The sequence below is a fragment of the Oreochromis niloticus genome, unplaced genomic scaffold (genome assembly GCF_001858045.2).
Source record: "Oreochromis niloticus isolate F11D_XX unplaced genomic scaffold, O_niloticus_UMD_NMBU tig00007468_pilon, whole genome shotgun sequence".
In the NCBI taxonomy this organism is placed as follows: domain Eukaryota; kingdom Metazoa; phylum Chordata; class Actinopteri; order Cichliformes; family Cichlidae; genus Oreochromis; species Oreochromis niloticus.
Window position 1 is genome coordinate 38 of NW_020328594.1, and position 71,610 is coordinate 71,647.

Here is a 71,610-nt window from a genome sequence, read left to right on the forward strand (position 1 = left end):
ACTATGCAACTTGGCAGCTGAGGCAGAGGACAGAGGCTGGAAGATCAAGGTGCACCTGGTGGAAGTGGAGTGCAGGGGCTTTGTTGTCAGTACAACAGCAAAACTGCTTAGAGAGACTGGGATCAAAGGACAGGCACAACTGCAGGCTATAAGAGAACTAGCTAACACTGCTCAAGGCTCGCAAAATTTCAAAATCTCTGGTAGCCCTTCGGGCAGGCACTCTTCAGTTTTTGGTAGCCCAAAATAAATTTAAGTAGCCCGAATAAAAAAGAGAGCAATTTTTTAATGTTTTGTTTCCTTTACAATATTATACATTAAAGTATAATATTGTAACGGAAACAAAAATTAATCAGAAATTGTTAAAATACAAATCACAACAACTGTATAAAAATTACAATCATCAACTCAAATACTTGTTTCTAATTGAACAGAAATTTCTATGAACTTGTAAGAACTGTGTAGAACATGAATCAGTCTGTGTCAGATCCTGAATCTGAAATTTCCACTGAAGTCAAGGGTAAGAGGTAAGTGGAACCAAGATCGAGGACATTTGCTTTTTGAAGTTTGCAAAACTGCTAAATTTTGACAATGGTAGTTCACTCTTTGCAACATAGTACGCTTTTGAAAGATTTTTCAGGACTTCTGCTTGTGCTTGGTTTATTTTTAGTATGTTTTTTGCAATTGCTGTTTGTTCTGGGAAAGATATTGCAGACTGGACAATAATGCATTTCTTGCATTTCTCATGGGTTCTGATGGGGTCTTTCTTAAAATTACTGGTCCCAGTTACAAAGGCGCTTGTCGACTCAAATGAAATGAAACTCACGACACACCCGGCAGAACATCATGTTATTTAGCTCGTCATATCCAGCCATAGAAATTCTTTTGTCCATGAAACCAAAAAGCTGGCTTTCTTTTTGCCTCATAGTCTGATTTGTCATAACTTTTCCGTTTTGTGGTAGGTTTTTCATTGGCTGCCCCTTCTTCACCCTGACCTGTCTTATTTGGCTCAGCAGAACTAAAATACTGGCGTAAATCCTGCTGCTTTTACACACGTACTTACATAACAGTCAGTGATTCTCTGCGCAATCAACCTCTCACATGTTTAAGCTTGCTGTGGGAGATTTCACTTGTCACGTTTGAATAGTAAGCTAATGAGTGATAAGATGATGCCAGAGGAATTGGTGCGCAATTAATCGTCACTCACCAATCAGTGCTGCCGCTCTCTACACACCGTTCGCGCGATCGCAAAGTGAAAGTGAAAGCAAAAAACAAGCACAAATTCAAACGCGATTTCAATATGTCACATATTGGCAGTGGCTCATCGATGCCAATGACATAATTACTCAGCTACATTTTCGAAAGAATGCAAAAGCATTGACATATATTTTCCCTTCCTATGATAGCCCGACGGGCAGGGCTGAGATAGATTTTGGTAGCCCGACTGGAAAATCGCTAGCCCTGGGACGTCGGGCTAGCGATTTTGCGAGCCCTGCTGCTGAGAGGACCAGTCACTGGCTGTGGTTTAAAAGGGCTGACATCACTTAGGCAGCTACAGCAGTCAGCTAACCATGAGAGAAAAGAAATATTCTGCTCTTCTCCCCTTTTCTGGGAGGCAGTGGGGAAGTAGAGCGTATAGCCTGATCCAGCGAGGAGGTGTGGGAAGCCAGATCGGGCTCCCCCCTTCTGGCTCTCCTATCTTGTCCCTTTCGTCTTACTTCTCTGTATCACCTTTTCTATCCCTTTAAAGAAGTAGGGCTCCATAAATACTAAAGAGGTAAGCATTATTTCTCAGTTGCAGTGAATAGATAAAAAGAAAATGTAGGAAACTAAACAGAAGAAAGAAGAAGAGAAATAACAATTTAACATAAACCAGTGACTCCAGGGCCTGATCAACCCTGGCAGGGCCTCCTTGATGAGGGTGTCTAATGATAATGGCCGAAACACCTGATGAATCCAAGGTCGACTACTGACGATGTGTCCCAAATCATAAAATGATATCTAGATCAGATCTCTAATCCCTAAACCTAACCAAGGAAGGAAAATGGCAGATTAGCCTGGGTAAAAGACTGAAAGTTGAGGCACACAACGATGTGTGCTGCTTGCAAAGTTTCTGGGCTGCCTTTCCTCATAACAGCCATCCCTCAAGAGTCTCTCCATCTAAAGCAAATGCATTATCAGGGACTGTAACATCTAGTCCTTTTTACTGAATTCTTTTAAATATGAATAATGTCAGAAAACCCACAACAATAACAGCAACCGCAACATAACAAACAACCATCTTAACAGTCGGAGTTACTACGTCTCCAACATCCTGCACTTTTCCAGCTTCACTTTCCACGAGTCGCTGCTGCAACAACTTTTCATCTGTTTCACCTGCAGAGAGAACATCAGCTGTAAACAGTGGTTTAATGTTTACCATCTGAGTTAGCAGCATGCCTTTCCCCCTTCACACTTAACACTGAAAGAATTGAGCAGAAGAAGCTGTGGATAAATTTTAGCTCACTGGCTTTTGTTTGTCTATTTGCCAAGTCACAGATAATCTTCTGTAGAGCAGAGAAATACTAGCAGCAAGCAGTTTTAGATTTTTAGTTTATAATTTCACACTTTTATGTTTTGAGGTTTTTATGACGTGGGAGCTGAGTGTGAGCTCCACAAACTCACCTGTGACTGTGAGGTTGATGAAGTGACTGATCTCAGTGTGAACTCTTTTACTTCTCACAGGCTTCCTCACAGCTACGTGACACTCATACATCCCAGTGTCATTAAACGTGACGTTGTTCAGGATCAGAGAAACGTCTCCATCCTTCATCTCTGGGTCCCTCAGCTTCACTCGGCCATGAAAAGATGGATGTTGGTAGTTTTCATAGAAGCGTTTGTTCCTGTAGAAGTAGACGTAGCCGTCTGTGTTCAGGTCAGCTCTGCTCCACTTCAGCACTGAGATTATTTCATCTGTGGACATCTGACACTGGAGAGTGAGGTCATCTCCGAGCATCGCCTGCAGATTCTGCTGCAGAGCTGAAGGAAAGAAAATAATATTTTTTAAATGTAACTCCTTTTTAAACTTTTAAAACATTTTTAACTGTTAACGGCACTTGATAAGAATTTGTGGCTGAAAAATCAAGACAACAGCAAAGAGCCTTAAACAGCAGTTCCTCTAATGCACACACACACACACACACACACACACACACACACACACACACACACACACGGAGCTATGTGATATAAAGGAAGTCCTAACACTTCAAGCAGAAGTGGTTTGAGGAAGGGACTCGGATGGATGTCACTTTTTGTTTTTTCACTGTTAAAAGTGAGCTGTAGTGGGGGAAAAAAGAAGGTCAAGGTAAAATGCACATTTTACAATGTTAAACACTTTAAACCTCTCAACATCTCCTGGTGTCCATTTCAGATCCCGAGTGACTGCTGCTGTTCTCATCGTGCAGCAATTCAAAGAACACAAAAACCACTTACAGTAGCCAGACTCAGGTGGACTCTGGGACTTTAAAACCCCTCTGCCCCACCCCTGGATCTGACATCAACTGTTACATCATTAACCATGTGCTGTAATGAACATAAACTCTGATTCTCATTCAAAGTCGATGAAAAATGAACAAGAAAGAGACAGAGGAGTTCAACCTGCAAACAAAACAAGGGATTGAACATTTAACCTGTTAAACACATCACACAGAAAAAACACAAAAAAAATTTTAAACTGTCTTTCACTTACCTACAGAGCCAGAAATCATGAACAGGAGGCTTATGAGGGACTCCATCTGTGAGTGGAGGCTGGAAAGTGAAGTGTTTGCAGCCTGACCTGCAGTTAAAATGTTTGAGATGAAAGATGAAGTGAAAGTGTTCTTCACACTTTCACACATGTATACTTTATACATCCCCTGTAGGGAAATTCCTCTCAGCATTTAACCCATTCAGTGAAGCAGTGAGCAGCCACCAAGCCAGCGCCCAGGGAGCAGTGTGTAAGGTACCTTGCTCAGGGGTTCTTCAGGGTAGCTGTTCAGTGGATTCAAACCCCTGGACCTTCTGATCATGGGGCAACCACTTTACCTACTGAGCTATCCCTGCTCAGACATGTTAAGTTCTTCCTTAACTTTGTCAGTATTGGATTAGATCAACAACTGCGGTCTACTTCAGGACAAACTTGGCCTTAACATTCAATGACTCAACAAATACATCAAGTTAGTGTTAACCACTACTGGGTGGGGTCATAAACACGTACACAACAGCTTCAAAGCACACAGGAGGAATACTGCATGATGCCAAAATATTACACAGAGGCTAAATGATCCTCAGGGCTTTGAATTTGATTCAGTTCTTCAACATTTCACTGATGAAACCTTTAGCAGTGTGATGTGGAGCATTAGGAACACAATGGGCATTTAAAGGAAATCCGAGTGCTTCTGAGAAGTGTTACAGAGTTTGTTATGCTTGTTTCAACCAACAGATGGCAACAAAAGTCACAATATGAGAAACATTTAGTGCCAACAAGAATAAAGTAATGAAAATTGTAGTAGTGACTTTTATGATGTTTACAAAATAATGCAGAGTGCAGCACAGAGATTGTGGCTGCGGGAATGACTTTTCTTCTGTTTGATCAGTTTAATCCGTCACATTTTATATAATTTTTTAAATAAAACTGACTGCGATGTATAAAAAAGAGAAATGGTGTAAATAATAGAAGCCAAATACTGTGTCAAGTCTCATTTGCACAACTAGTGCCGCATTTATCATTGTACTTTGAAAAGTTTTACTTTATATGACGTGAAGTGGGAGGCGCTCAAACGGTCGGTTAGGCACACAAGAAAAAAGAAAACCAAACGGCTTGTTTTTATGTGAGAGCGCACAGAGAGAAGCACAAAGTATGCGCAGAAAGTTTTTAACCTCCTCACACCGTCTCTGACTGATTTTTTTGGTTTATGGAGTCATCAAACAAAAAAGAAAATATATATTTAACCGCTCGGGAGTCTGTGCGGAAATTATGGTTTCCTTAACTGTTTATCTGCAGTGAGAGCTTGAAGGTCACGTGGTCCAATTACAAGCACGTTTACAAATCTAATATGAACAAACCTCTTAGTTCAAACTCACCTGCAGACACAGACAGTAAGTCCAGCAGACACGCTCCAGTGTCGCAGCAGCCATTTCCTCCTCATTGTTCTGATGATTCAACTTTTGCTAAATATCCAAGGATGGTGCGATTTTTCCGAGAAGGGAACATCCCTGTTTAATCCTGACGAGGCGATTAAAGTTTTTCAATAAAGCCGGAAGTGTCCAAGCGTGAAAACATGTGCATTTGTTTACATGTGCGCGCTGTGTCTTTTCAAGGAAGAAGAAGAAACTGAGGGTGGGGTCAGGGGCGGTCCTGGCCTGTTTGTTTCACATATGTGTGTGATGAAATTTAGAAAACACATCAGTGCAAATTATAATTATATATCATAATGTCTTCAGTTTGTGTGTTTGCTGTAGGGCTGTCAACGTTAACGCGATTAAAAGTTTTAACACGATCAACCCATGTGGAGCGCATAATGGTCCAACTTTGAACAAAATGCGCAAAATGCGTTGACAGAGAAATTTCAGGGATCTTGAGTCATTCTGCGCGCCAGACAGATTCATTGCATTAAATGTTTTTATCGTGGTGACAGCATTAAGGCTGACAGCCCTAGTTTGTTGGTTTGTTGTTGTTTTTTTCTTTTCTTTTATTGCGAGTTGGTTATTAGATGCTGCTCCAGCCAGCGAGTGAATCCCCCGCCGCCCCGCCCTCTCCAACCTGTGCAGCAAGCAGCAGGCGCGTCTCGCAAATGGAGGGCGCCCTTACTCCCAGCAAATGAGCGATAGAAAACCGATCGGTGCCTATGCCGTCCCCAATATGTGCTGGCATGATGTCGGGGCAGCATGGGTGCGAGCAACTTTTTTTTTTTGTCAATGCCATGATACCGCCCCACCACGATGCCGCCCTGGGCAACCGCCCATGTCGCCCATATCAAAAACCGTTACTGGGTGGGGTCATAAACACATACACAATAACAAAGGGGCTAATAGCAGTATTCATGCTCAGCTTTAAGTGGATCTTCTCTGGCTGTGACCTTGATGTGAGAATGCACAGCATTTCTGTGTCATCTCTTACCCTCCTCCACACTGACACACTGTCTCACATTTTATTGGCTCCAAACTAAGAAGCTAAAAATGTCTGAAAAGAAAAGCTTTGCCCTGAAACTCATCAGTTTACACCAGCAGTGTTAAACATGAGGCCAGAACCAGCCTACCACACGGTCCATTTCAGTCCACTTGAAGTGAGGTAGAGAAAATGAATTATTGTTATCTATAACTTCTATATATAGATGTAAAATACTCCTGTTTATGTATAGAAACTCTACACGGGAAGGTTGTTGTAAATTGTAATGTAGGCATATTCTTAAAACTGCTCTCAATTTTGCTAAATCAGGCTTATTTTAAATCAGTTAATTTATAAAATAAGAAAAAAAGCAGTTGGTTTTTTTTTCTAGAGGGATTTTTTTTTATTGAGATTTGTGGTTTCAGCATTTTCTTAAATATCAGCTATTATTTCAGTGGTCACCTGAAACTAGTCTGTTTCTTAACAGTCCCATATTTTTATTCTTAGACTCCACTAGAGCAACGTTTAGTGATCCATTACACCAGGACATATTAACATCTTATTCTAAACTTTTAGAGAACAGAGCACTGACAATAACAGTTCAGAGTTTCAGGAACAAATGCTTTCCATTCACACTCAGGACTTCGATTATTAAAAGAAGCACGGCTCTGGTGGATAGTATTTAACATCTGTTGAACATCTGTTTAATGCTGGATTGCGCTACTGTGGTTATCCTGGATCAGAAGGAGAGGTTGACATCCAGATATGAAAATTCCAACAGATGCAGTTTATTTTATATTCAGTGTGATGGTACGTGAGGGTTGGATATTGTGTGGTTTCTGCAAACAGGAACAAACTAAATTACAAAATAAATAAGGATCTTCACTGGCTTCAAACACCCACACTACTGTGCTATTTTAAGTTACATCAATGCAATTTAGCTGAACACGAATTCAATAAATATATTCTAAACAATTAATAAATGTGCCACAAGAGGGCACTCAGACACAACAAGTCAACATATCTCTAAGCAGTCGGTCAGCAGTCAAACCTCTATTTAGCCCCCCTAGTGTGCTTGATAATGACTGAGCTAAGCTCCTGTGATTGATTTGAAAGTTTCCCATTTTTCCACTGTGGCTGTAGCTCAGGAGGTAGATCAGGCTAACTACTGGTTCTGGCTCCCCAGTCTGCATGTCAAACATCCTTGATACCAAGATACCAGTTATGTTTAATTTCAGTGTCGCTGAAGCTTCTTTTGTTTGATGGTTGAATATAAACAGTCTGCCTGTTGATGATCTCCTGTGATGAAAGATGTGGTGAAATATCAAAGATGTTTTTTTTTACTGGTTTTACTAATCACAGAACGAAAGATACAAGGTGACAATTTACAGAGTGAAGCAACTGTAACCCGACTTCCTCAGAAAACACTGAATTACATGTGTGTGACGTCACCAAACTTTAGAAACTTTATGCAGATTTCTTAATGACGTTTCTTTTTTATTTTGTTTTCTTGGTTTGTGTAACCATGTCAATGTTTTACTTGCTGACATTTTTGAGAACTACTTCAACAAATTTCCACCATAAATTCTGTCACATTTTCCAAAAAAATAAAAAATTTGACTCTCCAGTCAGAGTTGCTGAGTTCAGGTAAACTGTAGTTATGCCAAATACCTGATTCATTGTTTTAAAGTTTTCTGATCAGTTATTAACCTCTGCATCTCTGTGTCACAGCATGTCTCTCTCCCCTCACCCCCAGCAGGTTGCAGCAGATTAAATCAACAGGAAGAGGTTTTCTTTTTTCTTTTCACTGTTGCCAGGTGCTTGTTCATTGTTTGATTGTTTCTCTGTTATTGTAGCGTCTTTAATTTACAGTATAAAGCACCTTCATACTCCAATAGATGCATCAGAGAGCAAGTGGAGGTTAGTATCTTGCCCAAGGATATTTAGCATGCAGACTAGGGGGAACGAGCCAGGGATCGAACCACCAACCTTCTGAGCTACAGCCACCTCCTGTGTCAAACATGATGCAGTTTCCAGGGCATGTAGACACCAGTGATGTTTCTACATTTAACAGCTGATCCTGGTATCAGCTGTAGGTGACAACAGATAGAGTGATATGACCCTTTGAATATTACCCATAATGCACAACATCAGGGTGCCAATTCTTGTTTCTATAGGGACCGTGTTTATCTCCTTAACAACATAATGTTAGCTGCTGTTAACAGTTTGCCTGTTTCACTTTGCACATGCAAAGACAACATTCAGCTTCATTTACAGCTGTCAGCAACTCTAAAAGATTCTCAAAGGGGTTCAGGTGAAGCACACACAGCAGAGATGTAAATAATTGATGTACATTGAGATGTAACAAGAAATCATCCCGAGGGACTCTTTATTGCATTGTAAAGAAAGTAACATTTCAGGCCATTTCCTCACTCTCATCACTAGGCTTGGCTATGAACTGCTCCTTACTTCTTTTAAATCTCAAAAATGCCATAAACCCAATGACAGTAGTGACGAGAACAATAACAACAACAACAACCTGAACACTCAGAGTTTCTGTTTTTCTATCATACATGTTTCCGTCTGTAGCTCCTTTTTCCTTCAGCTGCTGCTCCGACATGGTTTTATCCATTTCACCTGCAGAGAAAACATCAGCTGTCAGAACAGAAACTGAGACTCCAACACAGCAGGGAACCAACAGGTGAAACTATCAGAAGCAAAAAAGTTGTTCAACATCAGCTTAGGGAAATATTTCCACTACAGTCTACATTTAAAATTACACTTTTTAGGACAGAAAATATATTTTGCAGTTGATCATCCACAGAGTTTGCAGCATGCTATGACTTCACCCATCACATGGTCATCCACCCGATATGTCACAACTTCAGAAAATTATAACTGACCCCCAAAAAATGGGATGTGATGCAGTTTCCAGGGCATGTAGACAAACTCACCTGTGACTGTGAGGTTGATGAAGTGACTGATCTCAGTGTGAGCTCTTTTACTTCTCACAGGCTTCCTCAATGCTATGTGACACTCATACATCCCAGTGTCATTAAACGTGACGTTGTTCAGGATCAGTGAAACGTCTCCATCCTTCATCTCCGGGTCCCTCAGCTTCACTCTTCCATGAAAAGATGGATGTTGGTAGTTTTCATAGGAGCGTTTGTTCCTGTAGAAGTAGACGTAGCCGTCTGTGTTCAGGTCAGGTCTGCTCCACTTCAGCACTGAGATTCTTTCATCTGTGGAAATCTGACACTGGAGAGTGACGTCAGCTCCAAGCTTCGCCTGCACATCCTGCTGCAGAGCTGAAGAAAAGAAAAGAATCAGTAATCGTCAGTTTCTCTCAGCTCTCTGTTATTTTAATTCATGAAGCTGCTGTTAAACATGACCATTGTTTTTTTTTTTTAACACACTGCAGTCAATAAAAAAAACAAACAAACAAAAAAAACACTGAAAAACTTGTTTCCATACATCTCAGATGAGCAAACAGGTTTCCTTTAATACACATACATTTATTTTAAATGTCTAAAAGTGCACAATGAGACATCTTGAAGATGATAGTTGTGTTTTATGTGTTTATGTTATTGTGTTTATTCATTTATATTTAGCACTAATGAAAAACAAAAAAGTAAATTTTCAACCTCTGTGGCAGAAAAAACAATTCAATCCTGAAGCACTACAAAATGCAGTGCCTCTAATGTCCTCTTGAGGCTCTAAAAGTGGCTCTGTTTGCATTAATTATTATCTTAAAATGTCAAAATAAGCATATTTACAGCAAAAACTGTTTGGGTCTTTATACCTAAATTCTCCCTTTCTAACAACTCCATATAGATCTTGGGGAGGCTTAAATTGAGGAAACAGACCTAACAGAGGTGGTTGTACCTGCTAGCTGCCTGCCATCTGTGTTAATCATGATACAATTATCTAAATTTGTTCGGGAGATATCATGTTCACGGTGAGATAAATCCTCTGACCACAGGTTCCAGCTCAGTGTGAGTCTGTAAGATTATCCTTCACCAGCTTTTCCAGTTGGATTTAAAGCACTCCTGAATGATATTAGCCAAGATAATTAAGCAGTGTTATCATTAAAACACTTCCATTCGCTTCCGCTTATCCTTCTTCAGGGTTGCGGGGGGCGCTGGAGCCTATCCCAGCAAGGCGAGAGGCAGGTTAATCCCTGGACAGGTCTCCAGTCTGTTGCAGGGCTAACACACAGACAGAGACAACCATTCGCACTTACATTCACACCTATGGGCAATTTAGAGTTTTCCAGTAACCTAACCCCACTAACTGCATGTCTTTGGACTGTGGGCGGAAGCCGGGGAGAACCCACGCAAACTCCACACAGAAAGACCCCGGCCTGATGGTGGAATTGAACTCAGGACCTTCTTGCTGTGCAGCAACAGTGCTAACCACCAGCAACTTTTCACTGATATTATTTTGTCCTCTGACACCAAGCATGAGCAGCTGTGATCACAAATGTCTTATAAGGCTGTCAGATGGTTTTCACCTGAACACACATCTGTGATGATGTGTTTGATGTCCAGTCGCTGGTCCCTCTTTGCTTTAAACTACCTCCTGCACAAAAGACAGTGATTGATGTCAGACTGATGTTAATGATTTTCATTTCACACATAGTTGCTGATATCCTGAGCTGAACTGACAGCAGCATTAACAGTTTAAACCTTCAAGGAAATGCTTTTTATTCTACTGTGAGATATTTTTCATTTCCAGGTAGTCTCTTAATACTTTTAGACACAGGGATCACATTTTAGACATGAGCACAACTAATAATGGTAATATGATAGTTAAGAAAAACATGTTTTCTTATATTAGAGTAAGATTTTTAATTATTTCCATCACCACAACTGTGAAAATCCCACGCGTTATCATGAATCACTCTCACATCAACTTATCATTGCATAGTAAAATCCCCCACCTATCAATACCAATGGGTATTAGAGTCATAGTACAGATGAGATTTCCTCAGAAACTCTAAAAAACTCCCCATCTTAACGGGCCTGTTTAGCACTTCCTGCTTGAGCTTTCACTTCATTTTGTGATTGAAAAAATCACAGTTATGGTTGAAATACACAGTTTAACATGTTAAACACACTTTAAAGGGCAAACGTCTCATACTTGATACAATCCTCTTGACATCTCGTGGGGCACTACAAGCAACAATAAGCCTGCCTTCATGATGTTGATTTCAGACTCTGACAGGCTGCTACTGAACTCTGTCAGAGTGTTGTGCATGGTGAAAATTTGCAGTAAACACGTGTCAGAAGTGTCAAATGTGATAACAACACATCTTGCCTAAGCATCGGCTCGTGTGAAATGGATACAGACAAATGGGTTATTATAGCTTGCTATGCATTTTTATCAGGGCCGTATCTAGAGGGGGGCATGTACTGCCACTGCTAAACTATTCCTATTTATTGTGGTTTAATGTGTCAAGGTAACCATTCTTTTAACAACACCATTAAATGTATTTTTTACTCGTAAAACTGCTTTCAACATCTCAACTATCTGAACATCTGAGTAAACACTATCCCAGCAGACCTCTGTACCTGTCCAAATAAACTATAATTAAAAGAGTAATATGGGCCACAGCCTCCCTGCAACCCTGGTGAAGATTAGAGGATGGATGGAGTAGAAGTTGTTATAAATCCATTAAAATTTATGTTAACCAGACGCTTGACTTTGTTTAACACTGAAAAAAAAACTCTTTTAAGGAACTTAAAATAATCATGGAAAAGATTTCCACATTAATAAATGCCTTTCTATTGGCATTTTTTGTTGGACTAAAGTAATTTGCATTAAATTAAGTAGGACTCAACAGTAATATATAAGTTGATCCATCATTAATTAATCAAGTTGGATCAACTCAAGTACATTAAAATTGAATAACAGAATTGCATAATGCTAAAAATAAACAATTTAAATACATGGAAATTCTTTGATGATTTTTTATGTTCATTCAAAGAGTTATTTTTTGTGCAGCTTCATTGTTAAAGACTTGAGTGTAATGAACGCATTGCCTTAATCAAGATCAATGAAAAGTGACAGGGAAAATACATTTAGTCATGTTTTGAACAATTTAAGTTCAAGTTTTTGTTTTTCCAAAGAACAAGGAAAAATAAACTTAGTTACTGTCTGTGAAGGTTCTCAGTCATCCAGGTCATCGCAGTCTAAGGAGCTTGGAAAGAAAAGCGTCTGGACTTCTTTGAGTTGCTTGAAGACGTTTCACCTCTCATCCGAGAAGAACTGAAGAATCTTCTCAGATGAGAGGTGAAACGTCTTCAAGCAACTCAAAGAAGTCCAGACGCTTTTCTTTCCAAGCTCCTTAGAAAACTTAGTTACTCTTATTAGATTAGCTTTGAAGTTTGACACGAATTAAAATATAAACATGCTAAGTTTCACTCACCTATAGATGAAACAATTAGAGATAAATACAGGAAGATTATTAAAGAAGTCATCTAAAGTATGATAGGTGGTCTGAGACGGCGGAGCAGCTGCACACTGAGCAGAACAGGAGGAAGACTAAAGCAACTGAAAGCGAAGAAGTCACAGGGTTTCAAAGAAGTTATTCAAAACGACAGAACAATCATACCTCTATTTACATACAAGGCGATAAAATACGCACTTCCTTTCGTTGATGTCTTTAATATAAAATATCACTAATGATGCATTCACAAGAACTCAGGCTGCTTCACAATATTGATTAGCTTGAAACGCAGCTGTTTATCTAGTTCTTAGTAAAGCTTGTTAGCTCAAAACCTTACAAAAACATGTTTTTTTCAAGTCATTTCTTACAACATTTAGTAAAATATTTGTAACTTTTCATATTTAAAACACAATTTTAAATGTTAAAACTAAATGTTAAATATTAAATCTAAATGTTAAATCTAAATATTATATTTGAATCTAAATGTTAAATCTAAATGTTACATGAAACTAAATATTTAGCTAACATGCAAATTTATTGTACGGATCAACGGAAATACCAAAATAAAAGCTTTACGAAAACTTCCAGTGCAAAAGGATGCCGTAGTGGTCAGATTGTGTCAGCTCTCCCCTGATGGCCAACAAAACAGATCTTCCAATGTTTTCAGCTAAATCGCTGGACATGCTCGTAGGCAAGAAGTGAAGCCGCTTATGGTGTTGAGAAGTGACCATCAGGGGATGGATTTAACATTTAGATTCAAATATAATATTTAAATTTATCATTTAACATTTAGATTTACATTTAGATTTAGCTTTGAATTTAATATTTAGATTTAACATTTAAAATTGTGTTTTAAATATGAAAAGTTACAAATATTTTACTGAATGTTGTAAAAAATGACTAACCCCCCCCATGTTTTTGTAAAGTTTTGAGCTAAATGTGGAAAAATGTTGCCGGTAATTTCAGCATGTTTCATTTTACAAACGGCGCCCTATATATTTCAGTCTACTCTGTCCAAATAAAAATGTCAGGACTGCATACAAGTTTGAAATAAGAGTTTTATCAGACCTGCATTGATGGATGAATGTGTTCCCTTCAGCTCGGATACATGCTGCCTCCTGTGGAGCGACAACAACAGGAACAAGATTTCGTGTTTTAAATGCTCTGACAGCAGCAGATGTCACAAAAAGCGAGATGGATAAATGCAGTCTTCAGTGTCATAGCCAAATAGAGCACCTTTCATTCATAATATTGTCAGTCCAAGCCCATTATGTATTATTTATTTTTCCTGGGTTGTGTGAAATCCCAAAAAAGACACAAAAAAAAAAACAAAACCTGGGTGTAGGTCTATTAGTCTATTAGTTTATGTTGTGGGGTTGGGTGTTGATACTGGAATGCAAAATTACTGATGGAAGATGGACAAGAAACGGTCAAAGCCATCAGGTCCTTTGGATAATGGCAGGTATTATGTATCCTGAAACAAGATAACATTCATTAGTAGAGATTGGGAAAATTTCTGTTTACCTTTGGTTATGATAGTAAACAGACACTGATGTAGCTTATTGAACCTTTTGGACTATGTTCAGCATAATATTAATTAGCCATTAATTGGAAGAGGTGTATTGTTGATTTGTCTGCTATTCTTAATGTATGAAGAATTATAATGGCTGTTTGTTATCCATTTGCATACTCTCTCTCTCACTATATAAAATATTTCAGTATGGTTCCTAAAACAGTTTTCACAATAACATATGTTAATGTGCAATCCTTAATAGATATATATATATATATATATATGTATTGTGTGTGTGTGTGTGTGTGTGTGTGTGTGTGTGTGTGTTTTGGGGGCTAGGGGGCGGCAGAGGGAGTGTTCGCCCAGGGCACCAAACAGGCAAGGACCGCCCCTGCCTCTCAGTGTGTTTCAGGCTGTTTGTAGATTCTGTGCTGTAAGGACACAGTTAATAATCAGCCTACTGAACCGTGTCTTACGTTTCTCGCTCCCAGTGTGCGCGCACTTTCAGAGCGCACAGCGTGCTATACTAAACAGCACAAAGGTTTCTCATTAATGCCCAGCACTGCTCTGACATCTCATTTGCACCACTAGTGCAGCATTTTCCTCGTATATTTAAAGGCTTTATTTTGTAGCGCTCTGTCAGCTGTTCTCTGATTCTTTCTCTGAGTGAAGTGGGAGACGCTCAAACGGTCGGTCGTTCAAATAAAACTGACTGCAGTGCATAAAAAGAGAAATGGCGTTAATAAAAAAAAGTCAAAAAATTTGTTAAGTCTCATTTGCACCACTAGCGCACCATTTATCCTTGAATATTTAAAAGCTTTACTTTATATAAAGTGAAGTAGGAGACGCTCCAACGGTCTGTTACACGCAAGATAAAACAGAAAACGGCTTCTTTTTATTTGAGCCCTAACAGCGAGAAGCACAAAGTCTGCACACAAGGTATTAAACCTCCTGACATCGTCTCTGACTGAACTTTGAGGCTTTTGGAGTCAGCAAACAAAAAAAGAAAATATATATTTAACCCGCTCCCGATTACTCCACAGTCTGAGCGGAAATTATGGTTTCCTTAACTGTTTATCTGCAGTGAGAGCTTGAAGGTCACGTGGTCCAATTACAAGCAAGTTTACAAATCTAATAAATATGAACAAACCTTTCATGTCAGTTCAAACTCACCTGCAGACACAGACTATAAGTCCAGCAGAGACGCTCCAATGTCCCAGCAGCCGTTTCCTCCACATTGTTCTGCTGATCCGACTCTTCAGTCCGCTAAATATCCAAAGGATGGTGAGATTTGCCGAGAACAGAACATCCCAGTTTAATCCTGACGAGGAGATTCAAGAAGAGTTTTTAAAACAAGCTGAAAGTGTCCGAGTGTGAAAACGGGTGCGTTTGTTTTCAAGTGCGCGCTCCAGTGTCTTAAAGGAAGAAGAACAAACTGAGGGTGGGGTTATAAACACGTGCGCAATAACAAAGGGGCTAATAACAGGGTTCGTGCTCAGCTTTAAGTGGATCTTCTCTGACAGATTTAAGCAGATTTCTTAATGAGAACTACTTCAACAAATTTCCATCATAAATTCTGTCATATTTTCCAAAAAAAAAAGAAGAAGAAATAATTAGACTCTCCAATCAGGAGTTGCTGAGTTCAGGTAAACTTTAGTTATTCCAAATATCTGATTCATTGTTTGAAAGTTTTCTGATCAGTTATTAACCTCTGCATCTCTGTGTCACAGCATGTCTCTCTACCCTCATCCCCAGCAGGTCACGGCAGATTAAATCAACAGGAAGAGGTTAACTTTCTGCAGAAGGTTTTTTTCTTTTCACTGTTGCCAGGTGTTTGTTCACAGCTTGATTTTTTGTGTTTTCTCTGTTATTGTAGTGTCTTTACCTGACAGTATAAATTACTTTGAAGTGAAACCTTTAGTCAAATGTGATTATATAAATAAAACTGAGTTGAATGTGGACAGAGTGATGTTTCTCCATTTAACAGCTGATCCTGGTTTCAGTTGTTGGTGATAACAGACAGAGTGACACGACCCTTTGAATAATACCCAGAATGCACCACATCAGGATGCCAATTCTTGTTTCTATAGGGACCATGTTTATCTCTTTAAAAACATAACTGTTAGCTACTGTTAACCCGCTATGTCAAAACTGCAGAAAATTTTAATAGAGATTGAAAATGTGACGTCATTCAGGGGTAAAACCGCAAAGGATTCTGGGAACTCGTGGCAAGAGGTACTAGTGCACGCAGGCTTTCAATTGAAATCAGTTACACAGCGATAAAAAGAAACACAAAAATTGGCAAGAAGCTGTTGTATTATTAACTGCAATAGCCGGTCGCATGACAGCCACGGGAAGCCGACGGGTAAAGAGATCGGTTTTTATCGGATTACGTCGTTGAAGAGAAATTGTTCGAGCCATGTTTCCGAAGTAACAAAGCCGACGGATGGCCTGGATTGCAGCCATTCAAAGACCAAATATAACGTCCCAGAACACGCCAGCTCACATGTTAGTCTGCTCCAAGCATTTCCACAAAGGTCAGTGTTTTGTAGTAGTTAATACGTCATTTTTCATAACATAATTGGTGATATAGGTTACAAGCAAGCCGGTTTTTTGTATCACTAATTGCCCAGTACGATTACAGCATAAAATATTATTGTCACTGCTACATTTCTGTAATGCGTACCAGAAATTATTTCCACTACTAATTAATTACCATTGAGCTCAAAGGTTATATTAATAAATGGTTAACAAATGTGTATTTATGAAGACGATTTGTGAGACTGGTAAACTTACCTTTGTTTGTACGATGGTCTTTCGTTCTACACGGTGTATTTCAAGCTCCTGTACCCATCCGTCGGTAAACTGTACCTGGGCTTGTTGCAGTGACCTGAAAACTTCATGAGTGTATGCACTCACTCCAAGAACCGTATAATTATAAATATGAGCGTGGTGAAAGTGGGCAGCACGCTAACGTCTTTTGTCCACTCTGTGTGCTTGTAAGGGTCTGACCCTTTCACTTTTTTCCTCGTATCTTTTCTTTGACTTTTCATCAAGTCTGTCTTTGTACGGACCGGCATTGTTCTCCTTCGTTTTGTACATAACTTTTTTGGGGGGCAAAGAAAAAGCAAGAAGGTATTGGAACCGGAGAATGAACATTTTGCGGTGCTGCAAATGCTTGCGTTTGATGCATTGCTTTGATTGTTTTGCCACGAGTACCCGGCATGCAATGCGCGAAAGTCACGTGGTCTGTCAATCTCTGTGAGGTCAATGAAGTGACTTATCTCAGTGTGAACTCTTTTACTTCTCCCGGAGTTCCTCACTGCTACGTGACGCTTATACATCTCAGCGTCATTAAATACGACATTCTTCAGGATCAGAGAAACGTCTCCATCCTTCATCTCCGGGTCCCTCAGCTTCACTCGGCCATGAAAAGATGGATGTTGGTAGTTTTCATAGGAGCGTTTGTTCCTGTAGAAGTAGACGTAGCCGTCTGTGTTCAGGTCAGGTCTGCTCCACTTCAGCACTGAGATTATTTCATCATTGGTAATCTGACACTGAAGAGGGATGTCCTCTCCAAGCTTCACGTGAACATCCTGCTGAAGTCCTGAAGACAAGAAAAGAATCAGTAATCATCAGTTTAGTTTCAGTCCTCTGGTACTTTAATTCATGAAGCTGCTGTTAAACAGGACCTTTGACATTTAACACAGTCTAGAAAACAAAGTAAACAAACCTTTACATTTACATTTTTAGTGAGAGAAGTTAACCAACTGTTTGTAAAACGCTTGCAGTTCTTCGAACAAGTTTCTGCGAAACAACATGAACAATTACGTAAACTGCACAACTCAGCAGGTTGTGGAACCTTTTTCAGCAATGACTTGAAGTTGCTGTTTTCTGTGAGACTTCATCAGTGTCTCACATCGCTGTGGAGGAATTTTGCCACTCTCTTTTTTACAATGATACTTCAGTTTAAAACGAATTAAAAGTTTAAATTTTCACATTTCTAACAGCTTTATGTGAAAGGGAAATTTGAAAAAAAAAAAAAAGCATTAAATTGGGAACATAGCTAACAGTTATAACAGCTAATTAACAGTTGTCATAAGATAGCCAGGACAGGAAGAGACTTCACCCAGCTACTCAGCAGGCACGCCCAGGTGTCCACCTCCTAAGAGAGAAAGGGGAAAAACCCACAGCCATCCTCTGGTGGAAGGAGTCATACATAAAACAAACACTGACAACATTGGATCATAACAGTTCACATCATGATTCAGATAAACTAGGATTCAAATTTACTGGTTCTTAGTTTTGGTCAGTTCAATAAGCTGAGACAGATTCTCATTTCTACTAAAGGAGTCAGAACATAAAACTGAAAAAGAGTTTGTTTGTTTGTTTATTTAAAAAAGAGATTTAACATGTTTTTGAACCACTATACTTAAACTAATTTAAGGAAAAATCTAAAAATCCAAAAAAGAAGACACAATAGCACAACAAAACAAGTAAAAAGTTAATTTGACTTTTTTTGTATGTGAAAAAAAATATGGGAGAATTTTATTCACAGTTACAGGTTTTTCATATAGGTACTTCCAAGACACAGTATGGTGGAAGCAAAAGGCATTTATTTGCTCACATATCTCAAAGGTCATGACAGTCCCTGGCATGTCGAGCCTTCATACAGCACAAAAAATACTTTCCTGTCTAATGACAAGTGGCAGCCTTAAATACTCTGAGCTGTTAAGGACTAAACCATTATTTTGATGTCAGGTGAGTTTTCCAAATTCTAACCTTCCTCCTACAGTCTACAATACACTATTTTATTAAATAAATATAAACATACATTTTCCCATTTTCAAATAATTAAATATTTATACACTTCACCGTTACACCTTAACAGTCATTATAGAAACACCAAACCCCCAGGCACAAAGATTCTAGATTTTGCACACACAATTTCCTAAGTTTTCCTTAATAGTAGACTTATTTGCTCCCAGTAACAATTCTTTCCTTCTCAAAGACAACCATCACATTTCTTGATGAGGAGCTGCTGTGCAGGACCTGGAACAAAAGGCTACCTGCTAATTAAAATACTCAATAAATATTAAATAAGTAAACCTCTGCGTGCAAATTTTATTCATGTGCAAATCTATGCTAGACATGAAATGCTAAATAAAGTGATAGTTAAAGTGCTTTTAATAAAGTGCAAAGATGCTCCTAAAGTGCTGTACAAGTCATAATACAAATAACACTACTAAAGAAGCTCTCTGCCTTACAGGCAGTCATTCACATTCTATTTTCCGTCTTTTTATTTAAATTTCATTGTGTCTTCATAAAATAACAGGGACTGTTTTGTAAAATAGGACAAATACTGTTAAATTGCAGATTTTGAAGTTTATTTAATAGAACCACATGTCCACACAACATCCTGCACTATTATATACACACTGCAACTCAGGAGGAATGTGTGAAAGACTTCAGGTTTAAAGTGACCACCACAATTCAGGCCCACCATACAACATATGAGCATGATCTGTTCTTGAACAGCAAGAACAGGTGATGATCTATGAGGTGTTACGACCCGGCTCAAAAGCCGCAACATAACTAAGGAGACGAACACAAACAAGGCCACCCTAAGGGGAGTCAGTTAAAAAAAAAAAGAAAAAAAAGGTTTATTACAAACTTTAAACAGAAAACTGACAGCGCTGTGTTCAACATGCCACTGGGCAACCAATTAACTCATTAGGCAAACACAGGTGAGTAAAACAAATGACAACTCTAAACAGGCTAAGCTCAATCATATACCGGGGTAAGCCGCAAAGTTCAAGCTGTACAAGCTCTCCAAAGCCCTGAGTGTAGGATTTCCAGTCTTTCGTAGCGGCAGGTGAGCACGATCAGCCACTGATTGCTTCACGGAGTGCCACAGGATCCCCAGGCAGCCAATCACCTATGTGGGCTGACACAGTGCCATCTGCATGCACAGGGGCTGGCACAAGTCTCCCGCTAGCCAATCATCAGAGAGTCCTGGCATTCTTGGACTTGCTTGAAGGGAAAACTGCGGTCTCACTCTCTCCGAGGCCCAGGGCAGTAACATGAGGTCACTCAGACAGGAAATTCAGATAAAAGGATGGAAGACGGGCCAGTTTTCCTATAAAGCTTAGAGATTATGATACAGTGTGAATAACATATTCCACATTGGAAAAAAGAACAACTCCCCCCCCAAAAAAACAGAACAGACAAGACTCATCATGAAATCGAGAACTGTAACCAATATTTGTTTTCCACATTTCTTTGCAGGGGTCTTGACTGTGTTTTGGCCACATTTACAGTGCAGTAGATAACTAAAGGAAATTGAATGGATACAAAAGCCAAAACGTGTGTGTTTGTTGACATTTCATGAGTTCTTGATGTTTCTTGAGCCATTGAGGGTTTGGTTTTTGGGTTTTTTTTGTTTTTGTTTTTTTGTTTGTTTTAATCCAATTAGCCACTGGACCGTTCCAAGTTGAACACCAGCTCCTGCCTAAGGAATATATGTGCCAGTATTGTTTTGGTGCCTCTAAGCTGCTTTGTTTCAGATTTGTTCATCAGGATGGGGGGTGGAGTTATTCTGTTGCTTCTTACAAATCACAAGTGTAGCCATCACAGCAATAACAGACAGAGCTGTTATCAGTCCAAAATGTTCTCTACTGAGTCCTTCCTCTTTCCCTCCATCCCTTGTGCATCCTTCTGGTAGACCTGCAGATAAAAGTGAGGTATCAGCTGTCAGACAGTGTGATGGTTTATACAAATAAAACCTGATGTTTCCCTCATAGCCTTTGATCACACAATCTACTGACTCACCTGGAGGAACAACACTCAGGTATATGGTGCTGATGGGCTGTACAGCTCTCCTTTTATCGTTTGTTCCTCTCCTGAAGATACGACACTCGTATGTTCCAGTGTCGTTAATCATCACATCCCTCAGAATCAAAGACACGTCTCCATCCTTCATCTGTCTGTCCTGCAGATCCACCCGGTGCTTACAAGATGGATGCTGGTCATCTGGAACAAACAGCTCATCTCTGTACAAAAGGGCATACTCTTACTTCAGGTCAGCTCTGCGAACATTTCTCTGACAAAGTCTCAGTGTGAAGTATGCGGTGCTCAAATGGTATGTTACGGGTGCAGGAAGAGGAAAACAAAACACCCATTTTTTATGTGAGTGGCACGAACAGACGCAGTTTTTAAATCCTCACAGCGACTCTGACTGAGCTTTTATTTTTTATGGAACCAGCAAACAAAAGATGAAACCCACTCCGGAGTGCCTCCACAGTCCGCGTCACACCGTGTGACACTGCTGGACACGCCCACACAGAGCCGAACGCAATGGTGCAGGTTGATCACACATGGATCTCATGAAGGCAATTCTTTTTTACTACAGGAAGTTCCTGTAAATGCCCCACAATAAAAACCTCAGTAAGAAATACAACACAACTGTTTGCTGGAATACTTTTAATTTGTAACAAATGCCAGAAGTGCTACTTTTAGACAAAAGAGGATATAGCTAGTAGCTACTTTCAGCTACTCTATGATCAAGAGAGTTAAAAAGAAAACTAATTACGTTAAGTTAGTCATCAGTCTCACGTTGTGGACTTTTTTCCTTCTTAGCTGCTCTAAATGTTCTCTTGTTATCCAAACTAATCAAAGTACTTTAAATATCAGCACGACAGCTTTAACTTTACAGGGAGTGCAGAATTATTAGGCAAATGAGTATTTTGTCCACATCATCCTCTTCATGCATGTTGTCTTACTCCAAGCTGTATAGGCTCGAAAGCCTACTACCAATTAAGCATATTAGGTGATGTGCATCTCTGTAATGAGAAGGGGTGTGGTCTAATGACATCAACACCCTATATCGGGTGTGCATAATTATTAGGCAACTTCCTTTCCTTTGGCAAAATGGGTCAAAAGAAGGACTTGACAGGCTCAGAAAAGTCAAAAATAGTGAGATATCTTGCAGAGGGATGCAGCAGTCTTAAAATTGCAAAGCTTCTGAAGCGTGATCATCGAACAATCAAGCGTTTCATTCAAAATAGTCAACAGGGTCGCAAGAAGCGTGTGGAAAAACCAAGGTGCAAAATAACTGCCCATGAACTGAGAAAAGTCAAGCGTGCAGCTGCCAAGATGCCACTTGCCACCAGTTTGGCCATATTTCAGAGCTGCAACATCACTGGAGTGCCCAAAAGCACAAGGTGTGCAATACTCAGAGACATGGCCAAGGTAAGAAAGGCTGAAAGACGACCACCACTGAACAAGACACACAAGCTGAAACGTCAAGACTGGGCCAAGAAATATCTCAAGACTGATTTTTCTAAGGTTTTATGGACTGATGAAATGAGAGTGAGTCTTGATGGGCCGGATGGATGGGCCCGTGGCTGGATTGGTAAAGGGCAGAGAGCTCCAGTCCGACTCAGACGCCAGCAAGGTGGAGGTGGAGTACTGGTTTGGGCTGGTATCATCAAAGATGAGCTTGTGGGGCCTTTTCGGGTTGAGGATGGAGTCAAGCTCAACTCCCAGTCCTACTGCCAGTTTCTGGAAGACACCTTCTTCAAGCAGTGGTACAGGAAGAAGTCTGCATCCTTCAAGAAAAACATGATTTTCATGCAGGACAATGCTCCATCACACGCGTCCAAGTACTCCACAGCGTGGCTGGCAAGAAAGGGTATAAAAGAAGAAAAACTAATGACATGGCCTCCTTGTTCACCTGATCTGAACCCCATTGAGAACCTATGGTCCATCATCAAATGTGAGATTTACAAGGAGGGAAAACAGTACACCTCTCTGAACAGTGTCTGGGAGGCTGTGGTTGCTGCTGCACGCAATGTTGATGGTGAACAGATCAAAACACTGACAGAATCCATGGATGGCAAGCTTTTGAGTGTCCTTGCAAAGAAAGGTGGCTATATTGGTCGCTGATTTGTTTTTGTTTTGTTTTTGAATGTCAGAAATGTATATTTGTGAATGTGGAGATGTTATATTGGTTTCACTGATAAAAATAAATAATTGAAATGGGTATATATTTGTTTTTTGTTAAGTTGCCTAATAATTATGCACAGTAATAGTCACCTGCACACACAGATATCCCCCTAAAATAGCTAAAACTAAAAACAAACTAAAAACTACTTCCAAAAACATTCAGCTTTGATATTAATGAGTTTTTTGGGTTCATTGAGAACATGGTTGTTGTTCAATAATAAAATTATTCCTCAAAAATACAACTTGCCTAATAATTCTGCACTCCCTGTAGAATAGACACTAGCAGCGATAGATGCATGACCACAGGAAAATTATAATAATTTATGAAGGAGAAATAACCAGCAAGAATTTGCTGATGCTATCTATCATGCTGACCTTTGTTCCTTTAAAATTCAGATTATAAAAAAATAATTATACTAATTGTGGGGCATCTGACACTCTTTTCAGCTTCTTTGACCCACTGCATTAGCAAAGCATAAAAAACAGAACTAAGTTACAGCACTCAAATTATATATTAAATAACTAGAGATAGCCATATGATCAAAGCAGTGAATATACTTTATTTTTCATAACAAAAAAACAAAAAAAATGTAGATCTCAAGTCTCCCCTATATTGTAATGTAATGCCAACACGTAAAAAGTAAAGGTGCCCTAAAGACTTAGAACACTAGTTGTGCTGTGGAGTAATGTCTTTTAAGTAACCACCAATTATGTGTGTATGTGGCACCCACAAGTGTGTGATGTCATCCACTATTGCTGATCATTTCTGTTTCCATTCTTAACATGGCTAGTACAAAGAAGGGCATAAATATATACTAAAATGTAATAAGAATTGCAGAATTTAAACATCAGTAAAAAACTTTAACACATCTGTCACACTTCAAGAATTTTTGTACATATCACTCATGATAAGCCAGTACTTTTAAAATTAGCATGTAGAAATTGATTTTGTTTTATTTGACTTTTCCATGTTATTCAACCCAGTACATCAGTTTTGCTCTTTGCCCTGATCAACACAAAAATATGCTAAAATACAGAACACTTCTGGTGTTTTGATTTCTTTTTAAAATTCGGAAAATAATTTTCATGATCTGGAATTTTCTTGAAGAGTTCTATGACCTGACTAGTATCTTTGGACTTGTTGTTGAATACATGATAGCGACTGCTGCATAATTGAACAATGTTCTTGAGATGATCACGTTCATTAATAAACTGCTGCACGCTAATTGAATTTTTCAGATCATCTCCATGGGTAAACAAGACAAATGTTTTCTCTCTGATCTTGGAACCAAGCTTGTCCTCCAGGTTTTCCAGTATTCCTGTCTCTTCGTCTGTGAACCGGCTTAACTGTAACACAAGCAACACAATGCCTGCCTCTGACTCACAGTACTTCTTACACTCCTCTATTTGTTCCTCACTGTGTTCTAATTGTTCATGAAAAAAGTCTTGAGTGTCGACCACTCTCAGTGATAGCCCAGATGGCAGTTGTATTAGTTTATTCTGACACTTAGTAGTGACTGGTGTGGAGCTAGCCTCAGATTTAAAATGTTTGGAATGTTTTTTGTTCACAGCAGCCAGGATGGTGTTTGCAGATGCACTCTTTCCAGTCCCAGCTTTTCCCAGCAGAACAATATCAAATACACTGCCAGCTGTTCCACTGGCACGGCAGTCTGCAGAATAAAGTTTAAAAATTGATTAAATACTCAAAGAAATTATTCCAAACAACAACAACAAAAAACGTGTCAAGAACAAAAACACAGAACAGTACAGCGTCGGAAGTGGGTGCAACCAAGAAGTTTCATTAGAATGACACAGAGTAGAGCAGGGTTGTCAAACTCATTTTACATTAAAAACATTTTACTTTGCTCCTAAGTGGGCTGGACCAGTGAAAGTACAAAATGTTACAAATGCATTGCAAAGACTGATGTATAAATTTAAGATATTCTGTTTCTGTTCATTGGCAGAAACTGTTGTTTCATTTTTAATTTTTGTTAACTGACTGTAAAAACACATAAAAACAAACAAAAAAAGAGTAACAGAAAAAGTTGAAAAATTATGCATTCCATCATATTTTCCAAAGTGTGGATTGGAGTCTTTGCTGGGCTGGTTCTGGCCCATGTTTGACACCCCTGGAGTAGAGTAACACACTTGACATTAAGACAGTGTTTCTTACTCAATAATAAACTTTGAAAGAAGTTTACCTGATGGTTCTTTCTGCACTTCACTCTGATTGTATTTATTTTCTGGTTTTAGTTCCTCACCATTCTGTCTTTCATCAGTAGAAGCAAATTGTAAGGTGGAAACACTTGAAGAATCTAAACCTGTGAAAATGCAACATGAATACCCCAATTTATCGACACACATCTCATTATCAATTGTGTTAATTTTAATCAAGTGTTGCCTCTAAAAAGGGCAAACACTTAATTAAAATTATATATCACATGTAGATAAAACTACATACTTACCTGCTTTTGAATGGTTGTATTGAGGATTGCCATCACCACTGCAACAGATTTTGAAAATAGTGTAAATTGTTATTCCTATGGAAAGAAGTGCAGTGTAATTTTGGGATTATATTTATTTAGCCATCCAGGTTTATGACTGAAATCCATCTTTTTGGAAATCTGAACCATTTTACAGATTCATTTTTAAGATCAATTTATTTTTCTTTCAAATTACTCTTTTATGTTGAAATTGTCTTTAATAATGTTCATTAATAAAAGTAAGGACAAACGTCAGTTGAAGTGCTTCAGATTGGTCTGAGGTATGAGGCTAAAGTTATAACAACACAAAAGTGACTCGCTTTTCCTTAATATGATGTTGTTAGTTAAGTCATTTGGGTATTTATAGTGATTTTTCATGAAAAGTTTTCTTTAACCCCAACACGTGGGAAATTTTTGTAGCCCTCTACATTTCACTGCATTCACTCAGTGAGCAATTGGATTCATACCCTGACCTTCCGATCATGGTGGCGACTGCTGTAGGGTACCTACCGAGCTATTCCTGCACCACGACAAACTAATTGTGAAGTGGTAATGCTTAATGGATGTTTAATCAAATAAACTATAAACTATTATGTAGTTATAAAATTTCTACCTTCTTTTCTCCAAAGTTGTCCTTCTTCTCTTCACAGCATCTATAATGTAGTTGTTGTAGTCATACTTAAAACACAGACGCTGCCAATAACACTCTGTGTACATAGCGGCCAGTTTTTCAGTAGCTATTGTCACTGAGATGCAAATCCTGTCTTGTAGATGTCTTAGTGCACGAAAGCTTTCAATGTCTGGTACAGTTAGAGCTAAGTTGTCTGTGATTTTTTCTCCAAAGGTATTTTGAAGTTGTCTGATTTGAGCAACAACTTTTTTCTCCTGGGTGTTCTCTGAATCTACTACCAGTATAAACAGTTTGGGGGGAGGATGTGAAAGTGCCATCAGGTCAATAATCTGCTGCTCTGGGTTCTGACTTCTTTCATTAAAGAAGTCAGGGGCTTTGATGATTTTTAATTGTTTATTTTCTTTCCATTCAAATTCATCTGACAATGAGACAAAAGAATCTTTAGTTTCAAGGATCATGTTTCCAATGATGTTCTTTAACTGAACTCTCTTCCCCAACAGAACGATGGTTGATAGTTCAGGATATGCTGTTGAAACAAACAAACAAGAAACAGAATTCTAGTTCAGTGCACATTCTGGAAACTATGCTTTAGTTTTGTGAATATTTTATATATTTTTTATTAAACAGTTAAACTGTGAAAAGTTTACAGCAATCCTGACTTTTCATTTCTAGGTAGTTTGTTACTAATTCGGCCATTGTACTGTGGTAAGGAAACAGACTTAACCATGCTGTATTGAATTTTATAGTTAGAATAGCTCTCGTAGTAAAAAGAGTCCCTATAAAAAGACAGATGGTAATGAACAGATCCTCCCATTTCTGTATTATTTTTGTTGTGCTTTAATACAGCCTGAGCCTTTTTACCTCTGTTATCAAGCCCAACATTTCTGCATGATTTTGTGTTTCGTTTCCCCTATGTCTAATTTTCATATATAATTTGTTTTAAATATATAAAGTATATCTGTGTGATTATATGAATAGCCTTATCATTTTTCCAGTTAACAGGTGTTTGATAAACGTTCACTAATCTTTGGTGCTATTATTTAACTGCTGTGGTTGATTTTCTTTGTCTTGGGACTGCAAGTGTCCAGAGTCAGGAGAGACTAAAAAACCCACCACTGCAAGGCAAGAGGTGAGGCGACAGAGGCTTTCAACAACTGATGATACACCAGGACAAATTCAACACTGAGTGAGCAAGATGAGGAGAAATAACAGATAAAACTTTAATAGTCCCACACATGGGAAATCTTTGATAAAACATTAAACAAACATTAAAGTTACACAATGCATATAGGCTCTAAGTGCCTTGGAGTGTCAGCTTGAATTTGGTTACTCATACCGTACCACAATTTATTCATATAGCACTTTAAAAACTAACACCAAAGTGCTGTACAGCAGAAAAATTAAAAGTGAATCCCACCAGGGGGTCACCCATGGCAAACTCCTGGGTGAGGGACCAGACAAAGAGCGATTCAAAAGACCCCAATAAGTAGAATATCAAGGGATGAGTTCGTGCCCCAAGTGAAGGAGTTTAAGTATCTTGCAGTCTTATTCACGAGTGAAGAGGGAAAAGAACAGGAGATCGACAGATGAATTGGTGCTGCGGCTGCAGTGATGTGGATCCTGTACCGGTCCATCATGCTGAAGAGAGAGCTGAGTGTAAAAGCAAAGCTCTCAATTTACCGGTCGATCTACGTCCCTACCTGCACCTATGGTCACGAGATGTGGGTAGTAGACCAAGACTGTGGATACAAGTGGTGGAAATGGTCTTCCGGGGAAGGGCGGCTGGCTTCTCCCTTCCAGATAGGGTGAGGAGGAAAGTCATCTGGGATGGGCTCAGAGTAGCCTCTCCACATCGAAAGGATCCAGTTAAGGTAATCCAGGCATCTGACAGGGATGCCTCCTGGGCGCCTCGTAAGTGAGGTGTTCCATGTCCCATTGGGAGGAGGCACTGGGGCAGCCCCATGACACGCTGGGGGGATTTTTATCTCTTGGCTGGCCAGACAAGTTAGAGGAAGTGGCCGGGGAGAGGGAGGTCTGGCCTTCTCTGCTTAGACTGCTGCCCCTGCGACCCAGCTCCGGATAAGCGATAGAAGATGGATCGACAGACAATAAGAACAATAAATAAAATAACAACAAAATAACAGTGTCAGTTACCGACTGAGTCAAAAGCCAGCAAATAAAAATTCATTTTGAAACAATTATTTGCACACTTTCTGTAAATCCAATGAACTTCATTTCACTTCTCAAATATCACTGTTTGTGTCTCCTATATGATATATTTAACTGACATTTTTTATTGTAACAACCAACGATTTATACAGGAAAATAATGACTATTAACAAGGTTGCCCAAACTTTTGCATCCCACTGTATATCATCAGCAAAGAGACCTTTTCGTTGTTCAACTTTAGAAACTGTAACCCCTTTTAAATGTGTACTTTTCTGTATGTACTGAGCCAAAGGCTCAATATACAGAGCAAAAAGGGCTGAACTAAGGCAACAACCCTGCCTAGGTCCTCTAAAGCAGTGGTCCCCAACCTTTTTTGCGCCACGGACCGGTTTATGCCCGACAATATTTTCACGGACCGGCAATAAGGTGTCGCGGATAAATACAACAAAATAAAACTAGTGCCGGTACCGAAAAAAAAGAAGATTTATTCATAAAACACGTGAAAAGACCCAGGAAAACAGAGTTAACAATAAAAACGATAACAAAATAACGCTGAAAACCGATAAAAACTCTGAAAACCATACATTTCACACCTGAGCCTCAACTCTCGCGGCCCGGTACCAAACGACTCACGGACCGGTACCGGTCCGAGGCCCGGGGGTTGGGGACCGCTGCTCTAAAGAGTTCAAAACTGTCCGTCAGGTGCCCATTTATTTTGAATCTAGCCAATGGCCTGTGGTACAAGGATTGTATACACTTGATAAAGATACTGTTAAAGCCCATTCTTTTCAAGACAGCAAAGAGAAATATCCAAGAGACTGCCAAAAGCCTTTTCAGCATCTAGGCTTACTAAGGCTGTTGGAGTTTTCCGTTTCTTAACTTCACTAATTATATGCAGCGTGCGCCGTATATTATCTTGCATCTGTTGCCCCTTCATAAATCCTGTCTGATCTTCATCCACCAGATCCTGGAGGAACAGCTCTAAGCATCTTGTAATTATGGAGGTAAATAATTTATAATCCACATTTAAGATAGTGTCCAGTTGAAAGAGTCTATCAAGAGAGGAGCCAGGTCCTCTTTAAAAATCTTGTACCACTCACTGCAGTACCCAGCACGAACTGATATCCTCATGCTGGTGTTGTTCCCATGTCATCATAATAAATGTTCCAGGTTCAACATTGCAAGTGACCAATCACATTGTTGTGACATCATAGTTTTGCGACTTCAGAAAACAACGCAGTAAAAAAAAAAGTTCTTAACTTGCGAGAAACCGCCTCTGTCCGCCAATCCAGCAATTTAAATTCTTTGCATTTCAGAATACTGTTCTTTAATAAACGGTAAGCATTATACATATTGTCCTTGCAACATTGGAATTTCATAAATGAATGAATCGCTTGGCTTGCAAAAGTATTACGTCAAGACCAGGCTCTAACCACAGCTATAGAACCCAGAGGTATAAGAGGAGGTAGACATCACCAGCTCAGAGATTAAGTTGAGAGATCTATAACAGTAACGTGCAACAGAGTACTTTCACGACTCTGTTGCACCTTACTCCAATAGATTTTTATATGCTTTATACATTTTTCAGGTAAGTTAATTAACAGCATTAAATCCTATTTTGTGAGGATGTCATGGGTCTGTATTTCTCTTCTGTTAGATCTACTTACCTGAAAAACAGATGAGTACAATACCCTCAGTTGTATCTGAATTTAGAAGCAGGAAATTAGGGGTCATCTATTTTTTTTCCTGCAGTTAAACTAATTGGTGTCTGGTCATCTTGCATAACTGATAGACAGAGCTTGATATCATGTAAGTACTGTAACTATGAAATGTTATGCTATCTTTTCAAATGATACTGGCCAAGGAAAGCCTCCGATTCTATGTTTAAATACTCTAAGAACTACAAGTAAGCCAGCAGTCTGAGGGCGAAGACCTCAATAGGAATCACATGGTACTATGAAGTCTTTAAGATTAGATGGAGTTTGATTATTCAACACCTTGTATGTGAGAAGCAGGATTTTAAATTCAATTCTGGATTTAACATGGAGCCAATGAAGAAAAGCCAGTATAGACCCTACTCATTCAGCATTTCTGTTCCCTAAAACATTGGTCCATCGGTTTTACTAGTCTCAGTAGTAAACTGACAAAAAATTTGTTAGCATGCAAAACAGATGAAGCACAAAGAGAAGGAACAACAGTGAGACGTAACACTTCTTGGCACGCTACACTGCACCTCAGGCATTCTTGGCTGTCTAGATCAAAGAGCAGGCAATTATCTGGGTGAGGTTTACCATATATTACATGGGAAGTTTTTTTTAAAGTTTTTTTTAAGTTTTTTTATTCGAGTAAGAGCCAATTAATGTTAAAAATGCTGCTGAGCTTCTACTTTGGTTTCCTTTAGTACTAAAGGCTACCCTTGTTTTACACACAAACATGACAGTAACTTCTCAGTCTGTTCTTTTATTTTATTGCTACTTTTATGCTTTGCTAAATCCGTAAACATTGAACTTAAAGCTTTAAGATTATATATATAACAATGTACAATAATTGTAAGTATTTATAACAGGTTTACTGTATATGTACACTTGTAAATGTGAAAAGATGTATGGTCTAATGCAAACGCGAATGAAACAATATAAAAGGACGGAGAGGGTGAATAATTTTCTAATTAAATTTACCCACCTCTGCAGTTACTTAGGTCAGAGTTGTATCTGTTTTTAAATTGCCTCATGTACACAGCTAGACAGATTAATGATTTTCCAAATGGGCCCAGAGAGGAAAGATAAACACAGTGAGTACTGCTGGTGCCACTGGATCTAAACAACAAAATTTTGGACTTATTCTCACAAAAATTCAGAAAATTTGGTGCCGTCCATCCCCTGTTGTTAATAAGACAGTTAAGGAGAGGTTAGAGAGAGCATAACCAAAGAATAAAGATCCATTGTAAATAGGACTGTCACACTTTATATCCGCAAATATATATTCTCTGTGCCATAAACTTGGAACACCCTTAATATAGATTGCTATGTCTCAACAAGTAAACAGGATTTCTCATGACCATCTCTATCATGAAAGCAAGACTACAAAAAGTATTCACATGCCTGGGAGAGAAAAGAATACACATGAGAGGGAGAGACAATAACAACAAAGGCAACAAGGCAAAAGAAGATATGCAGTTAGACGCAAAGAGCAATTAACATGGAATGCAAACCATTTTTTAAATGAGGGCAGTCAAGGTTGGGAAACTGGCTCTAGTTACTTACTGGTAAAGTTGTTTCCTGATCAGGAACATTGCAGTTCTTTTTTTTTTTTTTTGCTTTTCTTAATGTTTTTTTTGTAAATCACACCAATAATCACAAATTCCTTGAATTTTTGTCTATTTTTTGGGACAACCACACCACCACGTGTTGTGTATTATGGAGATAGGTTGGATAACTTTGGAAGGCACAATATTTCTCTTCATTTATCTCATGTTGAACGTTAAACATAGATGTAACTAAAAACCTTTAGCTGCCAATAATACTTCTAGCATAGAAAAACTCAAACTGTGACTAAATTACATTCCTTAATATACAATCATACTCAATGAGCACCTCCACCATTACCTCATCTACAGCTAGTAACTGACAAGGAGAGAAAATGAAATAAAAGTAATACCTTTACAACACAGACTAGAAAGTGGTTGCATTGTTAAACCCATGTCACCAGGATTCTTATTGACACTGTGACAGCAGTGCTTCAGGAAGTCAATGTGGTTAGGCTGCTATTTATTAAATGTTTTCATTGCAATTTTTTTTGTATCCATCAAAGCACCTTTTAATGCATAAAATCCCAAATAGTTGTTTGGTTTGAATAATAGTTTATCTAAAATCACGTTATGACCTAATCGTTAAGAACAATCCATGCATGAAAAATTACCAAAGAAAATTTTGATGACACTATGATGAAGATGCTTTGTTACTCTAAATTTAAGCTTGGGTACTTTTTAAATTTAAAAAAAATAATTCAAATTTTGGGCACAGGAACCCTTTTTCAGTCTCTGAATGGGTGCAAGCCACAAAAAGTTTGACTTTTCACTGCTATAAAACACATTGGTAAAACAAACACTACAAAGTCTCCAGCCAGACTCTAAATAACTATCCATAGCATGACTGAAACATACTATCTAACAAACCAGATATTCTCCTTAAACAAATAAGAAATGAGTGTCACTTACGTGGTGGACATCTCGTTTCAGGTTCCATCTTAGCAACTTGGTAAAGAACAAACAGCAGAACAGGTTCCCAGAGTCTGTGGAATAGCTTTGGAATCTCTTGATTATACCGATATGCTGATCCACCCCTTTTGGGTGTAAGGTTGAAAAAGCCTGTTGTCTCTGTTTTTAATCTAGTTTTGCTAACAGATTGAGAGTGATGGGTATCTTCTCCTCCATCCCCAAAGGTAAAGCTGAAACAAGTTTAAGTTTTCAGGTTTTTGCATATGGTCAGAAAGATAAAATAAATGATCTTTTTTAAAAATGTAAAATGTATAATTGAAATTTCATGTTGTGACATATGTTTCTGTTTGTAGGTCCTCCTTTGAGAATTGTAATGATTGGAAAAACTGGAGTTGGGAAAAGTGCAGTTGGGAACACCATCCTGGGCAGACGGTACTTCAAGTCCTTGGCTAATCCACAGTCTGTGACAGAGACCTGTGAGATGGAACGTGTCTCCATTCAAAGAAAGATCCATGTGATTGATACACCTGGCATTTTAGATACAACTAAATGTGCAGAGAGCATAAAGAAAGAGGTTGCGAAATGCATCCATGTGTCCACTCCTGGCCCTCATGTGTTCCTCTTGGTCCTTCAGATTGGAAGGTTCACCAAAGAAGAAGAAAACTGTGTGGAAGCCCTGGAGAAACTCTTTGGACCTGAGTTATCCAAGTACGTGATCATTCTGTTTACACGTGGCGATGAGCTACAGAATAAAACCATACAGGAGTATGTGCAAAGCGGCCATCCCAAACTTCAGGAGGTCATAAACAAGTGTGGCAACCGTTACCATGTCTTCAACAACAAGAAAGTGTGGAACAGAGCTCAGGTGGCCAAGCTGATAAAGAAAATTGATGAGATGGTAGCAGCGAATGGGGGAAAGCATTACACTGATGAAATATTTGAGAAGGTAGAGCTAGATCTGCTACAGCATAAAACCAAAAAGGAAAAGCCAGCTGAGCAGCTAAGTGACAACAACTCCTTCAATTCTGATCTGCTGCAAAAAGTAATGCTATTTCAGGCAATCCTGACTGCTGCCTCACAAAACAACACCACCAATGTGGACCAAGGGGCACTGTCTCCATATTGAGGAGTGGTGTGATAAAAAAAACCCTCAAATAACTTTCGAGATTTCTGCTCCTCTAATAATGACAGTTTTTTTGGTTTATATAAACTTTCATTTATTAACCCTGCCTGAAGAAATTTTTCTGCTTTTTATTAGCAGAGGTTTAAAACTCTGTGTGGTGTTTCTGTTTTCTTCCACATTTAAGACTGAATGACAATAACCATAAAATACTCATAAGATCGATGTTAGTCAACAGAAATGGCAAGATATAGGAAGGCGGTGGGTGTTGCTATGAATGTTCATCGAGCTTTGAAACAGCATTCAGTATACTCTGAAATATTTATTTTTCACCATTACTTTGTGTCTTTGATAGCAAACATAGGGGAGTGAACTGTAATCATTTGTACTGTTTCTGTACTCTTTTACACTTTCATGCATAACTATTATATTCATGTATAAGTTATGAACAGGGCCAAAATAAAAACATAAAACTAAAAAGCACTGTTTCTTCACTACTTTTTGTTTTTGATAGACATGAAACTTTTGTGATTTATTTCAACTGGGTAACAAATATACGGGGTGCCATAAATAAGTCTGAAAAAAGGGAAGAACAAAGAATGCAAAGACTATGATGCTAACCATGTCACCAAGTGGACCCTAGGGGACCCGTGGTTGCAGAAAATGTAATCCCCGCTTCAGGCATTAACAGGATAAATTAATGAAGCTAGCTATGTAACGGTGAGGATATTGATTTTTTTAACATGCTTTTGTTGGGAACCCACACAATGCGGAAGAAGGAACCACATTTGTTTGTACAGTTTTAAAGAAAGTTTGATTCCAGTAAAAGGGCTTGCTGACAGCAGCATAGTAATTGGCTGTAGGTGGAAAAGATTGCGTGACATTTATTTGCATGATGGATGAACCTGTCAAACTAGTATGGTATTGTCTGTAAAATTTCTCAGTCATCCAGGTCATCGTAGTCTAAGGAGCTTTGAAAGAAATGCGTCTGGATTTCTTTAAGTTGCTTGAAGATGTTTCATCTCTCATCCGAGAAGCTTCTTCAGTTCAGTTCAGTTCATAATTGAAGAATCTTCTCGGATGAGAGGTGAAACGCATTCAAGCAACTTAAAGAAGTCCAGACGCTTTCAATTCAATTCAATTTTATTTATATAGCGCCAAATCACAACAACAGTTGCCCCAAGGTGCTCTATATTCTAAGGTAGACCCTACAATAATAGATACAGAGAAAAACCCAACAATCAAATGACCCTCTATGAGCAAGCACTTTGGCAACAGTGGGAAGGAAAAACTCCCTTTTAACAGGAAGAAACCTCCGGCAGAACCAGGCTCAGGGAGGGGCGGCCATCTGCTGCAACCGGTTGGGGTGAGAGAAGGAAAACAGATTTTTTTTGTGAAGAAGTTCAAGAATTCATTACTAGTTAACACTAAAGGAGTGGAATTCCTTTCCAAGCTCCTTAGACTAGTATGGTACTGTACTTTAAGCTCTCTTCTCTCCTGTTAATTTCTTGGTGGCTTAAGAGCAGTATCTCTTTTATGTGTACATTTGACATACTTATACACATACATATGTGAATATGTTTGATAGACATTAGGATAGCTCTGCTCATTTTTATAGTCATATTTTATGATGTTAAATTTATAATTAAAGTGACTGAAATTTGCATATATAACTTAATATATTGCATAATGATATTACATGTGGTGTGTTTAGTTTTGTTCTTGTAAGTGATTTGTTTGCATCAAAACATACAAGAGGAAGTAGGAAGAAAAAAATCTGAACAATAAAACTAATTGACAGCTTGGCTGGGCTGCAAGAATACCACTTCAGACATACTTTGCACTCTAAAAGGAAATTACCTGGGTTAGACTTACTGGCATTAGGAGTGTTTACCCATAACTCATTATGACGATTATATGTTTGGGTTTTATCTAAGCAAGACCAAACATTGTAAAAAATGGTGGTGAGGCGTTCCGGTAAATATCAAAAGCTCTTTGTTGTTGTAAATACCACATTCAGTTCTCAGTCTATTCATTGAGTTATACGTTTTCTCTTTCATTTCTATGTATAGAGTGTAATGCTAGGCATACACTGTGCGATTTTTGGCCCATTTTGAGACGATTTTTCACTCGTGAGACCGTTTTGGGGATCGGCCCAAGTTTCGCCTTAATCGTGTGTCGTGCATCGTGTAGTATACATGTGGTAACAAGAAGCGATTAACACCTCACAACCAGCTTCCGATCATCAATCGTATGGTCGCAAGAAAATTAAACCTGTTTGAAATCCTGTCGACCCTCGTGAGGGTGTCAGCGCAGCCTCTCACACTGCGCATTCGCAAACACAGAAATGGAAGTGAAAATACGGAGCAGCACGGCAGTGCAGCGTGTGATCTGGACACAAGCAATAGAGGCACAACTTGTAGAACTTTGGCAAGCTCATCCGAGCTTTTCGATGAGGCCTCACAAAATTATCACGACAACAACAACCATAGAAAGAGTTGGATGACATTGCTGCTCAATTGCAGCTGCCTGATCAATGTTTTTCATTAGCAATTTAGCAACGTTTATAGTGGTGTGTGTGTCTGTGTGAGTGAAAGACAGAGAGGGAGAGCAAGAGACAGATTTTGTATGATAAGCTTCATGTTATGGACGCACAGTGTGAGCACTCAGGTCGCATCAGAGCATCAGGCCTTATAGTGTGAGACCCTGCATCGTGACCTACGAACATTTAACCCCTGAGATTAAGTTGTACAGTTTGAGCAGGAGCTAAATAACGCAACTGAAATAATCGCACAGTATTGGCTTAAGGGTCTTGAGCCACCCCACATTTTGATCCCTCAGTTTTAAAAGGTAGGCTGGCAGGTTGTGTGGAAACCCATTTTTGTGACTGTCAGTAAGTAAGTAAGTAAAGTTTATTTATTAAGCGCTTTTCACAGACAGGCAGTTACAAAGCACTGTACACAAAGATTAAAATAACAACCCGTTCTCACTCCTGACGCGTAAAATACTGACGATTTGTGACGTCCCTTAACTTCTCATGCTGACGCTGAAGGTACCCTTCCACGTTTTTATGCGACGCTGTGGGTTGTCAATTCATTCCAATATGAACCCGCTCTCGGCGATCAGAGACGCTTCGAGCAGAGGCTCCAGCCATCCATTTACTCCAATAATAACCCCGTCACGGCGAAACGTGACACCTTGAAGTACAATCTAACTGGAGAACTGGGGACCCTCTCCACCAACGGGTTTTTCTCCCTAATTTAATGCTTTCTTTTAATGACATCGTTAACATTTCTCAACAAAAACACATGAAAGTAACACTGATAATTCAACAATAAAGTCACTTCATTTTCCAAAGTGATTCACGATCTGAAAGTGCGCAGATTTAACGTACATAATCCTTGGTTGGGTTTATTATTTTTATTTCACACGTAAAACACATTTATAGTTTTATTCACCACTCCTGTTAGTCTTGGATGCGCTCGGCTCCAACCAATCAGACCAATTTACGCTAACGGCGCACTAGTCCCGTAACTGCACACTACCCATAAGCCTCAAGCACCGTTGCTATGGAAATGAAGATAATCAACAGCTTGGTGCTACCCGTTATTCCTTTATTTACTCTAAAATAATAACCAGCGATAATACGAAAATAAACTGGCCCAGTGTTTAATTATGTAATTACAAATTGCAAATTTTATTTTTTTTATTTTATTTTATTTTTTTGCAATATTTATCTACAGCGTGCCTTTAGCGACACGTCAACAGATCTTAAGCAAGGCGATTGGATGATTTTTACTGCAATGCATCTTGGGAGTCGTAGTAAATGGATCTTTCAACTCACGGTCCTGCAGCGAATTTTGCGACTCGACACGAGGCAGATCTTAGCTAAGTAAGTTGTGATAAACTGTGGGTAATTTGCATGTTCACTGAAATATTAATCAGCTGATATTAAACTTGAAATGTTTTCACAGAGCAGTCTGTGTACCAAGAGAACTACTTCTGCAAAAGTTTATTTAATTTTTTTGTGACGTATTCTCATGTGTAAGACACTTGCTTGGCCACCCAGCTAATGTTAGTACTGCTCTATTTTAGCAATGTATCTTTTCTCTAATTAATTCATTTTTTTAACCCTATTCTCGTAATTAACTTAATATTAACGACTTTAATCTCGTAATTGATTTTTTTTTTCTAAATATGGTGTAATACTGCCTCGTAATATAAGTTATTTCTTTGGTCACAAATTATTTTTGTAACGATTTCACCAAAACAGACCTGAAATAATCCCTACATGTTCCATTTTCATTTGCAGAAATTACAAAGCCAAAAACCAAACCATGCCCTTCCTGTCAGGCTCCAAACACCTGCAACAGGAAGACATGCAGTGGATGCCTGGGCAGCCTGAACGTAAAGGAGGGATTGAAAAAAAAAAAAACAAGAACAGCAACTGGGCTGCATCTGTTAAAAAAAAAAACAGAAATGCGAGCAGGGTGGTTAATTCAGCCCAGTTATCAGTAAGGTCAGATCTAATAAGTGGTTCTTTATTAATCACAGTTGTCAATGTTTTCTTGTATATCATGAAGTAAGAAACTAACAAGACATGTATATACACATAACATATTTATTTATAAAAGAGCATAAATAAAAAAGTTATTCACATCAGAATAACATAATCACACTAAAGACATCAAACTAGAAAAAACTATTTTTATTTAAGCTACTTCTGATTTTTAATTTAATCGGCTATTAACAGAGAGACAAAACATTTCAAGATGGATTTTATCATTAATTTACAGGTTTGGTTCCATAATTACTTTTTAACTATTTACAACAATAAAACACCAAAGATGTGACACTTAAAGGTTTGTTATACATCAGTTTGCTTACATGAAAGACTGGCTGCATATGTTTTTCTTTGTTGTTCTTGCAGGTTTCAAAACTACACGCCCTGGGCTACCAGCTAATTCTGTTTCTTGGACAGTTTGACCGAAAGGGCCGTATAGTAGGGGACGTGATCACATAGAGCCAGCGGATGGTGCTGCACGTGACATCCTCATGAAGATGAGGAAACTTTATGAACACCTTCTGAGAAGTAAGATATGCTTTGTCCATTATCTGTGTCCTTATCAGGTAGCCTATCCTAGCTGTCTTTGGGTGATACTCATTGTACACCTTACATAAGTAGGCAGTTCACCACGAGATACATAGAGACCAACAAGATGGTGAAGATGAGGATAGTTAACAGTCACCAGCTATTCTATTCTATTCTACTCTACTCTATTTTGTTCTATTCTATTTTATTATTCAGCCAAGGTTCAGACCAGTAACCTTCTTGCTGTGAGGTGACAGCTGCCCTACATGTCCTGTTGCTAACATGAAAATAGTGTTATATATGCCGTATTACCTCCCCATGTGGCGTTCACATCACCAAAGCTAGCCATACTGGACCTCTGGTGTTACCCACCTGAACAATTTTGTATGTGTGTGTGTGTGTGTATAGTATGGTCTTTCACACTCATGTATATACAAATGTAATTTTAAAAATCTTCTCAAAAACCAGACCTGATAATTCTCTTCGAGACTTTCTAGTATAACAAAAGTCATTAGCTATCTGGATTTATAGTCACACTCATTAATTTATTAATGTACAATGTAGAAAAGCACTACAGATGTCACACTACCCCCGAGGGCACTTGTACTGAATGATTTGGGTCAGTGAGAGTGTGTGAGATGACTTACTTGATGCCAATATTTACAAGTTGTAACTTTAGTAAAAACCTAACTGAAAACATGCAAATCACTACTTATTATGTGTTTATGTGTACTGTACATTTTTTCAACCCATTTTAATGAATATTTAATATTTAAAATTTTGCAGAATTACAAGCTTCACCTCCTGCTAAAAGTTCTACACCAGCAGCTGGACCATCCTCTGCTGACAGTGTCGATGCTGGACCAGTCCCAGACCCAGAGGCTCTAAACGAGGAATTTATTCTTCATTTAGAGCCTGAACCAACATCTTCCCTCTGTCAGCCTCCTGTATCCTCCTCTTCATCTCTGCTTCCTCCTGCATCCTCCTCTTCATCTCTGCTTCCTCCTGCATCCTCCTCTCCATCTCTGCTTTTTCCTGCATCCTCCTCTCCGTCTCTGCTTCCTCCTGCATCCTCCTCTCCATCTCTGCTTCCTCCTGCATCCTCCTCTCCGTCTCTGCTTCCTCCTGCATCCTCCTCTTCATCTCCGCTTCCTACATTTCCCTCAATTTCTACGGCGTACACCTCGGATGTCCCAAACAAAAAAAGGACAAGGAAAGGTTAGACGTTATGATATTGTAAATGTACGAAATACATGACAGGTTCGTTAAGTTTGTTAAGATTTCTTTTTCTTAATTTTTGCATTATCTCCAGTTTTACAGACCTCATGTAAATACTTCATGTTATTTTTCAGAATGCCGAAAACACCGTACACAGAAGATTTTCAAATATGAAGAGATAGTAGACAGGAGAGTTGTAAATGTAAGTAATTTAGCCTGCTGTTGTGCAGATTTGTTTGCGTCTTTGGACTTCCCGGATTTGAACTGTGCCTGACTGACTATCCATGAGCTTTTGTATTTGATGAATCTACGCTAATTCAACCATTGAGTCTGGATTTCGCTCCAAGTAGGGCATTAAATAGGAACATACCACCTGATACAACCTGGTCGTGCTGCCTTCCTGGTGTTTACGTTCTTTAAAGTCCTCCTGACATCATGCTCAGAAGGAGTGATTGATGTGGAGGTGCTCCTTCCCATTCAGTAACATCTGCTTCAGTTAGTTTTGCTTGTGAGCCACAATGTAAGCAGTGTTGCTTTGCTGACATGCACTCGATGCTGGCAGTACAAGCATTGTAGTGGTTCTTATGTTTTTGTAAACTAATTGTATAATATATTGAGCCATTCAATAGTACACAAATGTTTATAAGCTCCTTTTTGTATGCAACTTGCATGTCTTTCTTAATTAACTCTTTGTTTATATCATGTTTTTCAGGAAAAAGAAGAAGTTAAAGTCAAGTGGAAGCCCTGCTCGATATGGTATGTAGTAACAACTTTGTTGGACCGGAACAGACATTTATATTGTTGATAAATAGTTATCACCTCAGTTTGAATTCATGTATTTGGACTAAAGTAAATTGGGAGCTTTTAGCTTTTAGCTGAGGAGCTTGATAGCAGTCCACCTCCAAAGTTCATTATGAGTTTTGGAGGTGGACATGGTCAACACTTTTAAGAGTAGGCATAAGACTTTACTTCTTTATAGAGCTTATAGTTAGGGCTGGTTCAGGTCAGCCTTTAGTTATGCTGTCATAGGACCAGACTGCTGTGGGTTAGTGTCCCCCCCCCCTCTCTCTCTCCTCTGTCTGTCTGTCTCTTTCAGGGTTATGCAGGCTCAGTATTGGTTGAAGATGCAGTCACATCTCCTTTTACTAAAACTCTCCCCTCTCCCTCACCATCTGTAAGCATACATGTCTCAGTAATGCAGTTCATGCATGTTACTAACTAAACTTCTTCCCTGGAGTTTCTGTGCTCTCTCATCCAGCAGGTTCCGATGGATCGTGGCTGCTGCTGTGGTCCTGCTTGACATCTACTACATATATTATTACTCTCTGACTTGATTTGATTAATTTATATTACAATGAAGGTGTATAAAGCATGACATGAATATAGAAGATATTTCATCCTAAAAATTGTCATATGTCACAACCTAAATTATCCTATTTTGTGTGTTGTTGTCGTTGTTGTTTGTTATGTTTTTCTCCTGACAGTGGCAAAGTGTGGGATGACACATGAGAATCTGCGCAGTTTTTCACACAGTAAACCAGATCCCTGTGTGCGATTGCACAGTTCAGTTTGTAGTTCAGCATAAAAGTTCAAAATAAAATATTTACTATACATTTCAGCCTGTGTCAGTGTCTGTTTCACTCTCTAATTTGTTTCAAGTAAAGTAAGTAACATCTTGTATGATGTGATTAGGGTAAGCAGTACTGTGTATGGGAGCCTAAAGCAAAGTTAACTGCACCAGTAGCAGCTTCAGAACATATTGTATATTATATGTTTCTACCTTTTGCAATATGTCATGTTTAGATGCAGTGACAATTGCACATTTGGAGTTGTGGTCATGTGGTTTTTATATACAGGGTATTAGAAAATAATTGAAAATATCTATGACAATAATTTGATAAGATCAAAGAAGGCAATGACTCCAAAATGGGAGTTATGTCATTATATGTATCCAGGAATATGTGCCTGAGGATAGTTGTCATGAAATCAATATTAAATCAAAGTATTACTTAATTACCACAGCTGACACGAGTTCTCCATAGCTGCCTGCTGTCTCAGGATCTGTCTCCAAAACGGACCAGGGAGCGCTAACATGTTATGTTCTAAACTGATGCAGAAAATGCACAGTAAACATAATATAAACTTACTGAGTGAAGTAATGTCAAGAGGATTCCTGTAGCTCCTATTGGGTTGGTTCCTTGATCAATGCAATACAGAATCATTAATCTGGTTTTATGTAATGTCCTTAAAACACATCAAAATGAGGCTCACTAGTCTGTGTGGCCTCCACATGCCTGTATGACCTCCCTACAACACCTGGGCATGCTACTGATGAAGTGGCAGATGCTCTCCTGAGGGATCTCCCCCCAGACTCCTGGACATTTTGTGCTCCAGTTGGTGGATGGGGCGAGACATGATGTCCCAGATGTCCTCAATTGCATTCAGGTCTGGAGAACGGGTGGGCCAGTCCACAGCATCAATGCCTTCGTCTTGCAGGAACTGCTGACACACTCCAGCCAAATGAGGTCTAGCATTGTCTTGCATTAGGAGGAACCCGGGGCCAACCGCACAAGCATATGGTCTCACAAGGGGCCTGAAGATCTCATCTCAGTACCTAATGCCAGTCAGGCTACCTCTGCCGAACACATGGAGGGCTGTGCGGTCCCCAAAGAGATGTCACCCCACACCAAAACTGACCCACTGCCAAACCGGCATGCTGTAGGATGTTGCAGGCAGCAGAAGGTTCTCCACGGCGTCTCCAGACTCTGTCACAAGTGCTCAGTGTGAACCTGCTTTCATCTGTGAGGAGCACAGGGCACCAGAGGCAAAGTTGCCAGTCTTTGTGTTCTCTGGCAAATGCCAAACATCCTGCACGGTGTTGGGCTGCAAGCACAACCCTCACCTGTGGATGTCGGGCCCTCTTGGAGTCCGTTTCTGACCGTTTGAGCAGACGTGCACATTTGTGGCCTGCTGGAGGTCATTTTGCACGGCTCTGGCCTTTCTTTCCTACCGCACAGTACCTTCCCTTACCGTTAGTTTCCTATTCTTTTACTTATTCTTTGATGACGGTTGTCTTTCTAGATAAGCAATTTCATTTGCTCTTGTGCGAGTCACTGGCTCGGGTACATTCTGGGACTGTCAGTTCACCAGTGTGCTGGCATGCTTCTTAACAAACACACCACTACAGCAAACATCTCAATTGTACTTGTTGATTTCTTCGACAAAACACTGAACAAAAATTTCCTTGCGAGTTTGCTGCCTGGTGCTTTTAAATTCTGTGGTAATTTGAGCAGCACAGAAAGCATTCCATGAATTAAATTATGTTATCGTATCTGAACATTTACACTAGTCATTAAATTACATGGGAAAGCATGATTATGGGTAAACAACTGCACCAAGGGAATTACATTTTTCTTCTCAAAATGTAAAATGTCTGTTGAAAAATCACATTAAACAGAGATGTGATTAACTTTTTATTTTACCAAAAATAACATCAATGGTGACACAATCAGTCTTCATCAGAAGTGCTCAAATCACTCTCAGTGGCATCGTCTGGAATGTCCTCGTCCTCCGAGTCCATTTCCAGGAGTGGTTGGTGGCTGAGGATTCTCTTGTACATGTCCTTTATTTTGAGCATTTCAGCTTTCAGTTCACTTTGTTTTTTTAAAACCAGGCTACGGAGTCCCTTCTGTGCATCCTCCGACATGCCAACAAGGGAGGCTGTAAAAAGAACAAAACAAATAAATATGAGTAAAGTAAAAAAAACAAACAAAAAAACCCTCACCTCATAAACACAAGGAATTAGGATCCTGTAATTAAACTTTTTTTTAAAGGGAGAAGGCAGTGTTAGCTAGCAATCTAGATATAGGTAAAAGATCCAGTAAGACTTTAGCATCTGCTCTTATTTTCAATCGATTCATCAAATAATTAATAAATAAATAAAGTGCTTACAGTCTGAGGAGATTGTCCCCAACACCACAGATCGCATTCGCAACACTGTCCAGTGATGCTGCATCTCCCTGCAAAGGATCATCTCCTCCTCTCTCAGGCGCCTCACAGCCATCACCTTCTCAAAGACCTTTCTCTTTGTCCGGACGTCAGCAGCAGCTACAGTTTAACAACATCAGATGGGAAAACATAGTAGCATGTTATGACTCAAGAACAAAACATTCAACTACTGCTCAGATACTGGGAGTTTGTTTAAAAAGGATATTTATAAATCAAGAGCTTACGTTCACTTGTGCTCTGCCAGGGCCAAATGTCGGTCTGCATGAGGGCATCACTGGATACGATTTGCTTTGTTGGTTCAGCAAGCTTGTTGTAGTCGTCAACAGCACCCGCCAAGCGTTTTTTCTCATCTAATATGACCTTGCGAATTCTGTGTCGCCTCTTGTTGCTATCTGTAAATAATCATGAAAAATTCACACCTTCACATAATGTATATAGTTGCATTTTAATCTACACTCATCAATTTGTTTGCTAGAACACGTATCACATCCAGATTAAACAAACCTGGATCTGATTTTATTCTGTTTACAAAGTAGCTGAACAAGCTGTACAAACTGAGCATCAAACGGTCCATTTCAAAGAAACTGTGACACCATTTTGTCTGTAAAGACTTTGTGTTCGCACTCTGATGATGACGACAAGCTCCTCTATTCGTGCCTGCAACGCTCCAAAGCTGCCATCAGTTTGATCAGTTTCTAAGTGAGAGGAATATTAATCAGAATACAGGACGAGTAACAGTCACCAAACTACAGTGGACTCTGTAATCACTGACTTGATGATATTCATTATAAGACATCTGTAGCCTTCATGTGCTGCATTATCATTAGATAACAAGTATGTTGGTGTTCAGGTTTATAAAACCAACTAGTACGACATCATTTCAACCCAGGTTCAATCCAATTTGATGAAACGCAAAAACTCTGCCATAAATTCCACTTTTACAAGGCTTATTTTTCTTTGTTTGTTGACACTGTCAGAAAGATATTAACTCTACCTTAAGTTCTTTAATGAGGCCATGGTGGGTCCTATTGTTATACACGAGTGCATTATATTGAGACTCACCTTCAGCCCATTTCTGCACATCGGCCACCCATTGCTGCAGTGTGTCGTCATCCACACACAGCTCATTTTTGGTCGCATTCAGGCTCTCCACTTGTTCTCTAAGGATCCTTATGATCTAAGAATACATTAATAAATGTCATTCACATTGATGATTTTAGAGTACAGGTGTTTTTCCCCCATTATCACACACATTAAAATGGGTGTTAAAAAAAAAATCACCTTGAGATATCTCTGGCTCAAACTGCGGCCCAGTTGTTCCACTTTCCTTTTGGTCCACCCCAAAGCCAGGAGGGTCAGCATGTCTGTTCGCCCTGCATTTCAGTTCGTATAAAAATAAGAATTAATGAGCAGGAGACTGAGTGGAATCTCACACACAGACACATACCTGCTTTAGACATGTACTTCAATGGCCGCCCTAGACAGGAAACTGTTTACTTGTCCCACCTCTTTTCCAACTGTAGAACCGGCCCCATCCTGAAACGCACCTCCCCATTTGATCTATAGAAAGGTCACAATACATGACTGCTGAATTCATTCAACCTTATAACAATATGTCTCAAACTAATCCAAAACTACAAGCTGCAGTATACCTCGCATTTCCAAATGAGAGCCTTTGCATGCATGACGGAGAGAAAAGGACGCATTGACAAGGGGTTCCTCAGCTGAGCCACCTTGATTAAATATGGGAAATATTTACAGGACACATCGGAGCAAAGGAACGTAATATGTCCTGGGACGCTAAAATTAAGTATACAGTGGGGCAAAAAAGTATTTAGTCAGCCACCGATTGTGCAAGTGCCCCCACCTAAAATGATGACAGAGGCCAGTAATTTGCACCAGAGGTACACGTCAACTGTGAGAGACAGAATGTGAAAAAAAAATCCATGAATACACATGGTAGGATTTGTAAAGAATTTATTCGTAAATCAGGGTGGCAAATAAGTATTTGGTCACCTCAAACATGGAAAATCTCTGGCTCCCACAGACCTGTAACGTCTTCTGTAAGACGCTTTTCTGTCCCCCACTCGTTACCTGTATGAATGGCACCTGTTCGAACTCATCATCTGTATAAAAGACACCTGTCCACAGCCTCAAACAGTCAGACTCCAAACTCCGCCATGGCCAAGACCAAAGAGCTCTCGAAGGACACCAGGAAAAGTATTGTAGACCTGCACCAGGCTGGGAAGAGTGAATCTACAATAGGCAAGCAGCTTGGTGTGAAAAAATCAACTGTGGGAGCAATCATCAGAAAATGGAAGACATACAAGACCACTGATAATTTCCCACGATCTGGCGCTCCACGCAAGATCTCATCCCGTGGGGTCAAAATGATCATGAGAACAGTGAGCAAAGATCCCAGAACCACACGGGGGGACCTGGTGAATGACCTGCAGAGAGCTGGGACTAAAGTAACAAAGGTCACCATCAGTAACACACTAAAACGGCAGGGAATCAGATCCCGCAGTGCCAGACGTGTTCCGCTGCTGAAGCCAGTGCATGTCCAGGCCCGTCTGAAGTTTGCCAGAGAGCACATGGATGATACAGCAGAGGATTGGGAGAATGTCATGTGGTCAGATGCAACCAAAGTAGAACTTTTTGGTATAAACTCAACTCGTCGTGTTTGGAGGACGAAGAATACTGAGTTGCATCCCAAGAACACTATACCTACTGTGAAGCATGGGGGTGGAAACATCATGCTATGGGGCTGTTTTTCTGCCAAGGGGACAGGACGACTGATCCGTGTTAAGGACAGAATGAATGGGGCCATGTATCGTGAGATTTTGAGCTTTGAAGATGAAACGCGGCTGGGTCTTCCAACATGACAATGATCCAAAACACACCGCCCGGGCAACAAAGGAGTGGCTCCGTAAGAAGCATTTGAAAGTCCTGGAGTGGCCTAGCCAGTCTCCAGACCTCAACCCCATAGAAAATCTGTGGCGGGAGTTGAAAGTCCGTGTTGCTCGGCGACAGCCCCAAAACATCACTGCTCTCGAGAAGATCTGCATGGAGGAATGGGCCAAAATACCAGCTACTGTGTGTGCAAACCTGGTAAAGACCTATAGTAAACGTTTGACCTCTGTTATTGCCAACAAAGGTTATGTTACAAAGTATTGAGTTGTATTTTTGTTGACCAAATACTTATTTGCCACCCTGATTTACGAATAAATTCTTTACAAATCCTACCATGTGTATTCATGGATTTTTTTTTCACATTCTGTCTCTCACAGTTGACGTGTACCTCTGGTGCAAATTACTGGCCTCTGTCATCATTTTAGGTGGGGGCACTTGCACAATAGGTGGCTGACTAAATACTTTTTTGCCCCACTGTACATAAAGAAAAAGTAAAGTAAATAGTATTATAACAACACCAAGAGAAAAATAAAATAAATATCCACCCATCCATATGTATTTAGAACACAAACACACAAACACACACATATGGTTATGGCATTAACGTCATTTTAACAAGATTACCGCTAACTGCACTAATATATATATGAGTCTCTTACATCATTTGTGTGTCTCTGAATGTATTTCATAAACTCAGCAACTTCCTCATCTTTTTCAATGAAGACACCTTCAAAGTTCGCCTGCTCTGAAGTGCTGAACGGACACAGTGAAAGTTGTTTGACAAGAAACATTAAAATACTTTTTTTCTACAAAGCCATATTTGATTTATGTACACAATGCATAACGTACCTTGCATTAGATTGAAAGCGATAAAGCTTACAGTTTCCATCAACTGAGACGGCAAGCACGTCTGGAGTGCAGGCAGGGCAGCTAAAGCATGGCTCCTTGCACATCTCGTCCACCTCAAACAGCACTCCACTCCACAAAACTTTTACTGAAGGCATCAGCTGATATTCGGCCAGTCTTTTGAGTAGAGGACAAACAACAGAATATTCACGGACAGTCATCATAAACATTGATTTGCACAATTTCCTTAAACGTGACAAATTTAGAAACTCACCCTTCCGAAATGGGCTGTTCTTTCATCCAGCATTTTGACAAATGCCTTAAGTGACATCCCTGGTGCAGCCTTCTTAATGTTATAGAAAGACTGAAAGACATCCATTGAAAACAGGGTGCAGAAATTTAAGGTGCCAGGCCAATATCCACTACCCAGGATGTCCTTAACTGAGGGGGACCACATTAGGTCACAGCTGGTGCAGCTCACCACTGGCAGTGCAAGGTTATAACAGCCTTTAGGAAGGATAAAGATAAATTCAGTCATGGGTCAAAGACATTCATTTTTTTCATGTTGTGAAGATTTCATGTTGTTTTCAAAGCGGTCTGGTAAATCCAAATGACCTTTGACAGGTGCCCACATATACTGCGAGCCGAGGGTAATTCAAAACAAGATAGCAATTCTTATATATGTATCTATTATGTTTCTATTGTTCAACACTTTGGTCAGCCTTGTGTGTTTTTGATGTGCTATATAAATAAACAATGATGATAGCAATGTACAATTTGCACTAAAACCTGCAAACACATCTATTGTGTATGTACTGTGTGACAAAAGGGCAACTTACCATTTATGGTTACAAGAGCCACAATTGCGCCGGGTGAAACCTCAACGTTACCTGCTGGGCAGTCACACACATGGTCTGGCCTTTGCACAGGCAACAGCCGAACTAACATTAAAAACACACAATATATATAAAAAGAATTTGAAATTAAATGATACACAATACATGATACAATAACAGCACCCACTCATAGAACATAGCAAGAAATGCATAGGATTAAAAACCGTACCTATTGGCTTGTGAAACTCTGATGAAGGCTGCAAAAACCCTCCTGTTACTGCCTCTCTGTTGTGCAGGACAAAGCGTGTGTGAACTGGGAACTTTTGTTGGGTTGACACTGGCAACATAACTAGGTTCTTCACGTTGACATTGATGCTGATCTGCGGAAAATGGGGGAAAAAAGAGATTGAAGAATATTTACTTACTGAAACATATATACAGATATATAAAATTTATAATAAATATATCAAATAATATAACGTTTACTACGTACAATAAATTAGACAAGTGTGTCCCCTCTTTAACGTTTGTTTCCAGTAGATCACGTTTACAAAAAAAAAAAAAAAAAAAAAGAAGAGGGTTACCTGCTTGTCTTGACGGAGTTCGTCAGCAGCTTGAAGCTTAGTGCTCCGGTTAACGTTAGCAATTAACGTTAGCATCATAGGTTTGTAAAGAGCTAGCAGAACTATTAGCGCAAAAACTGCTTTACACACCATGTGAGGCTCTTTTACAACACACAAGTCCTTAAATGTTTATAATAGATTTAATGATCATCGTTGGATTAAATGGCTAATGCTGCACTAGCCACGTGTAGTCGTTACCGTACTCTATCTAGCAAGCATGCTGACGGTAGCTGTAGCCATTTTTAAATGCATTAAATCGTTTCCGAGATCAGTCACCTCTGTTTGTTTGAAGCTCTTATGAAAAAACCCATTTGAAACACACATCAAGCTATTACTCTAAATATATGTATTTTTTACATACCTGCATTTGAATCAATCAATTCCGCCTCCTTTTCTTATTCTTATAAACGGGTCTCTCCGTTCTCCCATCATCCTTTGCTTACACCGGTTGCGTCTGATTGGTTGGAGCCGAGCGCATCCAAAACTAACAGGAGTGGTGAATAAAACTATAAATGTGTTTTACGTGTGAAATAAAAATAATAAACCCAACCAAGGATTATGTACGTTAAGTCTGCGCACTTTCAGATCGTGAATCACTTTGGAAAATGAAGCGATTTTATTGTTGAATTATCAGTGTTACTTTCATGTGTTTTTGTTGATAAATGTTAACGATGTCATTAAAAGAAAGCATTAAATTAGGGAGAAAAACTCGTTCGCGGAGAGGGTCCCCGGTTTTCCAGTTAGATTGTACTTCAAGGCGTCACGTTTCGCCGTGATGGGGTTATTATTGGAGTAAATGGATGGCTGGAGCCTCTGCTCGAAGCGTCTCTGATCGCCGAGAGCGGCTTCATATTGGAATGAATTGACAACCCACAGCGTCGCATAAAAACGTGGAAGGGTACCTTCAGCGTCAGCATGAGAAGTTAAGGGACGTCACAAATCGTCAGTATTTTACGCTTCGGGAGTGAGAACGGGTTGAAAATAAACAGTACAATCAATAGACATTATACACAATGTAAAAGGTTAAATGTAAGTTAAATAATGTGAATGTGACACCAGCCTATTAATCAGCGAAAGACCAAGACAGACTTTTAATTCATTTGAAAGCCTGATGCTTAGCCTCGTCCACCCCAGCTGTAAAACTCAGAAACCAGTCTTACTTGTTATCATATATCGTCCACCTGGGCCTTACACAGAGTTTCTCTCTGATTTCTCAGACTTTTTATCTGATTTAGTGCTCAGCTCAGATAAAATAATTATTGTGGGTGATTTTAACATCCATGTAGATGCTAAAAATGACAGCCTCAACATCGCATTTAATCTGTTATTAGACTCAATTGGCTTCTCTCAAAATGTAAAAGAACCCACCCACCACTTTAATCACACTCTAGATCTTGTTTTAACATATGGCATAGAAACTGAACATTTAACAGTGTTTCCTGAAAACCCTCTGCTGTCTGATCATTTCCTGATAACATTTACATTTACAATAATTGATTACACAGCAGTGGAGAGTAGACTTTATCAAAGTAGATGTCTTTCTGAAAGTGCTGTAACTAAGTTTAAGAATATAATCCACCCACTGTTATCATCTTCAATGCCCTGTACCAACATAGAGCAGAGCAGCTATCTGAACGCTACTCCAACAGAGGTCGATTATCTTGATAATAATTTTACCTCCTCACTACGACTCTGGATACTGTAGCTCCTGTGAAAACTAAGGTCTCAAATCAGAAGTACCTGACTCCGTGGTATAATTCTCAAACACGTAGCTTAAAGCAGATAACTCGTAAGCTGGAGAGGAAAATGGCGTTTCACAAATTTAGAGGATCATCATTTGGCCTGGAGAAATAGTTTGTTGCTTTATAAGAAAGCCCTCCGCAAAGCCAGAACATCTTACTATTCGTCACTGATTGAAGAAAATAAGAACAACCCCAGGTTTCTCTTCAGCACTGTAGCCAGGCTGACAAAAAGTCAGAGCTCTACTGAGCCAACAATCCCTTTAACGTTAACTAGTAATGACTTCATGAACTTCTTCACAAATAAAATTTTTATCATTAGAGAAAAAATTACCAATAATCATCTCACAGATGTAATATCGTCTACAGCTACTCTTAGTACCATTGATGTTAAGTTACACTCTTTTTCTCCAATTGATCTTTCTGAGTTAACTTCAATAATTAATTCCTCCAAACCATCAACGTGTCTTTTAGACCCCATTCCTACAAAACTGCTCAAAGAAGTCCTGCCATTAATTAATTCTTCGATCTTAAATATGATCAACCTATCTCTAATAATCGGCTATGTACCACAGGCCTTCAAGGTGGCTGTAGTTAAACCTTTACTTAAAAAGCCATCTCTAGACCCAACTGTCTTAGCTAATTATAGGCCAATCTCCAACCTTCCTTTCATATCAAAAATCCTTGAAAGAGTAGTTGTCAAACAGCTAACAGATCATCTGCAGAGGAATGGCTTATTTGAAGAGTTTCAGTCAGGTTTCAGAGCTCATCACAGCACAGAAACAGCTTTAGTGAAGGTTACAAATGATCTTCTTATGGCCTCTGACAGTGGACTCATCTCTGTGCTTGTCCTGCTAGACCTCAGTGCGGCGTTCGATACTGTTGACCTTAATATCCTATTGGCGCGACACCAAGCTCTAGCTGTCCATGAAGCCAGATAACACACACCAATTAGTTAAGCTGCAGGAATGTCTTAAAGATGGCATTACCTTGGCCTCCAGTAACACTGTGAGGAACCTTGGAGTCATTTTTGACCAGGACATGTCCTTCAACGCACATATTAAACAAATATGTAAGACTGCTTTCTTCCATTTGCGCAACATCTCTAAAATTAGAAATATCCTGTCTCAGAGTGATGCTGAAAAACTAGTTCATGCATTTATTACTTCCAGGCTGGACTACTGTAATTCTTTATTATCAGGATGTCCTAAAAACTCCCTGAAAAGTCTTCAGCTAATCCAAAATGCTGCAGCAAGAGTACTGACAGGGACTAGAAAGAGAGAGCATATTTCTCCTGTTTTGGCTTCCCTTCATTGGCTTCCTGTTAAATCCAGAATTGAATTCAAAATCCTGCTCCTCACATACAAGGTCTTAAATAATCAGGCCCCATCTTATCTTAATGACCTTGTAGTACCATATCACCCTATTAGAGCACTTCGCTCTCGCTCTGCAGGCCTACTTGTTGTTCCTACGTATTTAAAAGTAGAATGGGAGGGAGAGCCTTCAGTTTTCAGGCCCCTCTTCTGTGGAACCAGCTTCCAGTTTGGATTCAGGAGACAGACACTATCTCTACTTTCAAGATTAGGCTTAAAACTTTCCTTTTTGCTAAAGCATATAGTTAGGGCTGGACCAGGTGACCCTGAATCCTCCCTTAGTTATGCTGCAATAGACGTAAAAAGACACATTTCCCACATCACTACTTCTCTGCTGTGAAGTTTGCAAATGTTTTCAGTCTTCAAATGTTTATTCTCAACATTCAGCAATTCAAGAACACATCAAAAGCCAAAGATTGAAATATCAGCAGCTTACAGTATTTATTCAGGTGACACTCGGACTTTGTAGTCTTCATAATGAGTAGCTTTGTTTCAGCATCTTTGCTTTTTGCTTAAATATGATCACCATTTCACTTAGGAGTCCTTAACCTGTTATGCAAACACTTTTCAGTGATCAGTCTGTATGAGAGCTGAACATACGCCTGAAAATCACAGGTTTCCACACAAATTATCTGCACTGCTTTTTGTTTCTGATCAAATATAACCCCACCACTGCATTTACAAAATTCTGAACATGCTGTTACAAAAGCAACAAACCCCTTCCCACAATCTGCAACAGTGTCAACAGCATCTGCAGTTTCATCATTAAACACTTGAGTTTAATGAATAACTCATTACTTTAAATAACGTTAGTGAAAATAAAAACATGTTTCACTCACCTGTAGATGCAACAATTAGAGACAAAGATAGGAGGATTATTAAAGATCAAAGTAAGATTAATGATAGACACTGTGTGTCCTCCCAGCTGTGGTGTCACAGTACGTCGCCCTAGTAATATTCACATCACATAAAGTTAGCAAAGAAGGAAATTTATGTTTGGTTGATTATTTCTTTGTTGTAAAAATCCTTCTTGGCAGTAAATCATTTAATGTTGGAAAGCCTGTTTATTTCCCTTTAGCTGGGCCAAATAAATTACACCAAACAAGAGCAGAACAAACTGTTTGGCAGACAAGATTTAGTATTTTTTTCGTGGGCTCGACAAGTAATAGCATGCCTGACTACACAACCTCTGGTGCAAAAATGGATTGATGAGCTATAGATAGATATGACAGATTTGTTTGTTCATTTCACTGCAGCAACACATTGTTGCAAAGAACTGCAGACAGTTACGGGTGTGTAGGCACACTGCTTATTTTTGTCTGACTATATGTGCAAAGGAATACACAAAAATAAAGAAGTTTACAAGATTACTCTGAATTATACTAAATAAATAAACAATTCAGTGTCAATCACATGCAGATGCAGGAATTAGAAATGTAATCAGGAGGACGTTGAGACAACTCATCTGTGACAACATCTTAGAGACAGTGCAGAGACTTCACCCACACTGACTGATGTGTGCAGGGAGCAAAACGAGAAAAAGAGAGAACGTTACATCTGTTACAGCCCACAAACTCCCACTCAGTAACCACTGAAGCATAAAAATATCACATCAATCATCAATGTCAACAGTAATGAGTCATACAAACTTCCCCATTCATTCCGGGACATGATCACTGACACAAAACACATCTCAAAGAAAGTTGTGACACATTTCATGTTTCCTTTTTCAGTTTTTATTCTTTTTTTATTAATTAATTATTAATTAATAATTTGATGGCCAAGACATTTCTGAACCTCATACTGGTAATTAGGGCAGATGTGCAGGTGAGCAGTTACTACACAACAGACCGAAAGAAACCAGAACAAACCAGTATACAGCGTTTACAAAAAACAAGATGAAGAGTTCAAAGCAGCAGTTGACCACTCGTGCAAAGGTCATTGAGACTGAGCTAAACACACATTTGTTATTAAACAGCACCATACGACATTGTGCAAACTCTCGTGAGGATACAAGGATCGTTGGTTCACATTATCCTTAGATTTAACATTTAAAATTGTGTTTTAAATATGAAAAGTTACAAATATTTTACAAAATGTTGTAAAAAATGACTCAAAAAAACATGTTTTTGTAAGGTTTTGAGCTAAATGTGGAAAAATGTTGCCGTTAATTTCAGCATGTTTCACTTCACAAACGGCGCCCCATATATTTCAGTCCACTCTGTCCAAATAAAAATGTCAGGACTGCATACAAGTTTGAAATGAGAGTTTTATCAGACGTGCAGTGATTGATGAATGTGTTCCCTTCAAGCTGGGTGTATGCCTGAATACATGCTGCCTTCTGTGGAGCGACAGCAACAGGAACATGATTTCGTGTTTTAAATGCTCTGACAGCAGCAGATGTCACAAAAAGCGAGATGGATAATTGCAGTCTTCAGTGTCGTAACCATACAGTGGGTAACCATAGTAACTGTTCTGAGTTCCAGGTTAAAATTGGCTGTAATCTTCAGTTTCCTCTTACCTCTCAGCAGTAGCGTTTTTGATATGGGAGACATGGGCAGATGCCCAGGGTGGCATAGTGGTGGGGGCGGTATCATGACATCGGCAAAAAAAAAAAAAAAAAAAATTGCTCACACCCATGCTGCCCCGACATCATGCCAGCACATTTTGGGGATGGCATAGGCACCGATCGGTTTTCTATCGCCTATTTGCAGGGAGTAAAGGCGCCCTCGGTTTGCTGCTTGCCACACAGAGAGGAGAGGGGCCGGGCGGCAGGGGATTCTCTGGCTGGCTGGAGTAACATCTAATAACCAACTCGCAAAATAAAACAAAAATAAAAACAAACCAAGAAACTAGGGCTGTCAACGTTAACGGCACCATCACGATTAACGCGATTACAAGTTTTAATGCAATCAATCCATCTGGAGCGCAGAATGACTCAAAATCCCTGAAATGTCTCTGTCAACGCATTTCGGGCAGTTTGTCCAAAGTTTGTCCATTCTGCGCTCCAGATCCGTTGATTGCGTTAAAAAAAAAATGTAATCGCGTTAACCGTGATGATGGCGAACGCATTAACGTTGACAGCCTTACAACAAACACAAAACCCGAAAACATTATGATACAGAATAATAATTTGCACTGATGTGTTTTCTAAATTCTGTCACACACATATACGCGAAAAGGTGCGCCTGCTTGCTACTGTTGCTGTGCTGAAGTCTCACACACAACCTGTCAAAATGGGAGGGGGTGGGCTGCAAAATTACTGATGGAGGATGGACAAGAAAAGGTCAAAGCTATCAGGTCCTCAGTTTAGAAAAAAAGGGAAAAGAAGAGGAGAAATAAGCAAAAGATTCAGGTAAGCAGATGTGTCTTTGGATAATGGCAGGTATTATGTATCCTGAAACAAGATAACATTCATTAGTAGAGATTGGGAAAATTTCTGTTTACCTTTGGCTATGATAGTAAACAGACACTGATGTGGCTTATAGAATCTTTTGGACTGTGTTCAGCATAATATCAATTAGCCATTAACTGGAAGAGGTGTATTATTGATTTGTCTGCTATTCTTAATGTATGATGAATTATAATGGCTGTTTGTTATCCATTTGCATACTCTCTCTCTCACACTATATAAAATATTTATCTGGTTAAATTCAGTATGGTTCCTAAAACAGTTTTCACAATAACATATGTTAATGTGCAATCCTTAAGATATATATATGTATATATATATGTATATGTATTGTGTGTGTGTGTGTGTGTGTGTGTGTGTGTGTGTGTTGGGGGCTAGGGGGCGGCAGAGGGAGTGTTCGCCCAGGGCACCAAACAGGCAAGGACCGCCCCTGCCTCTCAGTGTGTTTCAGGCTGTTTGTAGATTCTGTGCTGTAAGGATACAGTTAATAATCAGCCTACTGAACCGTGTCTTACGTTTCTCGCTCCCAGTGTGCGCGCACTTTCAGAGCGCACAGCGTGCTATACTAAACAGCACAAAGGTTTCTCATTAATGCCCAGCACTGCTCTCACATCTCATTTGCTCCACTGCAGCATTTTTCCTCGTTTAAATATGCGAGGAAAAATGGCTTTATTTTGTAGCGCTCTGTCAGCTGTTCTCTGATTCTTTCTCTGAGTGAAGTGGGAGACGCTCAAACGGTCGGTCGTTCAAATAAAACTGACTGCAGTGCATAAAAAGAGAAATGGCGTTAATAAAAAAAGTCAAAAAATTTGTTAAGTCTCATTTGCACCACTAGCGCACCATTTATCCTTGTATATTTAAAAGCTTTACTTTATATAAAGTGAAGTGGGAGACGCTCCAACGGTCTGTTACACGCAAGAAAAAACAGAAAACGGCTTCTTTTTATTTGAGCCCTAACAGCGAGAAGCACAAAGTCTGCACACAAGGTTTTAAACCTCCTGACATCGTCTCTGACTGAACTTTGAGGCTTTTGGAGTCAGCAAACAAAAAAAGAAAATATATATTTAACCCGCTCCGGATTACTCCACAGTCTGAGCGGAAATTATGGTTTCCTTAACTGTTTATCTGCAGTGAGAGCGTGAAGGTCACGTGGTCCAATTACAAGCAAGTTTACAAATCTAATAAATATGAACAAACCTCTCGTGTTAGTTCAAACTCACCTGCAGACACAGACTATAAGTCCAGCAGAGACGCTCCAATGTCCCAGCAGCCGTTTCCTCCACATTGTTCTGATGATCCGACTCTTCAGTCCGCTAAATATCCAAAGGATGGTGAGATTTGCCGAGAACAGCATCCCAGTTTAATCCTGACGAGGAGATTCAAGAAGAGTTTTTAAAACAAGCTGAAAGTGTCCGAGTGTGAAAACGGGTGCGTTTGTTTTCAAGTGCGCGCTCAAGTGTCCTTTATAGGAAGAAGAACAACCTGAGGGTGGGGTTATAAACACGTGCACAATAACAAAGGGGCTAATAACAGGGTTCGTGCTTAGCTTGAGGTGGATCTTCTCTGACAGATTTAAGCAGATTTCTTAATGGCGTTTCTTTTAAATTATGTGTTCTTGATTTGTGTAACCATGTCAGTGTTTTACTTGCTGACATTTTTGAGAACTACTTCAACAAATTTCCACCATAAATTTTGTCACATTTTCCAAAAAAGAAACAATTAGACTTGCCAATCAGAGTTGCTGAGTTCAAGTAAACTTTAGTTATGCCAAATGCCTGATTCATTGTTTGAAAGTTTTCTGATCAGTTATTAACCTCTGCATCTCTGTGTCACAGCATGTCTCTCTCCCCTCACCCCCAGCAGGTCGCAGCAGATTAAATCAACAGGAAGAGGTTTTCTTTCAGCGAAAGGTTTTTTTCTTCCCACTGTTGCCAGGTGTTTCCTCACAGCTTGATTTTTGGTGTTTTCTTTGTTATTGTAGCATCATTACCTGACAGTATAAAGCACCTTGAAGTCAAACTTGTTGTGAAATGTGATTATATAAATAAAACTGAGTTGAATGTGGACTTCAGTGATGTTTCTACATTTAACAACTGATCCTGATGTCAATTGTTGGTGATAACAGTGATATGATATGGGCTCAAACTGTTGTCATATGTATTTTGCACTTGTAAATCAGGATTTGTAAGTGTAAAAAGAATTTGTGTGTGCATAAAAAAGATTTCAATGTGGCCAAAAAGTAAGAGTGAAACTCTGCACTCAAGTTTCAAGTTACAAGTAAGAATTTTGACCCTAATTGTTCTTCCTTTCAGCTGATTGGTCAATGTCATGTCAATCACAAATTTAACTATCCAATCAGAGAACAGATGGGTTTGGCCGTCGGAGGGGCGCTTTTTTATACTGCAGGTCCTTGAAGGGTAATACAGTTTGAAGCTGGGGGATCTTTATATAAATATCCCATAAGGTTCACACAAGCTAGGTCGTTTAACATTTGGTAGCTGTTGAAAGTATACAGTTGTGGTATACCAGTGGTCAGAAATACCATTATTACTTTATTATTACTTTAACACAAAATCAGGGACCACTGCAGCATAAAGGCCGTTTCACATCGGACGCTGTGCTCACCACTAACTAAGAGCAAACGATCCAGAATTTGTTGCGCTGGCTGCTGCGCTCTGCTTGTATATTGTTTTTTAGCGGCCGCTCTCGGTGTACTAGATGCGCCTGACCCTTGTCATTTCAAAACATGGATCTCTCTGACTTATCTCCTCTATGAGAATTTGTGTTGTATTATGTTCAAATGTTTAATAAAAACGTATCACTCATTCATAAGCTTTGTAACTGTCCCGACTAGTGAAGAGTGTGTCATTTCCACAACACTGCTTTCCTATGGCGTTATTTTTGTGCAACTATTCTGAGCGCAAAAAATTTGAGCGGACGTAAAAAAAAATTTGCAGGTGCAAGTGTTGCATTTTGAGGAGAAATTTATTTTGAGTGAAGAAAAGCTAAATTAGAGTGAACAAAACTCATTGCTGTGTGCAAAAAATGTATTTCAGTGTTTGCTATTATCCATACACACACACAATAGCAGCCCCTCTCACTCAGTTTTTGCATTTGCGCCTGCTCGCAGTGTGTTGCTTGCGCTCCCAACATTTCTGCCCGTGCGCCTTCAACTCTTTCACCGTTATATTTGTGCCACAAAACCAGCCAATCACAGACTTGGATGCAAAAAATCTGATTGGCTGTTTTGGTCTCCAATCAGCTCGAAATGACGAAATGCAATATCCCAGAATCCATTTCGTCCAAAACTCAAACGAGGCAGTGGCGGAGGAACACAGAGTGGCGGAGTTTGAAATATTACTCTTTCTGGGTCACAAAATAACCTTTTAAGATATTTTCATGCGAGAATGGTGCTGTGTAAACTTCAAATATCAGCTCGATTTATCAAGACATCACATATTTGCTAAAAGGCTCTAACTTTCTCGGAGATCTAAAGTTCCTCCTACAGTCTACAATGCACTATTTTCTTAAATAAATATAAACATAAATATAAACATACATTTTCCCATTTTCAAATAATTAAATATTTATACACTTCACCGTTACACCTTAACAATCATTATAGAAACACCAAAACCCCCATGCACAGAGAGTCTAGATTTTGCACACACAATTTCCTAAGTTTTCCTTAATAGTAGACTTATTTGCTCCCAGTAACAATTCTTTCCTTCTCGAAGACAACCATCACATTTCTTGATGAGGAGCTGCTGTGCGGGACCTGGAACAAAAGGCTACCTGCTAATTAAAATACTCAATAAATATTAAATAAGTAAACCTCTGTGTGCAAATGTTATGTGCAAATCTACGCTTGACGTGAAATGCTAAATAAAGTGATAGTTAAAGTGCTTTTAATAAAGTGCAAAGATGCTCCTAAAGTGCTGTACAAGTCATAATACAAATAACACTAGTAAAGGAGCTCTCTGCCTTACAGGCATAGTCATTCACATTCTATTTTCCGTCTTTTTATTTAAATTTCACCATGTCTTCATAAAATAACAGGGATTGTTTTCTAAAATAGGACAAATACTGTTAAATTGCAGATTTTTATGTTTTTTTAATAGAACCACATGTCCACACAACAACTTGCACTGTTATATACACACTGCAACTCAGGAGGAATGTGTGAAAGACTTCAAGTTTAAAGTGACCACCACAATTCAGGCCCACCATACAACATATGAGCATCAGTGCAAGGAAACTGCAATTACTCCCTGGAAGTGTATACTGACCAAAAATATGTTTCAAAAAGATTAAAGAGCATATTTGATTCACATCTTCCAAAGTACAATAAGTATGACTCACTATACAAGACCAGTAGTAATATACCTGTAGCTTTTTTGCCCCCCCCTCCCCACCCCACCCCACACCCCCACACCCCCACCCCTACCCCCACACCCCCTCCCCTATCCCCTCCGCGTCCATGTGCGCGCGAACGGACCTTGCGCGTGCATGTGCGCGCGAACGGACTTGCGAGTTCAGAGATCGTATGTTTACATGTGTTTAATAGCGTTTTATTTAATGAAACCATTATGTGTTTTAATTAAACTCTTTTTTAAAGGATTGTATAGGTCTCAGAGTTCTGTTATTTAGACATAGATGATTTAATTTAACTAGTTTAGGGGTATTTTTCTTTAGGGCTCTGAAACACACAGAGGCTAATAGTTTTTAAACAGAAAGTTTTTTCCACCTTCTAAAAAACACACATTCACACGCAGCATTTAATGTAACTGTTTTTAGGAGCATTTTGCTTTTTTCTTTAGGGCTCTGAAACACAGAGGCTAATAGTTTTTAAACAGAAAGTTTTTCCACCTTCTAAAAAACACATATTCCCAACTTGCCACACTGTAACAACCCCCAATGTTCCTTTAATGCAACTAGCCCTCTAATTATCTACTAGGCACAAACACACATAGATGATTTAACTGCATTAGGAGCATTTTGCTTTTTCTTTAGCGATCTTATCATGACAGAGGTCCAGCGTAGCCAGGTCCATCGGAGCCACCAAAAGTTTTTTCATCTTGCCACTGACCATTCAAACAGGTTTTCACCTGTTGCTTACACCCCCACACATTTATCTCTGCATCTCAGAGGTCAGCTGAAACAAACCCCACCTATATAAAAAGGTCATAATCAGCCACACTAACCCTTACATCGGTCCTTGAGAGCATAACACTTCGTTCATCAGCACGAGCATTTTACTTTTAATTTAACTGTTTTTAGGAACATTTTGCTTTTTTCTTTAGCGCTCTGAAACACACAGGGGGTAATAGTTTCAAACAGAATACCACAAACAGCAGGCATTCCTGCTCTGATACTTCAGATTCTTAACTCTGCAACAGTTAGACAGAGGGGGGGTTACAGTTAGACCCCCTACAGGCAGCAGAAGAGGTCATCCTTATCAAGAGCATCTCAACTGTACTGCCATAGTTTTCAATACAAACAGTCTCCTTTATGTTATGTCAGAGGTCCAGCGTAGCCAGGTCCATCGGAGCCACCAAAAGTTTTTTCATATTGCCACTGACCATTCAAACAGGTTTTCACCTGTTGCTTACACCTTTATCTCTGCATCTCAGAGGCCAGCTGAAACAAACCACACCTATATAAAAATCCCCTGATCAGCCACACTAACCCTTTACATCGGCCATTGAGAGCATAACACTTTGTTCACAGCACGGACAACAAACCTAAGAGCCTTCTTTTCAACATGGACAGCATATATGGTAGGTAAAACAAGACTATAACGGATTCTTAAATTTATACAACTGTATATCAAAAAATATTCAAAATGTTTTCTCTTCTAAACAATAGCCTGATTTTTAGGAACATGGCACACTGGGACATCCCACGCGGCTCATACACAAGGTTTGTATTTCTTCTTCTCACACAAAACAGCTTGTGCCTCATTGTTTAGAAGTAATCTTACCTGTTTCACACATAGTAACATTTAAATGTGTATTTCTCATTCTTTCTACAGGATCACAAAGCTATATAGGGCAAACAACACCTCTAAAAAACACAAGGTAAATATAGTGTTACACATGTTTTAAATGTGTGTGTGTGTGTGTGTGTGTGTGTGCGCATGTGTTCTGTTTAAACCTTGTATTAACAGTGCTTATCCCCCGGGTACAGGTTCAATAAGTTGTCCAGAAAAACCTACAGAAGCGGGGGCAATAAGACCAAGCCTTACGCTAGGTATGTATACAAGTCTCTATACATAACACACAATTTAAAGGAAAAAGGTTTTAAATATTTACAAATGTTCTAATACACCAGGCCTGAGACAGAGTACACAGTGTGTCAAGAAGAGGGGCCATCCGGAATAACACAGAACAAAGTGTGAGTATAGGCATAAATAAATCAAAAGAGTCAAACACATCCTGCTTTTGAAATGATACACCATATATATTTCTAACACCCGTCTATCTCCACAGCGATCACACAACCCCTTACCACTACGGATCCCTTGAAGACCCCTTAACGTTTTTGGAATATTTACGTGATATTGAACTCCCAGAACAACAAGAAAAACCACAATCTTTGGGCAACGTCGGAGAATCGGAAGAATTCTTCATCACCAGACCACACATACCAGCGAGTGAGTGTCTGCCTAGTGATTTCAGTGATGTTTTCGAGTACAGCCTATCAGATTTCAACATAAATGACATACCCGCCACTCCAGAATGTCTCAGAAACAACCGTGATTCAGACATAGGTTTTGAAGAAGGAGGCATAACAGACTCACAAATATCGCAGGCATATGATGCATACTTAAATGCAGCAATACCCTCTACTTTTGAACAGAGCCATTATGCTTCAAAAAATGATATATTATCTTTGATCGATGCTAAACTTAGTCAACATCAACGAGAAATAGAGGCTAAACTTAACCAGCAACAACAAGCAATACAGCTGAACTTGCAAGAAATAGTAGCTAAAGTTAACCAAGATCGAGAAGCAGCACAGGGCAACTTGCAAGAAATAGCACGGGTTCTAACAAGTAGCCACCAGGCAATAAACGAGACCTCAGGTTTATTACGTCTCATTAATACCACCATTCTAAATAGGTGACTTTTAAAATCCACATCATGGACCCACCCTGTAAATTATTCAAGCACAATGATGGTACCTCCGCTAGGGCTAAATGGTTCGACTTTGAGGCTTTTAACCATGCGACTGCGCAATTAGTAAGCAATTGTCAAGTTTTGCATGCAACACTTAGTAGTCTCGCTGCAGCACGCAGCGGTGTGTCTAATGAGCGTCCTTGTCCAACTCATTCTGAACCTATTGCTGATGATGCATCCGAAACACAGCCGGATTTTCCTGCAACCACGAATGTTACTGTTGTAGGGACTATTGTTACTCAGGATACCGATGAATGTCTTATTACTGAGCCTTCTTTCACCCCTGAACGGGTGGGTGCACCCAGAGCACATGCTTATCAGGGGCTGATGCTACTGTATCTGTTGCTGCTGCTGTTGCTGAGTCATCACCACACAGCCCCTCAAACAATGGAAATTCCTCAAGTGTTAACCATACACAAACACATGCTGCAGTAGTTGAACCCATTGTTCAGTCTGGGTCTGGCAGTCACAGTCAGCTTAGCATCAGAGAGATACCTAATTTCAACGCCCGAGAATTGCGCGAGCGCCTTGATTTTAGGGACATAAGTCTTGATGATCCAGAACAAGTGCCAGAAAGAGTTAGAAGCTGCCTAGCTAATGTGATAGATAGAGCAGTGGCTGGATCTCAGCAGGGTTGTGTTCTAAATGTGGTCCTGCGTGGGCCCTCGCTGGCTTCTGATGTTCAAGCTGTTTTAAATCCTGATGATCAGTATGACCCTGACCTGTTTCTCGACCAAATAGCACAAGTTATGCAAAGTAACGATGAATCTATCGGTGATGATGAATTAGAGTTTATTGTCACAGTTGCACAAAACAGTAGCGGTGGCGGGGCTCGCTTAAAACTGGCAAACATCCCTTATGATGAGATTCTCTCAAAGAAGGGTAAACATTTGTATACACCAAACAATACGCACAACAATCTGTGCTTCTCCCTTTGCATAGCACATTCATTAAACCCAACAGCCCCAGAGCATGAAAATATGCTACTGCTAAACAGTTACATGGTCAAGTAGGTCTACGCGACACACAGACAGTATCATTCTCTGATGTCTGCAAATTTGAGAAACACCTAAACGTTAAGATAGTAATCTATTATCACGCAGCAGGGCGTAAACGTCTGCATACTTTTTTCACACATGATGAGCCAAATCCAAACACTGTAATGCTGTACCTACACAATGAACACTATCACCTGATTGAAAAGCCCACAGCTTTTCTAGGGTCAGCCTATGTGTGTAATTTTTGTTACAATACATATGAATCACCGCTCTATCACAGCTGTAAACATAGATGCAACGTATGTTTCACACTCTGTCACCACCACAGAGGGCCCACCGTGAAATGCAGTGACTGTAACCGCATCTGCAAATCACAACACTGTTACCAACAACACAAATTACCAGAAATAAAACACAACATGGTCCCGTGTGACAATATGAAGCATTGCATGAGCTGTGGTGTCACATATAAAAAATCAAAGAAATCACCACACAGATGTGTCCAGCCTAAATGCGAGCACTGCCGCGAGCCTAAATTAGCCGGGGACTCTGAGCATCATGTTTCATACAGCCTGTTGAACAACAGAAGCCTTGTGATAAATATATTTTATATGATTTTGAGACAAGGTATCACAACGGTAAACATGAGGCCAACTTTGTGTGTGCGTCTGATCTGAAGGGTAACAAGTTCACATATAATACATTAAAATGTGTGGCTGCGTTTGTGCAGCATTACAGACGCCCGAGGTTTCGTGGGTACACATTCATAGCCCATAATGCCTCAGGCTTTGACAACTATATACTTCTGGAGTACATGGTCAAGCAATGTATAACACCTACCGTCACAATGAGAGGGAGCCGTGTGATTTTGATGCATGACAAGGAGTATGACCAGCGGTGGATTGATTCGTTCAGCTTTTTGCCCATGGGTCTTGCCAAAATACCCTCTGCTTTAGGTTTTCAAGACCTGCAGAAGGGCCATTTCCCACACAGATTCAACACTAGGGATAATGAGTATTATGTCGGTCCATACCCGGATCCCTCCTTCTATGGTTATGAGCGCATGTCTGAAAGTGGTAAGGTGAGCTTCATGGAATGGTACCAGACCGCCTCACAGAACACCTTTGATTTTCAGGTTGAACTCAGACGCTACTGTGTTAACGATGTTGATGTCCTGCGTAAAGCATGTACCATATATCGTGACACTCTGTTGGGTTGTACACAAGTTGATCCATTCATGCACACAACCCTGGCTGCATTCAGTATGGGTGTGTATAAAACACTGTTTCTGCCTAGAGACACGCTCGCTCTCACGTATGATGGTGCATACGTTGAGCAGAATAAGACATTTTCAAACGTCTCTATTGAATGGCTTCAATATGTGTCCCACACCACCAACACAGTGATAAAACACGCTCTCAGAGGAGGCGAACAGAGGGTTGGGCCGTATTTTCTGGATGGTTTTGACCCCGCAGATCACACGGCTTACGAATTTGCAGGATGTTTTCACCACGGATGTGTTAAATGCTACCCCGAGAGTGAAGTAAATCCTGTCAGCAAAGCGTCCTACGGACTGCTGCACCGTATGTTTTGTGACAAAGTGGATGCACTGAAATCACAATACAGTTTGAGCGTTGTTGTGATGTGGGAGTGTGAATGGGCTGCCTTGAAGCAGACAGACCCTGCAGTTGTGGCTTTCATGCATACATACAGAAAGTCAGAACGCCTGAACCCCCGAGACGCCCTTTTTGGCGGGCGCACAAATGCTATAAAACTGTACCACAAGGTAGCGTGTGATGAAAAAATATTTTACTACGACTTCACCAGTCTCTATCCCACGGTGCAATCTAAAAAAGATTATCCTGTAGGACACCCTCAAATCATTTACAGCAACTTTGACAAGCTAGAAAATTATTTCGGCTTTGTTAAATGCACAGTACTGCCACCAAGAGGGCTTTTTCACCCCGTCCTTCCCTACAGGTGCCATGGCAAACTGATGTTTCCACTCTGCAGCATGTGCGCTGAAGACCAGAACCAGCACACTGCATGCGGGCACAGTGACAGTGAACGGGTGTTGAAAGGCACATGGGTCTCATTTGAGCTTGAAAAAGCTGTAGAGCTAGGATACAAGCTTGTTTCTATTGATGAGGTGTGGCATTTCCCCAACAAGACCGACACATTGTTTAAAGACTATGTGAAAGCCTTCCTAAAACTTAAACAGGAGGCCTCGGGGTATCCAGAACATGTGAAAACCCCTGAAGAACAGCAAAAGTACATAACCGAGTATTATGAAAAGGAGGGAATAATGCTGGATCCGTCCAAAATATGTGTAAATAAAGCTGTTCGAAACTGCAACAAGCTGCTGCTAAACTCATTATGGGGTCGTTTCAGTATGAGGTCAAACATGGCGTCGTCCGAGCTCATCACAGATCCGTCCAGGTTTAGTCAGCTAATGTTCAGTGATCAGTACGACGTGCGGCAGTTTTGTTTCATCTCTGACGACGTCGCCATGGTGCAGTGGCGCCACGCCGATGGTAGAGCATCCCGCGTCAAGGACGTTAATGTCTTTGTGGGTGCCATGACCACTGCACACGCCAGACTCATGTTGTATGACTTGTTAGACAGCTTGCAACAGCGCGTGCTGTATTGTGATACAGACAGCGTCATTTTCACAGCACGCCCTGGCGACTGGATGCCTCCTCTAGGCCCTTTTCTGGGTGATCTCACCAGTGAATTAGCTTCTGGAGAGGGTGGTGTGGAGGATCACATAGTAGAATTTGTTTCCGGTGGGCCAAAATGCTACGCGTATCACACATCGCTGGGCAAAACCCAGGTCAAATGTAAAGGTGTAACACTGAACGCACAAAACTCCAAAGTTGTCACCCACGAATCCTTGAAAGGTTTAGTCCACAAGTTTGTATCCAATCAGGTTTCAGATGCACACCTAGTGGCTGTGTCTGATAATATCAAACGCGATAAAAAGAAGTTTCATTTGAAGAATGTATCCGTTGTGAAGAAGCTTAAAGTTGTCTACAACAAACGCCGTGTGCTCCCAGACTACACAACCCTGCCTTATGGATTTTAAATTAGATCAGGGTTTGACGCTAGGTTGCAGCACCCGTTCAGCATGGTGGTCAGCGGTCCCAGTAACTGCGGCAAGACTTTTTTTGTCAAAAATGTCATTGAAAATGCATCCGGGATTATTTCGCACAACATTGATAACATTGTGTATATATACTCATGCTGGCAGCCTTTATATGACCAACTTCTTAAGATAAGAGACATAAACTTTGTTAACGGTATACCCGAATCTCTGGCTGATGACACCCTTCTGCCTATAGACAAGAACAATTTGTTAATTATAGACGATGTAATGAACGATGCCGCTAACAATTTAGAAGTACAAAACGTGTTCACAAAGTATGTGCATCATAGGAATTTGAGTTGTATATATCTGGTTCAGAATTTGTTTATTCAAGGAAAATCCAGTAGAACTATTTCCTTGAACACTAACTACCTAATATTGTTTAAAAATCCTAGAGATAAATATCAAATCATGCTTTTAGGTAGACAAATGTTTCCCGGCAATACTAAATATTTTTAGAAGCGTTTAATGATGCCACATCCGCAACATACGGGTATCTTTTAATAGACTATAAAGCTAAGACCCCGGACTATTTAAGACTCAGAACAAATTTACTGTCAGACCGTCCGGTTGTTTATATCCCAAAACAAAAAACTGTGAAGAGGTGAAAGGATGTCATCACGCATGCGGAGGAATCTGTCTCTGTTGGAGTTGATATACAAGTCTCCACCGGCTCTACGCAGAGTTATTATTAGCAATGCAAACTTGGATTTCATCAATGCTTTGTGTGAGATAGCCTTTAACGTATTGCAAGGTAACATTCCACTGACCAATCAACAGTACAAACAGCTAAAAAAGAAAAAATCTCTAATCAGACTGATTGCCGACAAAAAATAAAAACTTTGAAAAAGAGAAAGACAATCAACCAATCTGGAGGGTTTTTACTGCCGTTATTAGGGGCTGCAATCCCTTTCATCACCAGTCTGATAGCAAACAGGTGAAAATGGAACATGTGCAAAAGATGTTTTTGGTGCCCCAGCATCAGTTGGACTCATTGAAGCAACCACCACAGCACACAGGCAACATCAGACAACAGGCTCAGAATGACTTGGACAAGGAAATGCTTCAGGTGTTGCAAGAATCAGACATAGATGTGTATGAGAAAGCTAAAAATACAGCGATATTCTCCAAAGATACCTAGCACTTGTGAGACAAGGGCCCGTGAAAAGAGCGTATTGTCTTTATCCCTACCGGAGCAGCTTAACACAGAGGTGCAAACCCCTCCTGCGGACACCCCTCTTGCTTATGGCGCTGAAGGTGTGAAGGATTTTATCTCAGAGAATGTTTTGACACACATATCTAAAAGGAGTAGGAGGAATGCAGAACTCATTCTATCAGCTCTGAACCGTTCGCCAAACACTATTTCTTACAATGACAAAGGCGAAATTGTTGTCGATAAACACACTATACCGGGCTCACACATTTATGATCTGATTAAAGCCGTCACATCCACACACACACCTTCTGAAGGTTTCAGACCTATAGGCTGGACAGAGTTTTTAAAGGCTGTTTCAGATTTAAACATACCGTTATCAGCCATATCCAATGCCGGCGTACGTAAGACCCTTGCGTTGTATAAAACAGATCACACCCTGCCTGAAGACCCTGTTTTTTTAAAACATACGCCTAGAAAGAACACACCGGGCGTCTCACTGCGTGATAGTACATTAAAGAAAAAAATAAAGAATAAAAAAAATAAATTAAAGGGTGGTCCTGTCGAGTGGTTGGATTTTTGAATTCAGACTATTTCTTATCACAGCTGTAATGTTGTTGTTGTTTTTCTGCCTAAAATATTGACTGTTTGTTGTTTTTTCTACCGTAATTTTCACTAACTGTTAGATTGTTTTCTTTATTACAGTTTTTCTATTATTGTTTTTATTATTGTATAATGTTTGATTCTTTATTACTTTATTACTACATTATTACTACGTTGTTTTCTTTTATTACAGTTTTTTCTATTATTGTTTTTTATTACTCTTGAAGTCTGTATGATGTGGCCGTATAATATATATGCAACATTTTGATAATAAATAATACAATTGACTCGATTAAATCACGCTCTCATATCGTTTTTATTATAACCACTAGTACACATCAGTATCCTTGTTGCACACATACATAATCGCTACAGCCTGCCACAGGCTCTATGTTGTTGACAAAGCGACACACCATAGCATCGTTACAAGTTAAATTAGTAGAATACATGTTAAGCAAACGTGAATAAGATACACCATTTTGTATATGAAATAAGAAAAATACACAATGTTGGCCACATGTGACGGAGAAGTCGTTCTGCACTTGTTTCCTGAATATAAAATAGTGGAACAGTTTTTTAGAACAAACACCTTTATCTCTGGTGGAAACGGTCTAGCGAGTTTCCAAAACTATCAAAAAAATAACAGCGTTTGTCTCTCGAAATATAAACAGCAAGCCAGTGTTCCCCGGGCATTGTAGATGGGTGAGTGTTTACAATAGCCATAGCAGGCAGTCTTTGAAGCTGTGCATTGGGTAGCTGATCGCTGGCTAGCACTCCTAGAAAATGTGTGTTTTTATTGATAATCCTACCGATCACAGATGTTAGCTCTATAGTGTTCATGACCGTGTTTGCTGTCTCAATAGTAATCCAAGAGCACCTGTCTCATATTAGATATTTCAATGACTGAATCAAATACTGAATAACACAAGATGTTCATTGTGCGGGGTAGCGGTTTCTGAAACGGGCTTCAAGCCTCACGTTCCCAGTTTTAATTAACGATACATTGCCTGAATGTCCTTCGTCAGCTTCCAGATTGAAACAGAATAATGTATACCCGTTACCAAAGTCGTTACGCGATATGGCAAGTGCCCTGTCCTTTAAATGTCTTCCGGTGGTTTGTATCAGCTGATAGAATTCTCTGGTATACTGTTTTCTCTGAAAATTTGGCTGGAACGGTTTAGCAGGATAAGCCTGACCATCAGCGTATAAAGAAATGAATTCTACATCACAGTTTTCAAAATTAAATGGGTTACGGGTTGGACTTCCTGTAAAAGCTTCATTATCAATGAAAGCAATGATGACAAATTTAGGTATCCTGCCCATAAATAAATTGTCATTAGTTGATATTCGAGACCCTGCTGGTATGGAGAAAGTCTTTAAAGATACTCTGTCTATAGCATATTTTGCGTTTGCGTGGTGCAATGCCTTGCTGTGTGCAAGTCTGACGCTCGGTGATATACTAACTTTCTTGACAAAGAGACTGGCTGAGACAATTTTAACTCTGTACGCATTGGCATCCGCTGTCATGAGAGCAAATTCGTCTTTAGAGCGCACAAATTTCAGTGACAGGTCGATTCCATTAAGTAACAGTTTTCTTGAAAAACAGATCTGCGTGTACAGGAGCTATCAATTCAACAATGCTGCTATTCGCTGTATATTCGCCTCTGGTCACAAGGCCTTGGTTGTTCCCTTCTATGGATGTGTCATTCATGTGTGATGCTGTATCCTTACAGAATAACCCTGTGCTGAACTGTGTGTCTAAAGTGTCCTTATTATAATTGATAAGACATTCTATCACACCTCTGTATGGATATGTGTTGGATGATTGACTAATGAGCGTGTGTCCCAAATTAACATCGACTTGACTAAATAAGCTGCATCCAGGATAATTAATAAATCCCACGTTAGCATCTCTAGCCAGGTTTGAGCCATCAGCGTTTGTGATTCTCGCACGTGTGTAGATATATGTGTCATTTAGATCCAGGTAGTCTTCACCGACGATGAGATGTAAACTCGATCGGGCCTCCATCGGTGATTGCCGAAACAGGAGGTATTTCAATAAACGTACTTTTCTCAATGCTGGTCTGTGTGTAGGGAACAGTAAACAGGTCCAGCTCTGTTTTTACACATTCTCCAGATTGACTGTGTAACAGCGCCATTTAGAATATGTCAAATGCTGTAGTTTTTGAACGCTTGGTTCTGGGTCTTTTCACTCCGCGTGACGGTGTCCGTTTGTTGGATCTTCTGGCTGGTTTTGTGGTTTTACGCTTTCTAGATGGTATGCGTGTGTGGGTGGGGTTTTTGAAGAATTGGGCGTATACACATACACTCCGTTACCGTCCTGCTTAGTGTTTGTGGGCTTAGTTATGTTGGATATGACATCAGACACTATTCCTGACGCTGCGGTTTTAAGGTGGGGTTTCAGTATACCTACTCCTTTTTTAAACAACGGCACTGCAAATCTAAATAAGCTGCGGAACAATCCGCCCAGACCTGCACCATATTGCGTACTGTCCTATATACCCCCCCAAATCACCCCAGCTTGAGCGACGTAATATTTTAGATATCTTGTCTCGTCTGCGTTGTAGACAGCCATCCTTTCTTTTTAAAATTGTTGTCTTATCGGGCGGAAGTGTAGCTTGACAAACACCTTACCGTATAAAAAGGGTATATGCTGATTCTGATCGTCTTTCAAATCAATTTCTATGTCGTCGATTAATGTCTTTGACACAGGTGTGTAGTGTGGAGTGTCAAATT

The 71,610-nt window shown here is 39.6% G+C and overlaps 4 protein-coding genes and 2 long non-coding RNA genes across 14 annotated transcripts; 4 read left to right on the forward strand and 2 right to left on the reverse strand.

Moving 5' to 3' along the window:
• Positions 1-8,525: 8,525 nt before the first annotated feature.
• On the reverse strand, positions 8,526-15,489 carry LOC106097334 (myelin-oligodendrocyte glycoprotein). 9 transcript variants are annotated; one of them, XR_003218287.1, is made up of 5 exons: positions 15,262-15,484; positions 13,644-13,693; positions 10,638-10,705; positions 9,079-9,432; positions 8,555-8,761 (listed from the first exon to the last, which is right to left on the reverse strand). XR_003218287.1 is itself a non-coding variant. In XM_025904888.1 (4 exons), the coding sequence occupies exons 1-4, from the start codon at positions 15,324-15,326 to the stop codon at positions 8,541-8,543; spliced, it is 690 nt and encodes a 229-aa protein (XP_025760673.1). In that variant the 5' UTR covers positions 15,327-15,489; the 3' UTR covers positions 8,526-8,540. The 9 variants fall into 9 exon arrangements, 2 of the variants coding, with proteins under 2 accessions (XP_025760673.1, XP_013122851.2); XR_003218288.1 differs by having other exon boundaries at positions 8,556-8,761; positions 10,648-10,705; XM_025904888.1 differs by lacking the exon at positions 10,638-10,705 and having other exon boundaries at positions 8,526-8,761; positions 15,262-15,489.
• Positions 15,490-29,889: 14,400 nt separating this feature from the next.
• On the forward strand, positions 29,890-33,719 carry LOC100707245 (GTPase IMAP family member 4-like). The gene is made up of 3 exons (XM_003459783.3): positions 29,890-29,965; positions 32,768-32,817; positions 32,947-33,719. The coding sequence occupies exons 1-3, from the start codon at positions 29,946-29,948 to the stop codon at positions 33,717-33,719; spliced, it is 843 nt and encodes a 280-aa protein (XP_003459831.2). The 5' UTR covers positions 29,890-29,945.
• A 3,867-nt stretch (positions 33,720-37,586) lies between these two features.
• LOC109200734 (uncharacterized) lies at positions 37,587-39,837 on the forward strand. Its single transcript, XR_002060875.2, has 3 exons — positions 37,587-38,232; positions 38,644-38,805; positions 39,592-39,837. It is a non-coding gene; the product is annotated as an uncharacterized LOC109200734 (long non-coding RNA).
• A 51-nt stretch (positions 39,838-39,888) lies between these two features.
• LOC109194423 (uncharacterized) lies at positions 39,889-41,619 on the forward strand. Its single transcript, XR_002060876.2, has 3 exons — positions 39,889-40,023; positions 40,158-40,225; positions 40,736-41,619. It is a non-coding gene; the product is annotated as an uncharacterized LOC109194423 (long non-coding RNA).
• Positions 41,620-43,468: 1,849 nt separating this feature from the next.
• Positions 43,469-48,942, reverse strand: LOC109200732 (uncharacterized). Its single transcript, XM_025904886.1, has 13 exons — positions 48,856-48,942; positions 48,630-48,731; positions 48,065-48,297; positions 47,794-47,967; positions 47,604-47,697; positions 45,684-45,831; positions 45,538-45,591; positions 45,313-45,404; positions 45,094-45,208; positions 44,625-44,726; positions 44,256-44,423; positions 43,975-44,130; positions 43,469-43,743 (listed from the first exon to the last, which is right to left on the reverse strand). Exons 6-13 carry the CDS (start codon positions 45,688-45,690, stop codon positions 43,532-43,534), a joined length of 906 nt encoding a protein of 301 aa, XP_025760671.1. The 5' UTR covers positions 45,691-45,831; positions 47,604-47,697; positions 47,794-47,967; positions 48,065-48,297; positions 48,630-48,731; positions 48,856-48,942; the 3' UTR covers positions 43,469-43,531.
• Positions 48,943-61,537: 12,595 nt separating this feature from the next.
• On the forward strand, positions 61,538-63,083 carry LOC109200733 (uncharacterized). The gene is made up of 5 exons (XM_025904885.1): positions 61,538-61,553; positions 61,745-61,853; positions 61,963-62,025; positions 62,107-62,169; positions 62,265-63,083. The coding sequence occupies exons 1-5, from the start codon at positions 61,538-61,540 to the stop codon at positions 62,899-62,901; spliced, it is 888 nt and encodes a 295-aa protein (XP_025760670.1). The 3' UTR covers positions 62,902-63,083.
• Positions 63,084-71,610: the final 8,527 nt, after the last annotated feature.

Excerpts from the sequence above, each read along its gene's own strand:
- LOC106097334 (XM_025904888.1), bottom strand. The coding sequence starts at position 15,326 with ATGTGGAGGAAACGGCTGCTGGGACATTGGAGCGTCTCTGCTGGACTT. Across the intron at positions 9,433-13,643 it reads ACATTCATCCATCAATGCAG|CTCTGCAGCAGGATGTGCAG; the intron begins GTCTGATAAAAC and ends TCTTTTCTTCAG. Across the intron at positions 8,762-9,078 it reads CATCAACCTCACAGTCACAG|GTGAAATGGATAAAACCATG; the intron begins GTGAGTTTGTCT and ends TTTTCTCTGCAG.
- LOC109200732 (XM_025904886.1), bottom strand. Across the intron at positions 45,405-45,537 it reads GTTCTACAGTTGGAAAAGAG|GGCGAACAGACATGCTGACC; the intron begins GTGGGACAAGTA and ends ACTGAAATGCAG. Across the intron at positions 44,424-44,624 it reads AAGTCTTTACAGACAAAATG|ATAGCAACAAGAGGCGACAC; the intron begins GTGTCACAGTTT and ends GATTATTTACAG.
- LOC100707245 (XM_003459783.3), top strand. The coding sequence starts at position 29,946 with ATGCTTTATACATTTTTCAG. Across the intron at positions 29,966-32,767 it reads ATGCTTTATACATTTTTCAG|TTTTGCTAACAGATTGAGAG; the intron begins GTAAGTTAATTA and ends TTTTTAATCTAG. Across the intron at positions 32,818-32,946 it reads CTTCTCCTCCATCCCCAAAG|GTCCTCCTTTGAGAATTGTA; the intron begins GTAAAGCTGAAA and ends TTCTGTTTGTAG.
- LOC109200733 (XM_025904885.1), top strand. Across the intron at positions 61,854-61,962 it reads ACACCTCTAAAAAACACAAG|GTTCAATAAGTTGTCCAGAA; the intron begins GTAAATATAGTG and ends CCCCGGGTACAG. Across the intron at positions 62,170-62,264 it reads GGAATAACACAGAACAAAGT|CGATCACACAACCCCTTACC; the intron begins GTGAGTATAGGC and ends CTATCTCCACAG.